Here is a 72,089-nt window from a genome sequence, read left to right on the forward strand (position 1 = left end):
GAGCTGAAGGATGTCCTGTGGAATGAAACAGTGCATTTAACAAACCGCCTTCCGAGCTGACAGAGGGGTGGAAATTTCACTGCTCCAACAATGCTAGCATAGCTTATGGAGAGGAAATAAGTGCCTCAGAATAACAAGGACATCAGTAACCCTGCGCGTCTTGCTGGCATTTGAATATGGTTTCCACCAATACTTCTTCCCAACAACAGTTGCCTCCAGTTGGAACAAGGTATTATAAGAGACATCACTGCTCTCAAAAAGAGTATCTACATGCTTATTCACTTCTACATCTCTGCCCCCCTTCCAGGATATGTAGAACAAGATGCAGGGGTATGAAGTGGGATAAAGTCACTGCATCTCAGCCTAAACTGAGAGCAGCTGTGAAGATGGGATGGGGGGAAAGAGACCCACAAATGTCACCTTGAGCTCCTTGGAGGAAAGGCGAAATGGACAAATAAGGGACAAATGAAATAAACGTATCTGCTATGTACTGAGTTGTATAGGATCCGAATTGCAGTAGTCTGATTGGTCCTAGAACAATAGGATCCAGAATGCAGCAGTCTGATTGGTCTGCAGGAGCCACCCAGTCCAACTCCAGGTGGAAGTGAATCCGCAACCTGATTGGCCTACAGGAGAATCCCGGAACTAGCCAATCATGTGGGGCCCATTGTGTAAATATTGTATATAAAGCAGACATTTTGCGGGAACTTCCATTCCTCACTATGAGCTGAATATGAGCTGAATAAAGAGCATGAAATCTACACTCGACTCTGAGTATATTTCAGTATCCCTCCAGAAAGCCTGCCTCTGATTTTGAATTAGGGAATGGGCCAGGTTAGGAATAATGAGAAATACCTACTCAAATTCAGGAAAAAAAAATGAAAAAAAGAAAACCCAAACAACCCAGGGATACAGGGATTTTAAATGTTGGACCTAGTCAAATCCAGTGTGTGACTGTTGGGTAAGAGAAGTTTTCCTGGGTGCAAATGCACAACAGCACAATTCTGTGGTTGAGTTCAATGACCTTTACTCCCAGTTAGGCATACATAGGCTTGCAACCTAATACTGCTACCTATTACAAGCTGAATAAAGAGCTGAGCTATTCCATTATAATCATATTTGAAAGTGGCGGCTTTTTTTTAATCCTTAAGCAATATAAATGATCCTGTATTGACTCTAGAGTTCTATGCAAAAGATCTATGTATGCGGCAGAAGGAATAAGGCACATTTGCACTCTCAAAGTGCTATGTTTTCCATAACAAGGTCTAATTCCCTGGATAATGCCATATAGCACATAATAATGTACAATTCATTTTAATTTCAGCAGTTTACTCCAAGGCTGCTCTCTTAGCATGGCCAATATGTGAAAGGCCTCATAATGAAAATCAATTACACAATTATGTGCGGTCTAAGATAAAGTAGTCACTCTGATATACGCATGGGTAGGTAGATTTGCTTCTACAACTAGGACAAACTACAGCCACGTTATAGAACTAAATGTTGCTCTCTTTGTCAACACGTTAATAGCCTCATACACTGATAATAAATTTACCCTCTCTCTGCCCCTAGTGCAGATATCGATGGAATTAAAAGGCTAAACACTTTCAGTTTCCCAATTTAAGACTAAAAACCAGATTTAAACATTGCTCTCTGCTGTGATAGGCTTTGAGATCTATGCAGTAGGAAGGAGCATTTAGCAACACTGCTTGTATGCAGGCTTCTGCTACCTGTAATCCACCAAGCTGAACATATCCCATACTCCTCAAGTGTCCCGATTTAACCGGGACATCCCAGATTGGCAGAAGTCACCCTGCTACAGATCCCAATCTCAGATGTCCTGCTTTGGCTCCTGTGCCCTGGTCACTCCAGAGTGTGGGACGGAAAGATGGGAATTTTGGGGTTCTGGCAGGCTGCTCTGGGCCTGCAGCATTTCCTGAGACTGTGGAATAGGAGGCAAAGAAAACAGACAAAGGTAAGAGTGGGGAGGGAGGGGAAGATTGAGTGGGTTGCTGTAAGGAAGAAGAAGAAGAGTTTAGATTTGATATCCCACCTTTCACTCCCTTTAAGGAGTCTCAAAGTGGCTAACATTCTCCTTTCCCTTCCTCCCCCACAACAAACACTCTGTGAGGTGAGTGGGGCTGAGAGACTTCAAAGAAGTGTGACTGGCCCAAGATCACCCAGCAGCTGCATGTGGAGGAGAGGAGACGCGAACCCGGTTCACCAGATTATGAGACTACCGCTCTTAACCACTACACCATACAGGAATGGATGGGTGAGGATGGGGTCAGTAGCAGGAAGGGGGTGAGTGACAGGCTTGATGGGATTGTGCCCCAAGTTTTCCTCTAAAAAAATAGTGGGGGGTGCAGAGCCAATAATAATGATAATAATAATGATGATGATGATGATGATGATGATGATGATGATTATTATTATTTATACCCTGCCCACAAATCACTGACCTCCTCTTTCGAGTCAGACTTCAGCTCCTCTTCTCCTTCTCGCCAGCATCCTGCCAGTCCCTGACATCAGGATTCTGAAATATTAACATGTGGGTATTGAGGTCTTGCTCAAATACAGAATAATGATTACAATTAATTAATATTAATTAATTAATACCCCACCCATCTGGCTGGGTTTCCCCAGCCACTCTGGGCAGCTCCCAACAGAATATTAAAAACATGATAAAACATCAAACATTAAAAACTTCCCTAAATAGGGTTGCCTTCTGAAAGTCAGATAGTTGTTTATTTCCTTGACATCTGATGGGAGGGTGTTCCACAGGGCGGGTGCCACTACTGAGAAGGCCCTCTCCCTGGTTCCCTGTAACTCCACCTCTTACTGTGAGGGAACTGCCAGAAGGCCCTCGGAGCTGGACCTCAGTGTCCGGGCTTAATGATGGGGGTGGAGATGCTGCTTCAGGTATACTGGGCCGAGGCCATTTAGAAGAAGAAGAAGAAGAGTTTGGATTTGATATCCCGCTTTATCACTACCCTAAGGAGTCTCAAAGCGGCTAACATTCTCCTTTCCCTTCCTCCCCCACAACAAACACTCTGTGAGGTGAGTGGGGCTGAGAGACTTCAAAGAAGTGTGACTGGCCCAAGGTCACCCAGCAGCTGCATGTGGAGGAGCGGAGACTCGAACCCGGTTCCCCAGATTACGAGTCCACCGCTCTTAACCACTACACCACACTGGGCTTTAAAGGTCAGCACCAACACTTTGAATTGTGCTTGGAAACATACTGGGAGCCAATGTAGGTCCTTCAGGATCGGTGTTATATGGTCTCAGCCACCACTCTCAGTCACCAGTCTAGCTGCCACATTCTGGATTAGTTGTAGTTTCCAGGTCACCTTCAAAGGTAGCCCCACACATTACAGTAGTCTAAGCAGGAGATAACTAGAGCATGCACCACTCTGGCGAGAAGGTTTGCGGGCAGGTAGATGGAGGTGGTAGACAGCTGCCCTGGACACAGAATTGACCTGTATTGTTGGAAGGGACCATATGAAGTTTATGTGTCATAATACTTACTGGTTTTTCATAGTTGTCATTAGGAATAGAAAAACGTAAAGTGTTCAGTTCAGGACTCCAGCCATTCTGGAAGAGGAACCTTACATTGCCATTTGGTACTTGCAAATGACCTTTTCTCTCTCTCTCCATCTCCCCAATACTACTTGCTCATTAAAGGGCAGGTGTTGTCAATCCTAAATCTGAGAGCTATACTGCTAGTACATAGAGGGAATTAAGTTTTGCTTTGCTTTGCTTTGCCATGCTTTGCCCTGATGGCATGCATCTTCCCAACCCACATGTTCACCAATACTATGCGCTGTTAGGGCATATAATAGGTCAAGTGTGTATTATTATACGCAAGTGTGCCAATAATTGGTCAAGGGTGTATTCTCTAAGTACCATCGACTCCATTTCATGCCAGTGGTGGCTGGTGGCCATTTGGACTGCTAGGGAAGAAGGCAGGAATGCCAACAGTAGGAGGAGTCAGAGTCAAAAAGAAGCGGAGCCACCACTTGATTGGTAGCAGTTAGGAAGGCAGGCAGGTAGCAGCTGGCTGACTGAGGGAAGAGTGAGGTTCCTGGGTCACTGTCTCATTTGTTCACAGAATCATAGAATCATAGAGTTGGAAGAGACCACAAGGGCCATCGAGTCCAACCCCCTGCCAAGCAGGAAACACCATCAGAGCACTCCTGACATATGGTTGTCAAGCCTCTGCTTAAAGACCTCCAAAGAAGGAGACTCCACACACTCCTTGGCAGCAAATTCCACTGTCGAACAGCTCTTACTGTCAGGAAGTTCTTCCTAATGTTTAGGTGGAATCTTCTTTCTTGTAGTTTGGATCCATTGCTCCGTGTCCACTTCTCTGGAGCAGCAGAAAACAGCCTTTCTCCCTCCTCTATGTGACATCCTTTTATATATTTGAACATGGCTATCATATCACCCCTTAACCTCCTCTTCTCCAGGCTAAACATGCCCAGCTCCCTTAGCCGTTCCTCATAGGGCATCGTTTCCAGGCCTTTGACCATTTTGGTTGCCCTCCTCTGGACACGTTGTTGTAACAGACCAGCCTCCAGTGCTTTTGGCCACAGTCTGAATGCGCCAATCACACTATCTCTCAGTTCTGAAGAGCGAAGGCTCATGTCTATACACTGCTAACTCTCCTGCCCAAATCCAGCATGAGAATCCACAGAGAAAGGATCAGTTTTTGTTTCTGCTTTTTGCTTGTTCAAGCTGATTTCATAGCATAGCCCAGCTCGAAAGATCTTTTCCATCTTGCACAATCCTGGCATCCAGTTTATCACTACCCAGGATATTTGACTAACGAGGGGAGCAAAAAAAAATTCTGATGCTACTATTTCGGGGGACAATAACTTGCTTTGGGGGCTCTTTTGACTAACTTCTATTCTGTTTTTTGTTTGTATTCCGTGTGAATTGTGTGATGAGTAAAATTCAGCATGTCAAGCTGGCTGTCTTTAATCCAACAAAGGGAAGAAATTACTTTTAACATCATATGCTTTTAGAAAACAGCATTAATGTGCAGTGAAGAGTATACCAGAGAACTATAGTCAATGCTTTTTCTAGTCAATTCCAATCGACACATGAAATTGTAGGTAAATTTTTGTGTGCAATAACTCTGTTTGCTCAAAGAATTACTTACATTAATAGCCTACTTGTTTGAGTAGCATAATTGTGGCGCCATTAACACATGCAACATCTCCTCCATGAACTGGAAAAATCACAGCATGATGTTCCTGATCATGGAGAGAAAGAGGTGATGTTGTGTTAGTTCTCAGATCTGTCATTATTCTAGTTCAATAGCATGTATAGCATTTTTCTGTACAACAAGAGTTGGTTTAATCATCACATTCAATTTGACCACATGCTAATATCAACAAATCAGATTCTCTGCTTCTGTAAATTCCATCGCCTCATTCTTCAGTTTTATTTGATAGCTACCCATGTAGTTATCCATTATCTGTGAGCATTGTGAATCAATCATTGCAGAGCCTGATTTGTGAGCTCAGAAATTTTCAGGAGAAACTGGGGGAGCCTTTTTCTAATGCTCAGATTTTATTAGTTTGGTCTTAACTGCCCTGAGACCTCCAGGTATAGTGTGGTATATTATTATTATTATTATTATTATTATTATTATTATTATTATGCACTGGATGTCATGTAGAGCACTTAATGCATTAAATACTTAACGATGAAATAAGTTGGTTGACTTGATATATTTTATCTAGGGCTTAGTTCTCACTGAGATGGTACTTTTGCATATGAGCTAGACAGGAGTCAAAATTTGCCAGAAGTCAGTTTCTGACCATTTTAATTCTTCTCACCCCTCACTGAAAAAGCTCAGTTTGCAGAGTTTTCTCTAAATATTCTCCATGATGTGTGCGTGGGGGGGGGGGGGTAGATACAATTTCTTCTCTACAATACATCCAGAAATACACAATGCCTGCATCATTGTGAAAATAAAAAAATGGTAGACAGGCAGCATTTGAATAAAGTTGTAAGGAGAAAGAAGCTGAATTGCTTGCACTCCTAATGGCGAATCTCCCCGGTCTTCCTGCCCAAAATGGGTAATTTCACTTCCTTTTGAAGACACTCAATATAATTGTGTCCTGTCACCCAGCCTTAATTTCTCTGGTCACAAATAGTGTAGAAAAATCAAGAGGCCATTTATATACAACTCAAACCTGGGCTGTACCAATTCCGACTTCAAGTGTAAACTCACAAAATTAAATGCTATTCCAAGGAGAAGAACCCCAGCACATACGTGGAAGACAAGATTTCAGAAAGAAGGTATCTAGTCCCGAGATGCTGTTCTTCTTTAGGTGTAGTGATGGTGAAGTTTGGGAGCATTCAGTCCTGCGAACCCCACATCAGCAGTATGAAATGGCACAGCCCAGAAACAGATTGGCCACCTTGTTGAGAACTAGGGCAATGTGTCCTGCTTGTGAAACCGATAAAGGAAACACATTTTCCCTCTGCCTTGAACTATGGTAGACATTTGTGCCAGTTTAAATTTTCTGGTTGCTTCTTCTCCTTAGCTTTTAATAAATTCCCTTATCAAAGCTGAAAGTATTTGCACATCTTGTAGAATTCCTCGACACCAAATCTATCCCTGAGGTATTTCTGAATTAATTTTAATAGATTTTTGTGCCCGAGAAATCATTCTACATTTCAGCGGAGAGCATCAAATGACAACACAGCATACAGATTCCCCCCCCCCCTTAATATTCTCTCCAGGTACGTCCCTGTCATTACTGGGTTCCTGTCATTACTGGCTCTACAAGGGTTCCTGCTGGGGGAAAAGGTGTTGCTATAGCTTTGGGCTAATAGTAACTGCCAAGTCTGATTTTATGCCTTTCCATTTGCATCTATCCCAAAGAAACCCCTTTCCTACCTCCCTCTCTGCTCGGCTGTATCTTTGGAGGCTGTTCATCACTACCGCTCATCAACACCAAAATGTATTTCTTAGCTTGACAGAGTTGAAATGCAGAAAACCTCAGCGCAAGCCAGGAAACTCAGAGGCAAAAATTATGCTGGCATTTTAACATCTCCGGCTTTCAGCCAACAGCCGAGGAGGGACAGAAGTACCATGAGATGTTGAGTGAACTTCAAGGTGGTTCCTTTCCTCTTGCTCTTCAGGGGCTCCTAAATGTGGGGATGTTCAGGGTGGCGGGAGAGGATGTATTATTTATTAATATCCTTTCTAACTTGCACTAGCAAGTTCCTTTATGTAGCAGAGTTACATTCCCCTTCTTTACAGGCACATCAGATACATGGTTGCAGGCTCGTGTGAGCCTCTCACTATTATACAATTCAATCTGTCTCAGATTGAATTGCACATTCCTGGTAAATTCCCTTGAATCCCTCTTAAAAGAATAAATATGCCACAATGTTATACAAAGTCAATAAAAGAAATTTACTCACATCAGTTCACAGTTGGATTCCTGAAGGCAGACTTAGTTTCAAATATGTACATGTGGATCTACCCCATATGGTCAAATGAAGCTGGTCAAATGAAGAAGGAAGTGAAAAAGAGGGGAGCATGCTGCAAGACTCGTCCTTTCGTTACCTGGACAGGTTAGGTCACGCCCACCTTGTAACACATACAAAAGGAAGGATGCTCCAGCCAGGAGGAAGAGGAAGTTTCGACAGGCTGGACCAAAGATTCCCTTGCATGTTTTCTCTAGCATTACAAGGAATGTTGTACTTGACTGCCTCTCATGGATCACATCCCACACTAAACGCATGTTAACTTGTTTGGGTAGTAACTCTGATGGTTGACACATCATGCTCCTTTTTCCTACTCTCTTTCTCAAGCAGAACCAAGTGGTTCTACCACTGAAATGCAGTTAACCATGGCTGGATCGTACTTTTAAACTGGAGTGTGGTGTATTTTTCCCCATGCCCATTGATCATTTTTAGGTTTTTTTGCCTTCTTGCCTCCAAGCACACAAAAACCCAGTATATATAAACCAACCCAGGAAAAACAGTGTGATCCCAGCACCTTTTGGAGACTTGCTATAAATTTGCCTCTTGTACAGTTTATCAGAAGAAATAGCTTCTGCAAGGGGATGGAGAATGCCTGTTTAAGACAACCCCTATGCCTCTAATGAAACCCCTATAAAAACTTAAAATGCAAAATGTTAGAATTCCTGATCTAGGATTGCAGTCATGGGACTTTTGTCAATCACATGGCAGTGTATGTTTTAACTCCACAGAGTGGGAAGTGACGGAGATAGGATGTTTGTGTTACTGTGTTCCATGAAGTGGGACTATTGCCCTTTGTTCTTTCTCTCTTTGCTGTCTGATGCTAGAGAGAGAGGGAGCCATGTTGCAGTGCTTTCTGTGTGTTTATATGTAAATAAAGTAGATTAGCCAAAATGCTGAGTTGCTGAGGTCTGTTACTCAACTGCGCAAACTCTGCGGATCCCTAAGTGTGCCGGTGTCGGTTGGCATAGGTCGCTGTGATGTTCAGGATGAAGAAAGCTCTTGAAGCTCCTGAACGATCGACCAGGAGGGAGAGAACATGCCAGTATGGCATGTGTCTCTGCCAGAGTCCTACTCCTGACACAAAATACCTTAGAAGAGGTGCACATTTTTTTAGCTGCATGAAATGAACATTAAATCAGGTCAAGAAGTTCATACTTGACATGCAATGTTAAAAGTTACAATGGAAGATCCTCCCCCCACCCCCCTGGGCTGATTAATGCTGCCAACTGAAACAGGCTAAGTGTGAATTAAATTTCACATAATAGAAAACAAATTAACACATTAACTCTATTTAAGATGACTGATGTGTTTGATACAGTAAAATATAAAGCAATCTAAATGGCATCTATGCTAGACAAGAAAATTACGTTGAGGTTGAAAGCAGAAGGGTACATTCAGTATCAAGACAGGACAACTTGTGAGTAAGTTAAAAAAAACCAGCAGAGAGAATTTGAAAAATGGGGGGGAGGGATTGCTGTCACTTATCTAATTGCTTGAAGTTTGTTTTTTTTTTAAAAAAATGCTTATTTCGATAAATCTACAAAGATGGAATATTTATTTATAAATTGCAGGGGAAATTAGTCATCTAGATGGTTGGGGTGGGGGCTCATGGGCTACATAGTCCATTCAGGGCAGCCCTGTAGCAAGGGAAGACTTTGACCTTTCACATTTCAGCAGTGTGTGTGAGGCCAAAATTCAGCAACCCCTTGGTCTCGCGCCTTCCATTCTTCTCAATTCACTATGTCATAGTTGCTGTGTTCAGCAACGCCTAGCATGCATCACTGTGCTAGGGAAAATAACACTTGTTGATTTTGTTGTTTTACTTCTCACACAGTTTCCCCTTTTCCCCAACATAGATGCACAATATACCAGTTTGCATGATGCTGTTTTGTTGCATCTTATTGTGATGGCTTTTTAACATTAGGGCAGTGGCAAAGTGCAAACAATGTGTCTAAAGTCAGACCAAAGCCCAGCTGAATGCCCCCAAATATTCACACAAATAAAATCCCTCTAAGGGTCATGCACAGCAAGGGTAAGGTAAAGGTAAAGGACCACTGGACTGTTAAGTCCAGTCAAAGGCGACTATGGGGTTGTGGCACTCTTCTCGTTTCAGGCCGAGGGAGCTGGCATTTGTCCACAGACAGCTTTCTGGGTCACGTGGCCAGGATGACTAAACCACTTCTGGTGCAATGGAACACCATGACAGAAACCAGATCTCATAGAAACACTGTTTACCTTCCCGCCGCAGTGGTACCTATGTATCTACAGGCATGCTTTCAAACCGCTAGGTTGGCAGGAACTGGGACAGAGCAATGGGAACTTGCCCCATCTCGGGGATTTGAACTTCTGACCTTCTGACTGGCAAGCCCAAGAGGCTCAGTTGTTTAGACCACAGCGCCACCCGCAAGGAGCATGTTTGGATACACATAGCTCTAGCTGGGCTTAGGAAGTTGTGATGTTGGCTTTTGTCTTTACAGCAAACAACTGGTCAGTGTCATTGCAGAATATGTTGCATAGTTATGCATGAGCTGCCCCAGCTGCCATATGTGCTTGTGTGCATATGCACACACTATTAGCTCTGGGCCGGTCACTCATAGGAAGAGAGATAGGCTGGATTTCACTGTCTATTAAATGACAAATGTGATCCTTCTGATTGATGAATTGCCCAGATGTCAGTGAAATCTAGTATGGTGACATTTGACACATTTTTGGTTGTCGGCGCTTTTTGCTCCAAAGCATCGAAAGTGGAAAGAGGGAATAGCCTAAAGACCTCCTCTTCACAGTGTGTCACAAAATGAATTCATCCCGTGTCGCTGCTAATGCCTATGGAAACTGTGAAACTAGAAAAAGGAGGGGAAAGAATAAAGGGCTGGCAAAATATTGCTTTTGCCCCTTTGTCTTATTTGTGCTGCTGAAACATAATAAATGAAGAAAACGCAGTGCTGATAATTTATTAAATTTAGATTATTTAAATTGCAAAAAAACTCATAGCAATTTAAAGTAGCTTAATGAACACTATAAAAAAGCAAATAGAACTAATCTAAAGTATTGTTAAATTACTAAAAACCAAGAAAACAAACCTGAGGCACTATTGGATCCTGTTTTTAGCACAGCAGCACTGGCTGCCCCTTGACTTCGAGGCCCAAATCAAAGGGCTGCTTATCACTTTTGCAGCCTTCCATGGCTTATAGACCCAGCATACCTCAGGGAGTGCCTTATTCCAAATAACCCTCCCTATTCTCTCTTCTAGACTGGTGAAGCCCTTCACTGTCTTCCTTCTCTTTGGACTGAAAATCATGTAAATAAGCCCCTTCCATCATCGTCTGTCAAGGATAGCTTTCGGATAGTGTTTCAAGTACTATGGCTTCTTCTATGAAATACTTGCAAGAGATGCTGCTGGCGAACTTCAGAAATCCCATCTGGGTCATGGGGCAAATATATTTTAACGAGCCTGAAGCTGCGTTCACATATACTGTGCTTCATGATTATGGATCAATACTGGGAAGATAAGCATTCAGCTGTATAGTTTGCCCAGTATGGAGAAGAGATGTAGATCCCAGTTGTGAAAACTGCATATTCACTTTGCCCCATATCTCCCCCAATGAAGAATCATGAGGCAACATGCTAGTAAAAAGAAAATGAGGGGCGGGGGGGGGGGAGGTTATATTAGTTAATATAACAAATGGAAGATCTGCAAACCAGATGAACCAAATTCAGAAAGTACAGACAGTTGAGGTTATTATTAACTCTGGAAGGCATGTATCCTTTCAGATCTTGGGCTTGTCAACAGTCACAGTTTGCCATTCCCCAATAATAATAATAATCAGTGGTTTTTTCTGGGGGGGGGTGACACAGGGGGACACATACCCCTAAACATTTTGTGAATCTTTGTACTTTTGTCCATCTGCTGTATTTATTTCCCCCAATCTGAACTATACAATGGTGATTTTCTTGAGTCAAAATGAGAGTATCCCTAAACATTTTTAAAGCTAATAATAATAATAATAATAATAATAATAATAATAATAATAATAATTTTATTATCATCTATACCCTGCCCATCTGGCTAGGTTTCCCCAGCCACTTTGGGGAATTCCCAACAGAATATTAATAATTTTATAATAATTTATTATTTGTACCCCGCCCATCTGGCTGAGTTTCCCCAGCCACTCTGGGTGGCTTCCAACAAAGATTAAAAACACAATAAAACATCAAACGTTAAAAGCTTCCCTAAACAGGGCTGCCTTCAGATGTCTTCTAAAAGTCAGATAGTTGTTTATTTCCTTGACATCCAATGGGGCATATTCAGCAAAATTTTATTAGGAAATTTTATCAGGAAAATGTCTCTGTCCCAAGTTCTTGATGTTGGTGTATGGGAAATCAGAAATCAGGACTTGCACATTTTATTGCATTCTTTATCCCTGCACCTCAATACATTCGTAGAATTTCATAAAGGCCTCCTTCAGTGAGTTGTTTTTTTTTAGTTAAGGCATAGTTTCCACTGAGGTTCTTTGATCGTATGACTTCATTCTTCTGGGGTGTGGTGGGGGCAAACATAGCTCAGTTGGAAGAGACCAAGACTCTTAATCTCAAGACCATAGGTTCAAGCCCTACGCTGGACCAAAGATTCCTGCATTGCAGGGGGTTGGACTAAATGATCCTTGTGGTCCCTTCCGACTCTACAATTCTAGGATTCTATGTTCCTGACATTTTCAGATAGTTAAGAAGTATAATACAGAATCAAGTTCAGCATTAATAGTCTGGATTGCCCTCTCCTTGGTACCTTTCTGCTAATGAAGGGCTCTGGGACCCACTACCCAGTAATAGCAGGCACTTATTTTATATTTTAGGGACACGGGTGGCGCTGTGGGTTAAACCACAGAGCCTGGGACTTGCCGATCACAAGGTCAGCGGTTCAAATCCCCGCGACGGAGTGAGCTCCCGTTGCTCAGTCCCTGCTCCTGCCAACCTAGCAGTTCAAAAGCACACCAGTGCAAGTAGATAAATAGGTACCGCTTCAGCGGGAAGGTAAACGGCGTTTCTGTGCGCTACTCTGGTTCTCCAGAAGCGGCTTAGTCATGCTGGCCACATGACCCAGAAGCTGTACTCCGGCTCCCTCGGCCAATAAAGTGAGATGAGTGCCGCAACCCCAGAGTCGGCCACGACTGGACCTAATGGTCAGGGGTCCCTTTACTTTACCTTATTTTATATTTTATATATAGAAAGAGTGCACTACTTTCATCTGCATAGTCCACACGTGAATTACTATGTGAATTAGAAGAAGACTTCCATCAGTGGGCTTGAGTGGGGGTTTAAACCTGACTTTCCCCACATCCAAACCAAGCACTCTAGCCTCCAGCTGAGGAAATATATGCTTTAAATCATAAACAGCCCTGACAACTTTTCACATCTAAACAAAGAAAGCAACTTAGTATCCAATTTGACCCTCAGGTTACTAACTGCTTTTGCTTGGGAAGAAATATATGAACGTTGTCAACAAGATAGGAAGGATGTTGTAGGAAAGGACTAGAAATATATATCACCATATTTTCCCTGTCACCGTTCAGGCAAAAGCCCTCGAGTTTCAGATCCAGCACTTATATCAAGAAGTCATCATAATGACACAGAAAAAGCAGTGCTTAAATGAGACTTGAGGTTAATATAAGGCACCCTGACATGTATACAAACATGACAGACAATTTAGCTGAAATAAAAACATCAGGAGCGCCGAAGGAAAATTGCAGGATGTTAAACTAATGTCCAACTGTGCAACAAGGAATATCAGTTGTTGTCCAGCTTGAAGTCGTCTCGACGACTGGGCTGCCATGAGGCTGCGAGTTGTAACCAGACTGAATTTTTCAATTAAATGATTGCTGGAAAGACAACTGAGAAGAGAACATAAGAACTCATCGGGGAGTGGAAAAGGCCATCCATTCCTTCCAAGTTCATCCATTCTTAGTACTCAGCTTCCCTATGGAAGGCATCTCATTTTCCTCTCCTGACCCCGGTGTTTTTGCCTCAGCAACTTTGTCTGACAGCCTGTTTCACACATTTATCACTCTTGGCAAGAAAAAAGTGCTCGCTGACACCTGTTTTGAATGTGTGCGAGAGAGCGAGTGTGTTTTGATATGGGGTGACTATATTTTTTTCCATATCTTACCTTCCAGATAGAGGGGAAAACAGGATGGATTCTAGTTGTGCTGTTTACTTGCAATGCATGCAGGCAAATTTCCCTTAGCCGTTGCTTAGCCATGAAAGTTACATTTGTGAAGATTGTAGGAATTACTTTCACTTTCTTCCCCCAAAAGTAACTGTACTGCTCTGTTTTACTACAACTAATAAAAAGGCGGCGGCGGCAGCAGCAACAGCAACAACAACAACAGTGCTCTGTGTACTCATTAGGAATAACCTTATTAAATATAGTGGGACTAACTTCTTCACAAACCTGTGTTTGCTTGGGAATTCCAATCTGATGTAGGCATGCTTAGAATTGAAGCAGGATGCGCTATATTCCAGATTACAGTGGTACCTTGGGTTAAGAACTTATTCCATTCTAAAGGTCCGTTCTTAACCTGAATCTGTTCTTAACCTGAAGCACCACTTTAAACTAATGGGGCCTCCCGCTGCTGCAGCGCCCACTGCTGCGCAATTTCTGTTCTCATCCTGAAGCAAAGTTATTAACCCGAGGTACTATTTCTGGGTTAGCGGAGTCTGTAACCTGAAGCGTCTGTAACCCGAGGTATCACTGTACTTAATTTGTTATAAAAAAAATCTGAAGGCAGCCCAGTTTAGGGAAGTTTTTAATGTTTGATGTTTTATCGTGTTTTTAATATTCTATTGGTAGCCGCCCAGAGTGGCTGGGGAAACCCAGACAGATGGGCGGGGTATACATAATAAATGGTTGTTGTTGTTGTCGTTGTCTCCACCCCACTGCCAGCACATAGCCTATGAAAGATTACCCTCCTCCAGTTGCTGCTCCACACATGGCTGGTGGCTTATGACAAATAAACAAAACAAAACAAAATAAAATAAAGGACTTGCTCATCCCAGCCTAGGGCAACAAATTCACCATCAGGTGACTTAGGTGAACCTCTTTGAAGATAATGTTCCAAAGACACAACCCTATCTCTGGTCGCCATCAAACTCTCCTCCAAACATTCATCTTTTCTTCATCGTTCTTATCAGCCCATACCCATTCTATGCTTATTTTTCTTGTTTTAATATGGACTTCAGCTAATTCTCAGTTTCCGGGTTGCTTGAAATAATCTAACAGGATTTCCCTTTTACAGAGCTCTTAAAAATACTTTTAAAAATCAATTTAATTTTAACTCCAGATTTTTTGGGGAGGGGGGCGTATTCTGTAACATGTTGTTTATGCAATAATAGTGCATTAAGGGTGGATTTTTCCTGGACTGTCCACACATCATTCTGCTTTATTACTTGTTCTGCTGTGCTTCCCCAGAGCGACAGAATTACAGTGGTATCTCCAGTTGCGGATGGGATCTGTTCCGGAGGTCTGGTCAGATCCCACTTCTGTGCATGCACGTGCACCGAAACCTGGTGAAATACATCTGGGTTTTCCTCACACATCCATCCCGAAGTTTATATAACCAGAGGGTTATGTAAACGGAGGTATGACTGTATTTCCAGCTGGAGGGTCACTCTTGCACTATGCCTCAACCAAAGCAGGACAGATGATAGATAGATTGATAGATGATAGATAGATAGATGATGATAGATAGTAGATAGATAGATAGATAGATAGATAGATAGATAGATGATAGATAGATCAGAATATTTGTGGTATATAAAGTTGAAAGAAGTTATATGGAATGCACTGACTGGAACCAAAGCAGTACCTTGGGTTGAGTACTTAATTCGTTCTGAAGGTCTGTTCTTAACCTGAAACTATTCTTAACCTGAAGCACCATTTTAACTAATGGGGCCTCCTGCTGCCGCCACGCCGCCGGAACACGATTTCTGTTCTCATCCTGAAGCAAAGTTCTTAACCTGAAGCACTCTTTTAGGGTTAGTGGAGTCTGTAACCTGAAGCATATGTAACCTGAAGCGTATGTAACCTGAGGTACCACTGTATGTCCATGCTGAAACTTTTGTGTGGGCAAATATTATTGAACTTGAACATGGGATCACCTATGACCATTCTGATACAACCATGAGCACAGAGCATCATGAATGCACAATTTTAAAAGGGCGTGCTAAAGTGCACAGGGTAATTTGATGACTGCGGGCTATAACATTTAGTCTTGAATTTCTGGGAAATGTTGTTATCTGAATTATGTTAAACTCTATCCGAATTGCTAGCGATGTCCTGCCCAGACGTGAGTCTCCAAATTTATCTTTGTAGAGTAAATTCCACAGTGGGAAGACGCAGCGTAGCTCAAGGCATGCTGGTAGATTTAGCTGGGTCTTACTACTACAAACGACGCAAATAGAGAGCGAGAGTTTGCTTTTTGTACACAGGGCTGTATTCCAGGATCTTGAGAAAGAGATGCCGAATAACTTCCCCATTTTAAAATTCCCCTCAAGTTTCTGCAGAAACACTTTTAAGTGTTAACTTGGGAAAAACATTAGAAACCTTTTTGAAGAAAAGTCAGCCTCGCCTTCCCTCCTTCTCTTTTTCCTGAATGTTGAATCTTGTTAAAGAGAACTTCAAATTTACCCCAGTGGACCTTTTAGAGGGTATAGAGTAAAACTTTATTTTTTTTTTTAAAAAAATCTGCCACTATTTATTCTTCTCTCTTTCTCTCTTTTTTAAAATCCTCCATTTCTGTAATTCCCACGGATGCTCATCTATGTTCCCTTTAATAGTTCAGAATGGTTTTCAAGGGCAGCTGTTCATGGTTAAGGGATTCTGTGCTGCAGCCACTGTTCTGACAGGTTGGTAGGTTAAGCTGAGAGGCCGATCGGTCCTTTTTTTCTCCCCCGAGCTTCAATACCAGAAATTCTTCTCCGGGGCTAGCTCCACAGAACTCAAAAGTATTGTGGGAAATTCCAAGTGCTGTTTTTACTCTTGTGTTCTTCCAAATTCAGCATGCCTTCCACAAGCAAAGTTAATTAAATGCAAGGCTACGTAATGCTATTAGCAGCTCAGCTGCAAAAAGGTCAGTCACGTCAGAAGTGTCTCTGCTGCAACAAAATTGTAGCTCACCCCCCCCCCAATAACTCAGTATTTATATTGATGTAATGTACAGTAATTGCCTTTTTGGAAAAACACTGCAATTGAAAGATTGCTTTCAATTGTTATGTTTTCCTTTTCTCTCTCTCATGCTCTTCTTGCAAATTACAATGTTCAGCCCCCCCATCTTCATCAGGTGCGGCTGGGAGAGCCCCTTTATGAAATGCTGGAGACCTACTGGATGGAAAGGGTCTATGTGAGTGGGGGGAGCTGGGGCAAATTACTGAGGTCTGAGGGTCCAGCTGAAGGCCCAGGTTCTGACTATATTCCACGTGTTTGTCCCCCCCAAAAAAAAAATTCTTAAAAAATATATATGGTTTTGCATGCACAGGTTTGAACTACAGATTGCGATCTTATGCAATGAACCGAGTGTTTCCAATTGTATACCTGAAGGGGCGTCTCCACCTCCATCGGGGGCTTTCTGGCAGTTCCCTCCCTGCGAGAAGTGAGGTTACGGGGGACCAGGCAGAGGGCCTTCTTGGTAGTGGCACCCACCCTGTGGAATGCCCTCCCATCAGATGTCAAGGAAATAAACAACTATCTTTTTTTTTAAAAAAAAAAAATATTAAAGTTTTTAAAGTTAATACAATAAAAGAAAATCAAAAAGAAAAAAATAACAAAAAATACAAAAATACAAAATAGTTAAAAACACATAAAGTTCATAATACTTATTTTCCTTGACATATTTCCCCGACCTCCTCATACCTTCCTTTTTTGTATTCCAGTTCAAATTGTTAGTTCAACAAATCCTTATCGATAGGTTTTAACCTATTTCAATACAGTTTTTTTCCCATATCACTTAAAACATTACAGCTGGAAACCACTTAATTTCTATCCGACATCATTCTAACATTCATTAATTTTACAATATTTCTGTAAATAGTCCTTGAATTTCTTCCAATCTTCTTCCGCCAACTCTTCTCCCTGGTCACAGATTCTGCCAGTCATTTCTGCCAATCCCATGTAGTCGATCATCTTCATCTGCATTCTTCCAGCGTGGGTAAATCCTCTGTCTTCCAGTACTTTGCGATAAGTATTCTTGCTGCTGTTGTAGCATACATAAAAAAAGTTCTGTCCTTCTTTGGCACCAATTGGCCGACTATGCCCAGGAGAAAGGCCTCTGGTTTCTTCAGGAAGGTATATTTAAATACCTTTTTCATTTCATTATAAATCATTTCCCAGAAAGCCTTAATCCTTGGGCATGTCCACCAAAGATGAAAGAATGTACCTTCATTTTCTTTACATTTCCAGCATTTATTATCGGGCAAATGATAAATTTTTGCAAGCTTGACTGTGGTCATGTACCACCTGTAAATCATTTTCATAATATTCTCTCTTAAGGCATTACATGCCGTAAACTTCATACCTGTGGTCCATAACTGTTCCCAGTCAGCAAACATAATGTTATGTCCAACATCTTGTGCCCATTTAATCATAGCAGATTTCACCGTTTCATCCTGAGTGTTCCATTTCAACAGCAAGTTATACATCTTTGACAAAATCTTAGTTTTGGGTTCTAACAGTTCTGTTTCTAATTTTGATTTTTCCACCTGGAAGACAGAGGATTTACAGGAGGATTTAACCAACCGGTCCCTTCTAATCCTCTGTCTTCCAGGTGGAAAAATATGGAGGCCAAATGACAAGGTTATTGTCATACCACAAATATGCATGCCACCCAAAAACGTTGTTAAAACCTTCTAAGTCCAAAATGTCTGTGTTCTCAAGAAGCAGCCTGTCTTTCAACCAGCAGAATGCTGCTGATTCATAGTAAAGTTTAAAGTCTGGCAGGGCAAATCCACCCCTTTCCTTTACATCAGTTAATATCTTAAATTTTATTCTGGGCTTCTTGCCCTGCCAGACAAATCTAGAAATGTCTTTCTGCCACTTCTTGAAACAGTCCATCTTGTCCACAATTTGCAATGTATGAAACAAAAACAACATTCTAGGCAGTACATTCATCTTTATAGCTGCAATTCGACCCAACAAGGAAAGCTTCAAATTTGACCAAATTTCTAAATCTTTTTTCACTTCTGTCCAGCATTTTTCATAGTTATCTTTAAACAAATTCCCATTTTTAGCTGTCATATTAATCCCCAGGTATTTCACTTTCTTAACCACAGTTAAACCTGTTTCATTTTGAAACCTCTCTCTTTCAGTCAATGTTAAGTTTTTCTCTAAAACCTTAGTTTTTGACTTGTTCAGTTTAAATCTTGCCACCTGACCAAACTCTTGAATTAGTTCTAAAACCCTTTTAGTACTAGATTCTGGCTCCTGTAACGTCAAAACTAAGTCATCTGCAAATGCCCTCAATTTGTACTGTATTCCTTTAACCAACCGGTCCCTTCTAATCATGTTCAGCAGGACCTCCAGGACCGATATAAAAAGGGAAATAAACAACTATCTGACTTTTAAAAGACATCTGAAGGCAACCCTGTTTAGGGAAGTTTTTTAATGTTTAATGCTGTATTGTGTTTTTAATATTTGGTTGGGAGCCACCTAGAGTGGCTGGGAAAACCTAGCCAGATGGGCGGGGTAGAAATAAATTATTGTTATTGTTATTGTTATACAAGCATTTGCTTCTGGGCTTTGACATTATGACACTGCAGCCTCATTTTACTATACACATTTGCATTTCTATGTTTTTGTAAGTGAACACTGTGTGCATACAACAATGTTGTTGTGTGATACACATTTTGTAGTGTTGCACATGCAAGTTCAGCTTTTAAAGTGTATGGCTAGTTCAGCAAAGATCATGCAGGTGCTATTATTATTGGTAGCAGTCATTTGTCATCTAATGTAACGCATGAAACAAGCACATTGCCTAGGGCCTAAGAAGAAGGTAAAGAATGAGTCCCCAGAGAATAGACAATACTGAGCTATATGCACAAATTATCTGGTCTGATGTAATGTGGCTTTCTATGCTCTGTTCCAAGCCTGCATTTCATGCAGGCCTTACTCAACCACTGAACATGGCTCCAATTTATTCTGAGGAGGAAATAAGAAAAACTATTGCCACATAAACAACAACAACTAACTTACATAAGTTGTCATTGTTAGGAATTGACATTTTGAAGAAGAAGAAGAAAGTTGCATCAATTCCTTTTGTGCAGCAATGTGAAAGAAATCTAAGTTTGCATTGCTTCGTTTAAAGAGAGTAGCCAGAGAGGGGCAACCTGCCTTCAAAATACCGCACAAAAATGTACAGAGCGCCAGCAATTATTGCTGAATAAAATGTGTTTTCCTTCAGTTTCATATACCGCGAAGATCTCATGATGGGAAACGTATTCCCCCAAAGTTTGTGCTAACAAGAAATCTTTCCTTGTCATCATGATCTGAAGTCTTTTTTCACCCCCCCTGCCAAAGAATTAAAGCTACAGCACAAGAATGTAAACAATATTAGGAGCTCATTAGAATGGAACTGCCTTTCCTTGCAATGGCACCTCTCGATACAGCTTTAATTGGCTGAATGACGGAAATGCTGAGCTCAAAAGCAGCCTCACTTTGTATGGAGAAAGTGCAGCTATCATTTCGCAGTTGATGTGACAGACAGGCCAAACCCTTTGGAGCTAAGAATGTTGTTTTAACTCTTCAACTATTCAGCACTGACACTGAATTCTCTCTGCCTAATCTTTCTCAGGCTTCCAGATGCATAGGACCAGATGGAGAAACTGCACAGGCAACCAAAACAGCTGCTTGGGAACAGGAGCGCCATATTTTAATGATCCAAGGTGTGCATGTGCTCATCCCTTGTGCCTTTCCATGTGATAATGAAAGCAAACTGGTACTGAAGAGCCCGGCATTCTGTGCAACATGGTTGGGGATCGGGAGGGGGGCTAGTGATGAGGTATGGATGTGAATCCATTCACATTTAAATTGCACTTTCTGAAACAATGCACACACTGAAACACAGCCATTCTTCCAAATTCACACCTCTCTGAATTTTGCAATGGAATTCTCCAGTCAGGCCATGGGTGCAAAAATGCCTATACTGGTGTATATTGTGCATATAAATGCAGATATGCATGAAAATAAAATATGAAAATGTACTATACAGTTGTACCTCAGCTCCCAAATGCCTCCCGAACGATCGAAAACCAGAAGTGAGTGTTTCAGTTTTCAAACTTCTTTTGTAACCCGGACATCCGACGGAGTGCTTTGGTTTTCAAACATTTCGGAAATCGGAACGGATTCTGTTTGACTTCTGAGGTACGACTGTATTCGGGAACATCACTTGGCAAAAAAAAAAAAATGTATAGTAGGAAAATGACATACAAATATGTATTAGGAGAAATTCTAACTTAAATACTGGTGAATAACCATGAGGGATATTCCCAAACTACACAAACTGATGTAGAAATGTGGAGAGCTGTGTTAGTGTATAAGAGTTTATACATGCAGAGAAAAGGCACAATAAATAGTTAATTTATGTGTGCTTGCAGCTCCTTAAGCGTGAGTCAGCAAACTTGAGAGAGTTAGAGAGTGACTCAGCACAATATAAAGTATAAATACCCTTATGCCTGTAACAAGTTTATCTCAGTCCCTGCCCCTTGGCTAGAACCTAATCTGTGCTGCAATGCAGCACTCTGCGTATTCCCCAACAAGCCGAATTTATGATTAGAGAAATGAGAGGAGCAAAACTGATGGATTCGCCCATCCATACAGGGGCACATCTCTTTGTTTGTATGATACAGTGGTACCTTGGGTAACATACACTTCAGGTTACTTACGCTTCAGATTACACACTCCGCTAACCCAGAAATAGTGCTTCAAGTTAAGAACTTTGCTTCAGGATAAGAACAGAAATTGGGCTCCGGTGGCGCGGCGGCAGCAGGAGGCCCCATTAGCTAAAGTGGTGCTTCAGGTTAAGAACAGTTTCAGGTTAAGAATGGACCTCCGGAACAAATTAAGTACTTAACCTGAGGTACCACTGTATAACCAAACTGGGTGGCAAAATATTGGACTAACACAGAATGAAGAATCTGGTTAATGTGCATCTATTGATCTAGTGGTTACCAATTAGCTAAGTGCTGCTGACCCCCTGTTTTTCAAATGCCAAGACACAACCCCCCTACTTGTGAAAATGTTGCTATCACTGGGTAGTTTCTGTTATGTCCCAGCACGAAACTGGGACATGTGTCTTCCTGTGTGAAAACAGTTCCGTTAAACAGAGATCAAGGAGAAAGATGAGAATTGGGTGGGGGGATCTGTTTGGATTAGCCTGACATTGAGATTTTTAGAATAGTTCTTCCCTAGACTGAGCATCCCTTGGGCCATTAGTTCAAGAAAGCTGCAAGTTCAAGTCCTAGTTAAAATAATAATCTTTCCCCCCTTCAAGAATCTTTACTGCAGCTATGAATTAATTTCTTAGCTGCACATTCAAGCACACACAAAAATCAATATACATATAATCCAATTTTCAAATTTAGATAAAGAAAACACCAAGCTGTGAAAAAAATCAAAGGATATCCTTGAGACAGAGTTTAGTGAAATTACCTACAGTCCCTAATTAAACCCAATTGAATAGCTGCAGCTGTCCTTTAGAAAAATGAAAGCCAGCTAAATGTGAACTTGCATCTTTAAGGAACATATAAAAGTTTCTATGGGTGAAAGGAGAATACAGTAATTATCCCAGTCAATTAAATGGTGAGAATCAAACACATCCCTGCATTGTGTGCTAATGGAATTCTATGTATTGTATTCATTAGAGTTTTCTTTAATCCCAAATCCAGTGTGCAGCATTTCGTCTGTGTCTCTCTTCACAGAAGCTACGTATGTTGTGACTGTAAGGTCACAATGTTAATTGGCTATTGAGTACTTAAAGTAGCTAGTTCTGTCTTACAAATTATCTGATGTACAAATGTAAAGTCCTCTGGTCAAGGTTATGGAATAGTTCCCAAGCCAGGAAATGATTTACTGAGCTAATGTGAGTCACACCATTGAGGGGGGAAAGCAGTGCTGTTGTTATTAATTTAATTATAGAGAGGAATGCTGATTCACACATCCACACTATTTAGTATATACAGATTTAAGATTGGGGGGGGGGAATCCTAACCAAGATGGTTAGCTCTGTGGTGTAATGCAGAAGCAGGGATGATGGGTGAGGGATTTGATTCAATTTGCATTTAAAGCCAAATCTATCAAATTTTCACTTTCCAAAACAATACGAGAACAGAAACACAGCCATCCATTGAAATTTGCACATAACTGAATTTTTCAATGCTGTTCACCAACCAAAGAATGTTTACCAAAAAAAATGTGTATGTTAGGGGAAAGAGTGCATGAAATATATTCATGAAAATAACAAAACATGCATTGTATTTTGCTTGAAAAGAAATGTGACCAAAACTGCATACCTAAATGTGTTTATTAAGAGAAATTTGCACTAAAATGCTGATTACTTTTCATGAGGATTTCATTTTTGAAAAATGTGAATTGCTGCAAAAATGTGGAGAATTGAATTAAGATTGGGGGGAAATGAGAAATTGAGAGAACTGAAATCAACAGATTCTTCCATTCCTACAAAGTGAATGGAGCTTTGTTACATCTATCTATCTATCATCTATCTATCATCTATCTATAGTTTTTCAGATTAAAAATTTACAGTCACATGTCCAACATACAACATAAAATCAAGATTCCAAGGAATCTCTTGGAATTCCCTTCTCCCCTTTGTGGGACCTATTGTAAATCATTTCCTCCTGCATCTTTCATAATCATCCAAATCTTTTATCTCTCTCTTGTATCCAAAATTCACCATTAAACTGCAAGTGTTATTCCAATCCTACTAACGATTTTAACTGTTTACAATGGTCTTTAAGATAAGTTAGAAATTTTCCCCATTCCTTATTAAAATGTTGGTCTTCCTGTGGAGCTTTGTTACTTTCAAGCAGTATGGTCCTGCACTGATGATGTAACTTCCTAGATCATGTGGGACACCTGATGCTGGGATGGATCCACAGTGTTGGCTTCTCCAATGGGCTCTTGGGATCCTGATGTTACCTATGTGAAACTGTCCTGAATGAGCCCTACCCCATGAAGCTAACATGCAAAGAAAGAGCCCCATGTCATCTAATGTTATAGAAGGACTATTCTGTGATTTTTGTGTGTGTGGACTGTGTTCTCAAGCTGTTTGCTTCCTCTTGGATCACTCTCCACTGTAGTTTCTAAAATGTGTAGGTTCATAACATTTTGAGTCGTAGCCCTGGGTTGGGATTCTCAGGCACTGGTTTATTATCCTCATTCTAAGGGGCAGCAGGCATTATCCTGCAGTCTGCATTTTGCACTTAGACACTGCACTAGATAAGGTCATTTAGCTCAACCATTTAGACTGGCAGTATCTATTGATTTCATGGCAGTGTATACATAATGCGGCGCATATGAGATTGACTTGAAGCTTACAAAACCCTTTGACTTCTAAAGACCTCACAAACACCTTGCGTAGTTCAAAAGTTGAATGCAACTTGGGAGGCAAGTTGTCATTTAGAGAATGTAGGGGGCTGTACATGACCTTGCCTTATGCTGCATCAGGATGTTGCTATATTTATCCAAGTATTGCCTTTCCTGGTTTAGTCTCTCCAGTATCTGAGCCTTTTCCCAACCTTGGTATTTGTGTCCTTATGGGTAATTTTGCCAGGGATTGAATCTGTAGCCTTCAACAGGTGAAATGCTTCCTCTACTACTAAGCTATGGGATCTGTCCTAATATGTGTCCCTGATTTTTCAAGATAGTATTTCTCAGAAGCTCACTGTCTCTGCACTAATGTTGTAAACTAGGACTGGGGATGCTTTGGACTTCCAGATGTTGAACTACAGCTCCAATCATCCTTGAGTTTTTGTCATGTTGGCTGCGGCTGGAAGTTGGAATCAAATAACATCTGGAGGGCCACAGTTTCACAATCTCAGTTAAATATATCTGTATATATTGGTGCTCTCTCTCTCTCTCTCTCTCTCTCTCTCTCTCTCTCTCGTCTCACCGTCTCTTAAGTATCATTAACTTCTGAGCATGAGCTGGGTGTGTTTTTCAAAGGTGGTTGTGGTTGGAAAGGACGAAATCACCCCTTCATTTGTGCTGTGATCCTGATTTAAATCAGGGGAATGTGTTGCTTTCCCATAAGAAATAAGAGATACACCGGCAGCTTCAGGGTTTGTATTGAATGTAATGTATAGTTTGACCCCCAGATGACACATTTTACATGTGTGAGAGAATAAAAAAATCTTTTTTTATTATGGTGCAGTTTTTATAAGCACTTGTTTTAATCATATCTTTTAATTGGAGGCACCTTCTTAATTAATTTGTTGATTGAAAGGGTCTCAAATTGGTTAATTTATCTCAGGTTGATAGAGTTGCAGCCCTGAAACGAAAGCTTTTAATATACACCCCACCTTTTTCTTCTAATTTAACATTGAATGGATCCAAGATTTAGCATAGATAAAATCCCTACCCCATCCTTTTACTGTGCTATCAGGAATTTCAGAGCTCATGGATCATTGTGCATTATGCATACCCTGCAAGTGTCTCAGAACAAGTGGGACATCCCATTTTCTTATGTAAGAGATTGACGAAGGGTGTTTTCATTCTTCAAATGAAGCGTCATTTCAGTCTACAGAAGGATGTGTCTGTCTCAACCGAATGCTTTCCCAACAACAACCCAAAAGCTGAAGTAATATACCTGGCATGCTGGTTTTCTATGATCAGGGATGCTTTTTTTGTGGAAAAACTTTTAGACATTCAACACCACTCATCAACACACCAGCACATGAATGTCATAGTCCAGGAAAAACTTATTGAGAAAATTATAAAAGCTTAAAACTGAGTGGGATGTACAGCTTGATATTTAATGCCTGTTTTCTCAGAAGTATATCCCACTGAAATCAAATGGACTCTGGAACACAGACTTAAACAGTTTTCAGTTTAACTGAATGACTTGACTTCTCTGAATCACACTCCTGAGTTTTAATTACTTTAGGTTGCACTCCCATTCCCCCTCCCTTTCCTTTTTGTTCCTTATTGAGGATTTGCCCTTTCTTTTAAATGACTGGCTTTGTCTTCCATTGAATTAGAATACAAAACAGATACATGCCCAACTCTAAACATAATTATAGTTAATACAATGCAGGAGTGAACAGTGCCCCATACCTAAAGTGCCTTTCTGCAATTATTACCTATTCACGGTTGCTTTATTCTTGACTGTTAGCATTAACGTTACTAAGGAGAAGTCCATCTCCTCAACAGTCCCAGGAGACCAACTTTCTGCTTTATTGCCACGTCAACCCTTAATAAAGCCTTTAAAGCGTCATGCTTTCGTACACATCGCTGAGGCAGGTTTTTGTTTTTGTTTAATTCCAGAGGCTGCCAACTAGAGCAGCACTTACAGAGATGATTCATGAAATGATGCGGACAAAAAGGGAAGAAGTCACCAAATAAAGGCGGAAAATTAAATATTGAGCAGTCCTGTAGAAGTTGTGAGGCAGTACCCAATTGCAGGTGACTAACACAACTTCTATTTCTGTATTACAATGTAGAAAGCCAAGGTTGATTTGGCACTTTTGCACAACAAACCCGCTTCTCACCCTCCACCAAAAATCAGAGGAAAAGAAAGTGATTGGGAAATATACTGGAAGGTAGGTGATGATCCTGCCTTCCCATGGACAGCAAGAAGATCAAACCTCTCCATTCTGAAGGAAATCAGCCCTGAGTGCTCACTGGAAGGAAGGTCGTGAAGCTGAGGCTCCAATACTTTGACCACATCATGAGAAGAGAAGACTCCATTGAAAAGATCCTGATGTTGGGAAAGATTGAGGGCACAAGGAGAAGGGGACGACAGAGGACGAGATTGTTGGACAGTGTTCTCGAAGCTACCAGCATGAGTTTGACCAAACTGTGGGAGGCAGTGGAAGAGTCGGACATGACTAAACAACTAAACAACAACAGGTGATGAAAAGTGATAAGCCAGACACAAACAAATTGTTGAGCTTTTTTAAAAAAAGGAAATTCCCAAAATTGATAAGCTTTTTTTGGGAAAAGATGCAAAAAACCCCACATAATTTTGGGTTATGTTGCTGAAAATCCAGGACGAACATCCATTTTTCAGAAATTCCCCAAGGACATCACTTCCGCCATTGTCCTTTCCAGGAAAATCCAGACATATGGCAACCCTAGTCCAGCACTTGAGAAGACATGCACAAATTGCCACAAAGCAAAACCACCAGTAGTGAAACCTCTCTGGATTCATGTCTCAAATCCAAGGCCAGCAACACATCTCCCTGATTCTGTCAGTTTGCAGTTCTTTGTGCAGAAAGATGTATAGAGATCTTTCCTATTCTATTTAATTCAAGAGGGTTCTGGAAGCTTCTCTGTGTGAAACGAACAAGCAGAAGGTTCATGATGTTTGGGTTATTTCTTCAGAAAAACTGATTACAGCTGGCTTAAACTGGTTCTCTTATCTCTTCTGCCAAGGTCATGCTGACTATAAAAGTTGGACCAGAAGGAGCCTGAGTTTCACTTTCTCTTTCTGTCTCTCTCTCTTTCTCTCTCTCTCTCTTCTGGTGTGGTATATAGTGTTAAGATTTTGACTTATTATAAGTTTAAGTGAAATCTGCTGCAACTGGATTTCTTATGCACAGCGCCAATCCTGAGTGTATTGGATTTGTGACCATGATGCTCATTTGCCTTCAGTAGCAGTAAAGCTCTGCTGGATGAAATAGAATTGCCTCTGGTCTATTTTCATGGGAATCCTGCAGTGTGCTTAAGTTTTTACTCTGCTAACTATACATTGGAATCTACTCTGGATCGATATTGAGTGAAATTCAATGACCGATTCATTTCTACCTCAAATCTTAACGTGAGCCACAAATAAATTTATTTCCCATAAGAATACCAGTTACTAGAAACTTCCGGAAACTTCTGATTTGGCCCCACCTGTGGGTTTCCCACAGGCAATCTATCTGAGAGAATAGGATGCTGGATTTGATGGATCATCGGCCTGATCCAACATGTTCTTCTTATACTCTTACGTTTTTAAATCAAGGAAAACTATGCAGCTGTAAAGTCTTACATAAAGTAGAACAGAGGAAAAAGAGAGAGACTAGAACATTCTCATGTCAGCAGAACGTTTTTAAAAATTAAAATGAACATTCACAGTGGCCTGACACCCCATGTGTTTGGTCGTATCTGTTTTGAGTCAAAAATCCCACTTGGAGTCTGGCACCATGATCTGAGCCAGAAAACTGGCTGGCCATCTGCCTGCATCTGTCTGTATGCAAATGAATGATTCCCCAAGGAAGGAACTTCAGCATCATTTCACTTCATTTTGTAGTTGGCTACAGTGCCTGAGAAGAACCTTATGCAGCTGGTTTTTTATGCTCTGTGTGTGTGTGTGTGTGTGTGTGTGTGTGTGGAAGCTTACAAATTGTTGATATTTATTATACGCTCATAAAGTTAACAGCCCTGGATTTTGGGTTTGTGGAGGTTCTAGCCAGTTTACAAATATAAGCCCTCATTCTGCTTTCCCCAATTTGATTATAGATATTGTGACGAGGTGTGTGTGTAGGCCTGGAGCCTGGCTTGATTGAATCAGGATGCTAAGACTGGCCACATTCCCAGTTTAGTTCCGATTATTTTGATGCTATTCTGAAACTCTGGATTGCGAAACCCACCCATCAGCAAGGATTTCCCCCTACCCCATTTTCTTAGAAACGATTCTTTAAGACGTTTGCACAGAATTTACTACTTTTGCTTCAGGATGTTTGATGCCCCTAAAATGCTTAGTCATGTTTACCCATTAGTAAATCAACCTCCCAAAAGGAAACATTCAAAGAACAGAGAATAAGAACAATGGCAAACTGTGGTCACAAGCTGCAGTGTGTAGCTGAATATAGAAAAGAACTTGGAAATATAGGATTATGAGAAAGACCTATTCCAGGATTTATATTGAGGAATAAACTATCCATCATCATGCAGGGTAGAAAAAAATATTGATAGTATTCATGGAGTTATGATGTGATGTTATAAGGCATAGGGAGAAGCTCTTTGCGAGTCACAGCTGAATTTTGCTTAAGATGAATGCTGTGGTTTCCAAAATATTGAAAGAATTTTCAGTGTCGAGATAATATGTAGCTGGATGGGCTCATGTTCTGATCTGACAGATTCCAGTGATTTTACAGTAGATCATTTGACAGTGCCTGAGCTCAGCAGGGTGTGCTCTGGGCTGTTTAGTTGAGGGGAGAGTACCAAACAGATAAATAGCCAAGAAAGCAGAGGAGGGTTTAAGAGCCCAGAAGCAAATTCATCATCGGAACTGTGCAGAAGTTTGACCTCCAAAGTAGAATACCTAGATTAGCATCGGTCAAGGTCAAAGGCAGCAATCAGAAGTCTCATACTCAGGACAATGCTTAGACCAGTGTTTCCCAACCTTTTTTGGGCAAAGGCACACTTGTTTCATGAAAAAAATCTCGAGGCACACCACCATTACAGCCCCGTGACGTCAGCGCGCAGCGTCATGCCGGGAGGGACGCATGAAAGTGTAAGTTTCAATTTTTTCCCCTCCCCCTTGCCTTCCTTCTGTGCCAACCGCCAAAAAGCCAAGAAAAAAGCCAAGACTTTAGGGCAGCAGGTCGACACGGAAGAAGCTCCTACCTAAGGACAGGTGCGACGGCCGTGTCCTCTTCTGCCACACTTGGCAGCCCTGCCTCACGGTCGTGACTCCCACCCTGATTTCTCCCCGCAGGTCGAGCGGCACAGGCAGCCCAATGTGTCCAGTCCAGACACAAGCCCCGCTTCCCCACTCTAGATCCTGAATGCGACCAAGTGCTCTGGACTCCCGAGCAGGGTGGGAAAGAGGACTCGCATCTGGTAGCCTCCGGGCTCCTCGCCTGCTCGAGGGATGGCATTGCAGGCAAGCTGCCGGCCGTCGCCATCGCCGCCCCCTCATGCGAGTGGACCTGCCCGGAGTGGTGGGCCAGGGGAGGCTCGCTCTCTGTGGGGATGTGGCCCGCACGCGCGGCCCCGCTTCCTCCTGCCCAGGGCTGAGCTCCTTACCCGCGATCTCGGTCTCGCGCACGCGGATCCCACTTATTCCGAAGCTCGTGGCACTAGCCGGGGCTCTCACACCGTGCCAGGGCGAGGCGGCGCGGCCCACTGACGTCATCGCGGCTCGCCGCCGCCCTCGACTTCCCTGTTCCCTCCCCTCCCTCGGGTCGCCGTGGTTACCGAGGACTGCAAGCCGCTCGGGCGAGCGTGGGGCATTAAGTGGGAGAAGGAAAATTAAAATTAAAACTCACCCGAAGGCCGCCTCTCCGGATATCTTTCGAATTTTTTAATTTTTCCCGCGGCACACCAGGCAACGTCTAGTGTGCCGCGGAACACCGGTTGGGAAACACTGGCTTAGACCAAGGAGTGAGCTCTCGGCTCATTATAGGGCTTGGAGAACAAGGACTGCCCTATGGAGTCAACTGGCATTATGCAAGCAGGCTGATATTACAGCCTAGGTTTTGCAACCCTTGAACCACTGCTGGCCTGTCCTGTAACCAGGTGGTGCAGGAGACAAGCCCCTTGATCCTGGGTGTTGGAAGCCTTTGTTTGATGCACACCCAGTCTGGTGTTTTGCAGTCAAGAACAAAGAGGTAGAGCCAGAGAACAGCATGCTAGGTCAGAGCCAAGGAGGAATATTGAAATATTAAAACTGAAATACTTTTATTGTCACTTGTACAACTTGTATACAGTGAGATTACACGAGCACCCCCCACTCAGCTCTCTTAGTCTTAATTCCCCTTGTTTACTGATGCACACCCACCAAACGCGAAAGTCAGTTGCCCTGTTGTTATCTTTTCATTCAGCAGCCTAACAGCCCACAGATAGAAGCGGTTCTTTACCCTGCTGATGCAACTAATCATGCTTCTATATCTTCTGCCTGAGGGCAGGAGATCAAGAAAGTGCTGAGCAGGGTGTGAATCATCCCTCAGAATTTTCCTCACTCTCCTGAGGCAACGTTCTTCCGCTATTTCATCCAGCAGATTCACGGGACAGCCCATAGTATCTTGTGCTGTATTCACCACCCTCTGTAGGCACTTCCTATCAGTTGATGTCAAACCAGCGTACCACAAAGTGATGCAGTATGAAAGGACACTTTCTATTGTTGACCGGTAGAAGGAGATCATCAAATGTTGATTGACATCGTTCTTCCACAATACTCTGAGGAGATGGAGTCTCTGTTGGGCTTTCTTAACCACCTGGGTTGTATTGATTTTCCAAGTAAGGTCTTCACTGAGATAAACTCTTGGAATTTAAAGGAAGAGACTCTCTCCACACAGCCCTCCCCAATGTACAGTGGGGCTAGTTCTCCTCTCTTCCTCTGAAAGTCCAACACCATCATCTTTGGTACGCTGAGAGGGGAATCTAGTGGGCAATAGGCTGAGTCTAGTGGCATGTATTACTTGCTTTTCAGACTGGACAACTGATTATCTGACTGGTTACACTGCCAGTGGTTTTCAACCAGTGTGCCGTGGCACCTTGGGGTGCCTTGATCAATGGTCAGGGGTGCAACAGGCAACACTGGACTCTGTCCCTCTTTCCTTCCCTCCCTTCTCCAATACCCTATCATGTCTCTACCCTCCAAAGGTTTGCATGGCTGTTTGTTGCAGCAGCCCTGGCTACAAGTTTCTCAGGTGAATTGTGCCTCTGGAGGTGGTCAGGGGGTGCTGGTTGCGAGGAGCTGAAACTGCCTCTGAGTAAGCAAGAAAGTGGGTGAGGAAGTCCAGCCAGCCAGTCCATCAACCCTTGTTGGGAATGGACAACAAATGGGAGGCCAGGCAGGCGCCATGCTGGCCTTTCTTGTGGTTGCCATGTGCAATGCCTACCTGGGAGCTAAGCGTCCAGTGCTGAAGGAGAACCTTTCTGCCATGCAGGCCCAGCTGCCTCTCAAGGTGAATAAGGTGTTGTCCTCATGCTCACTTTTGGCCAGTCTCCATTGGGCTGCTAAGGCTGAGCCCATCTACTTCCCAGGCCCCTGGGGGGAAGTGTGAGGAGGCACATCTTTTTGGGGTGGGGGGCGGCTCAGAGACCAGGGGCTGCTGTGGTGGCTGCCTGGAGGACTCCCAAGGAGAGGGGAGAGGTGAGAAAGCTCACCAAGGAGAGTGTTCAAAAAGGAGTGAGGGGCTGCCGTCTCTGCAGGTAAGGGGTGACATAACTGGGCTTCTGAAGCTCGGAGCCCGTTTCCCCACAGGGGAGCCACCGAAAGAATGTAGTTGGTCAAGGAACTCAAAAAGGTTGAAAACCTCTTTGTTACAGTATTAAAATCCTGGCTTTCGGCAGTGCTCTAAAATAAGTCTTCTGGTGGGGGAGATTTCCTCTGGAGTGTCATTATTTTTTGTTGAAGAATCTAAGAACTGACTGAAAATAAAGCTACAAATTATATTCAGCAGTGTTCTCTTAAAGTTCACATGGTGTAAAACCCTTCTCACCATTAAAAAACTGTGAAAAGCTTTCCAAAATAAAGCTTTTAATGATTATAGTCGACATTTCTGAGGTGACAGCCATCTGGTAGGATAAGTGACAGCAGTATCCATGTCTTCTGTATAACAGGTTTTGTCAATAGCCCCCTCTTTAACTTTCAATAATATTGCTTTAAAGAAGATGGAAATCTCATCTTCCAAACTTTGTATTGGATCGTGGAGTTGTGAATTTGTTTCCAATGGGAAATTATGTATTAGGAATATATCATAGTTTCCATTTTTTAAAACTTCTGAATTTTGTACACACACAGCCTGCTTTCAGCCATTGCAAGTTAATTTGTTGTTTCTCTGCATACATTTTTAGCAAGATAAAACAACCATCACAACCATCTTTGCACTTGCTCAGATGCTGACTTCTGTAACCTTTTACTTACTGAAGGAACTTATTATCTGACTGTGTAATCTTAGGCGTGTCTGCTCATTGAGTTTCAGTGTGATTTATCCTTAAGTAACTGTGGATAAAATTGCTCTTCCCCAACCACACTGTACCACACTGCTGCTCACACAATCTACACTTTCCTGCCCATTGTGGCTGCAGCCACAGTCACACCTGTTGACTTCATCACAGTACAAAAAATATTGTCAAATGTGAGCAAACAGTATGTGAAAACAACCAATCAGAGAAGGGAATATAGTGATGCATAACCTCAGCGTCGCCCTGCAGGGAATAATTTCCAGCACTTTGCACACACAAAAGGTAGGGAGCCTTACAGTATTGTAGCTAGCTATCAGAGATCAATAAGAAGTAAATTAATTTTCTTTTGTGATTGTGATGTGTTTCCTCTCACCCCAAGTTAGATAAAGAACTTGATTGCAAGTGCAATATCCCTGTATTGAGTTCTGTCTCTATGAGAGCTGGCGAAAACAGAGTTACTGACCTCTCCAACAAAATGGAAGATTACATTAAGTCCTTCGTTTGTACTTTCACTGTTTAATCTGGTCGGGTGAATGGTGTACCAAACACTCAAATGACATTGCCGATATGTTAATCTGATGGAAGCTGCATGGTGACTGAAAGGTGAGAGGACTTCATGACACTCACAGAGAGAACTTCAACCAGCACTCAGTCAGCAACCCAGCTAGGTTGGCGTATAAATAATAAAATTATCATCATTATTGTCAGGTGCTGGTGGTGGTTGCTCATGAGTAACCAGGCAGGACTCCGATCTGACTTTTACAGGTTTTATTGGTGCAAATTATTTACAGTGCAGAACCACAAAGTTCATGTCCGTCCATCTTAGTCACTTGCAGATTCCAGGAGTGGCCCCTTCTGCTCCCCCCCCAGCATAAGAACTTACACACCCCAAATCTCTGCCTCCCCTCCTTACGTTTCACCCCTCTGCGCAAGCTGGGCGATGGAAACGGTGTGTCTGCTTCCTGGCTAGCCGGACTAGGTGAGGCGCTTGGGCTCTCAGTAGCATCTTTGAGCCCTCCCCTCGCTTGGCTGCCCCCTTCCCCCCTGTCTCCACTGGAGGTGGGGCTCTCCCCACCACTGGATGAGGTGCTGCTTCTCAGAAGTGTCGGGGGCTCTCTGTATCCCCCTGCCTCCCTCCTCTGTTCCGACAGCAGTCCCCTGACAATTATTATTAAAGGTAAAGGTACCATTGACCATTAGGTCCAGTCGCGAATGACTCTGGGGTTGTGCGCTCATCTCGCTCTGTAGGCCAAAGGAGCCAGCATTTGTGCACAGTCATGTAGCCAGCATGACTAAGTCACTTCTGGCGAACCAGAGCAGTACATGGAAACGCCATTTAGCTTCCCGCCAGAGTGGTACCTATTTATCTACTTGCACTTTATCTACGTGCTTTCGAACTGCTAGGTGGGCAGGAGCTGGGGCTGAACAACGGGAGCTCACTCCATCGTGGGGATTCGAACCGCCAACCTTCTGATCGGCAAGTCCTAGGCTCTGTGGTTTAGACCATAACACCACCCACGTGCAAATGCACACCTGCTAAAGAAGGCTCAGGCTGTGACGATGGAGTCAGCTACAGTGTGCTTGCATAGGAGATCCTGCCTCTACCACTTCCTCCCAGGTCGCCACATTAAGTTATTACCTGTAATTTCTTCTCCCTTGATTAATAATAATAATAATAATAATAATAATAATAATAATATCATCCGCCTGTTGTTTGTCTATTTTCCTTCTCTCACTCCTCCCACTGTATATATTTGTGTCTATGACCTTCTTTCATAGGTGTCCATTTATCAACTTCTTCCTTTTCAGTTGAGGTCAGTGCTCTGGCTTGCTATTTTTTAGCATATATTGGGTCAAAGTTAGATGGCAACTGACAGCCCGTTTGCATAATGCTGCTCTACCAAGACTCTTTCCCAGGGTAATGGTTTTGTATGTCTGTGAGGTGACTCAGATTGTGACTGACCTAGGCTCACCCCATGGACTTCAGTAGAGTGGAGATTTGACCTGGGACACCCCAAATCTAACACCGGCATTATACTCATTACCTCCTTCACTACACACAGCCTGAAAGAGTATCTCTGCTGAGTAGAGTAATTGATGACATGACCTTTGCCTTTTACTCCCTTTCCTCAAGAGCAGAGATAAAAAAGAAGGAACGGAAACCAATGTTTTCTTTCTAACAGTCTCCCTATCCAGTGGACTGGAGGCAAAATCCATCAGTTTTCAATTAGAACCATGTAACCTTCCTGTGTTTTTCCTGAGAGTGACATAGTAGCCCTTCTTAGGAGGCAAAGAACTTGAAATGGACACAGATTGATTTGCAGACATTTCTTAGTGCTTAAGCCAGCCAGCTACGGAAATATTAACTTCACATAGGAAGGTCTGTCTTGCTACCCAAAATATAATTGACTCCTGGTGGAGGACAGATTAAAGATAAACAAAAAGAAGTTTCCAACTTGCTGGCAGGTAAGTGCTGTATAAATTAGTGCTAAACTTAATTTGACAAGGGGCAGAGGTGGTTGTGAATGTTTCCACCATCATAAAATGTGTCTTCCAGGTTTGGTGATTGCTTTATAACTTTTCTTGGAAAGGTGTCAGGTGAAAAGGGAAGATGTCCCCGTTACCTAATCAGCTCCTTGGCTCAGTCTAATACTACAGAGCTGATGAGCTGGGAAGGCACATCAAATCACACATCTCATTGAAGACCATGTGACACAGACAGCATTTGCATATGGTAACACATATAGAAGTAGATGTTTTTCTGGAACTCACTAGCTTTCTCCATAATCCAGTGCATGTTTGCAATTTGGTCTATGGTTCCTCTGCCCCTTTGAAATCCAGCTTGCACAACATTTGGTAACAAAAAAAAAAAAATGTTCTAAGGGCCCAGGCATTTTTACTCATATCTCAGCTTCCCCCACCCCCAGCCCAGCGTAAAAAATTGTGTATGTGCTCTACGGATATAGGACAGTATACAAAGGATATTATATACTTAGTGATGTATGGAAGTGAGAGCTGGACCATAAAGAAGGCTGATCGCCAAAGAATTGATGCCTTTGAATTATGGTGCTGGTGACTGCAAGAAGATCAAACCTATCCATTCTGAAGGAAATCAGACCTGAGTGCTCACTGGAAGGACAGTTCCTGAAGCTGAGGCTCCAATACTTTGGCCACCTCATGAGAAGAGAAGACTCCCTGGAAAAGACCCTGATGCTGGTAAAGATGGAGGGCACAAGGAGAGGCAGGCAGAGGATGAGATAGTTGGACAGTGTTCTCTACTAACATGAGTTTGACCAAACTGCGGGAGGTGGTGAAAGACAGGAGTGCCTGGCGTGCTCTGCTCCATGGGGACACAAAGAGCTGGACATGACTAAACAACTACATATAGATGTGCATCCTTCCACTGCCTTGCGGAAAATCTTCAGGAGAAGTAAAGGCTGAGGAGTCCCTAAAATGGTTGGATGGTGCCTTGTATGCTTCCTTCTGGCAACTCTTGCAGTCAAACTGGTGTCAAACATATTGCTCTGCTTTCATTTGGACCACATCAGCAAGGCCAAGAGGGAGGTCTTGTCATCTGGGCAGTCCAGGACCTCCATACACACTTGCATCCTGGGGAGGTCACTTTGATTCTGCTGATGCAGGGGCTTCACCCCTGGAGGCACACTCCATTGTCTCTCGAGACAGATGGATACCAACAACAAAAAGAAGATGTGCAACTTTTGTAGCAAAAAAAGAGAAGAATCTTGCAGGGGGGAAATCACAAATGCTGAATGTTATGAAAACTCTAGTAATAACTGGCAAAATACTGAATTATTATATTATTAATGTGGTCTTCTTTCACTTACTCATGCAATTAACTACCCCTGTGTATAACTTGATAAATAAGAAACTAGCCCTCATTATTTTATGTCCTGGATTGTAGATGAAACTAATGTGTGAGCAGCTGCATTGTCTGATAGCCAACCCTCATGCAGACACAGAAGGAAAATGTTCATCTGCGCACCATGGATTGAGCAGGCTAAATGAAAGTGGGCTTTTTATCAATAGCTAAGCTTTTTATTCATTTTATGAGTTAATAGGGTTCAATTAATGTTGCTGAGTTGCATGGTTCTTGCAGCTGTCTCTGGGGCTTTGGTGAAGTTGAGAAGAAAGCTTAATGAATGGTTGAATGGTTATATTGGTACCCTAGTAATTAGAGAACGGGTAATTAATGTGCATCTGTGGTAGGCTCTTGGGTGCTGTCAACGACCCTGTAGTGTGCAAGAACAAAAAAGGAAATTATGCGCTTGGTGAGGGAATACAGCTTTTTCTATTCCTTAAATTTTAGATGTGCATCTTTGTTTAATTAGAGGAAGAAAATGAATTCCCAGTAAAACCATTAAGCGACATGCAACAAGTGGTTAAGACTGACATGGACTGTGAAAGTGATCAGGAAATCTGAACAGCCTGGAAGCTTGTGTGTGTGTGTGTGTGTGTGTGTGTGTGTGTGTGTGCTCATAGTAGTAGGTGAAAAACTCTTAAAGAAATTGGGAAAAAAGAAACTCTGAAAATGTTTGGCGTAATCTAGTCAAATGGCTGCAATCCTATATGCACTTTCTTGGGATCAGGGATGGATGGAATGGTTTTTGTTCAGTCTGTGTCTATTTCACATGAGACCAACTGAAAATCAATTCCAGAACTTTCCAAGCTGTGTGTCGCGACGCGTTAGTGTGTCGGCTGCAGTATGTAGGTGTGAGGTGTGTGAGTGACCCCTCCCACGCTCCTTCCAGGCCTGTAAAGGAGTTAGTTTAACCCAGGGGTCAGCAAGGTTTGTCTTGCCTGGGCCAGATCAGTCCCACGGAGATCCCTCCATGGGCCAGATCACATGGGTGTGAGAGCGTGCGCACCCAGGATTTTTGGCATCTGCGGTTTAGCGCAGCGCGTAAGTGGGCAACTCAGTTCGGGGGCGGCTCATGGACCAGTCAAACAACCTCTGCAGGCTGCTTCCGGCCCATGGGCCTTAGGTTGCTGACCCCTGGTTTAACATCTGGTTTGCTAGTACAGTGGTACCTCAGGTTACATACGCTTCAGGTTACATACGCTTCAGGTTACATACTCCACTAACCCAGAAATATTACCTCGGGTTAAGAACTTTGCTTCAGGATGAGAACAGAAATCGTGCTCTGGTGGCGTGGCGGCAGCAGGAGGCTCCATTAGCTAAAGTGGTGCTTCAGGTTAAGAACAGTTTCAGGTTAAGAACAGATCTCCAGAACTTAAGTACTTAAGTACTTAACCAGAGGTACCACTTAAGTACTTAACCAGAGGTACCACTGTAAAACTGAATTGCTGTGTCATAAAATGATACATGTCTAAAAAGTGAAAAGTTTGGAAAACTCTGGTCTTTTCTATCAGTTTGTAATTTCATGTGTGGATGTTATTTTATTTTTTTTAAAGAAATCTGCACACTATCCTCATTGTAAAAACTTTTAAGGAAACACAAAACAAAACACTAGTTACAATTTTATGATTTGGCCTGGGGGCTGCTTTCATTGTATTTTTCTTTTCTTTTACAGTTTCCAAGATAGCGGTGGGGGGGGGGGAATACTCCAGTGCTTTGTTATGTTTCCTGGTTGATAGTAGGGGGGGCGGGGCAGAGATGGCTGCCCGAACAGCATATGTGAGCCACCATGCTTTTTTCTTCATACAGTTATCCAAGACAGGACAGCAGTTAATGATGTATGGTGGCTTCCTGGAGCATTTCCAACCCGCATGGCAGGCAAATGTTTTCCAGCTGCTTGGAGCAGCTTGGCAACTGTAAAAGAAAAGAGAAAAGAATATGCTACCCTTAGGCTACCTCATTCAAATTCATCAGAAGCTGGATTCCGGAACACAGCACTGCACATTGCTTGGGCAGCTCTGTATTGGGTGAGTTTGTACCAGGATGCTTACCGCTCCAATATCCTTCTCAATCCCTGCCTGGGAGTAATTCTTGCTGAATTCAGTGGAGCTGACTTCATAGACAGGACTGTGCTACAGGACTCCATCTAATTCCACTGGAATTAAATTGAAGCATATGGGTAACTCATTTAAATAAAAAGGACTTGAAGAAGAAGAAGAGGAGGAGGAGGAGGAAGAAGAAGAGTTTGGATTTGATATCCCGCTTTATCACTACCCTAGGGAGTCTCAAAGTGGCTAACAATCTCCTTTCCCTTCCTCCCCCACAACAAACACTCTGTGAGGTGAGTGGGGCTGAGAGACTTCAGAGAAGTGTGACTAGGCCAAGGTCACCCAGCAGCTGCTTGTGGAGGAGCAGGGACGTGAACCCGGTTCACCAGATTATGAGTCCACCGGTCTTATCCACTACACCACACTGGCTCTTGAAAGTGTTTGGATGAATTGTGTCCATTGATCTCAAAAGCAGGGATTTTTTAAAAGCAGAACTCACAAAAACTCAATTCCAGCATCTCTCAAGTGGGCACCATTCTGTGAGAGTTCCAGCACCTCTTTCTCTAGAAAAATAGCACTGCTCTAAAGCATTGCCAGTATGGAAAGTGTTTCAGAATGCTTACCTGTTCTGTGCTCAGAACAACTCTGTGGGGTAGGTTGCTAATTCTGATAACCTTCTGATCCACCAAGGAAGCGGTCTTTGGCTAAAGCGGTGTACACATGCCGTAAAGAACAGAAGAAAATGCAAAATGTTTTACAAAAGCATTTGCAAAGTGTTTCACCAAAAAGGGGGGGGGGGTGGAACCAATATTGTAAGCATTCAAAATAAAATAAAGCAACCATTTTGCAGGATAACAATAGCAAAATATCAGCAAATGACAACATAAATGACTCCTGTCGATTTCAACAAATCAATAAACAATCAAGGCAATATTAGCAAAAATATAAGCCACAAAGTGCACATTCATGCTTCTTAGGTATTATGGACCAGAAGTGTGAGCTCACTAAAACATGTATAAAGGTAAAGGTACCCCCTGACTGTTAGGTCCAGTTGCGGACAACTCTGGGCTTGCGCGCTCATCTTGCTATCTATGCCGAGGGAGCCAGCATTTGTACGCAGACAGCTTCCGGGTCACGTGGCCAGCATGACTAAGTCGCTTCTGGTGAACCAGAGAAGCACAGAAACACTGTTTACCTTCCTGCCAGAGTGGTACCTATTTATCTACTTGCACTGGTGTGCTTTCGAACTGCTAGGTTGGCAGGAGCTGGGACCGAACAACGGGAAGTCACCCTGTTGCAGGGATTCGAACCACTGACCTTCCGATCGGCAAGGCCTAGGCTCAGTGGTTTAGATCTCATCGCCACCCACGTCCCCTAAAACATGTATAGCCAGCCTGTAATGCTAGGAGCGACAAGATGGAGGCAACTGGAGTTTGTGAGGCTTTTAGTTGGAAGCAGGAATCTCCTGCCATAGAATCTAGACTGCACATCAGCCCTGCCTCTCCCACAATGCTCCTCTGATTACTCTCTGGCTCTGTAATCTGGGAGCAAAACAACAGGGCACAGAGACTACAAACAGTGTACATTGCAATGGTATTTTCTGACACTTTGGACTTGCCAGCCCTTGCCATCAATGTGCTAAAAGTACTTGCTGTACTATGGGGACATCTGGCATCTGTGTACCTCATTCCCTTGTGCCCTTTGGTTGTGACAGGTTATAATTAATTGTTTCACGGGATATTGCCGTATGTTTTGTGCTCTACGACTGCATGGAGTTTGATGGTGGCTGAGTCAGTTGACCTTTTAGGTACGCTGTAGCCCTACGTTCCTATGATTATATACTTTAAGATATCTTTATTGTTATAATTATTTCAGGCAATTTTCAAAAGCACAAATGGTAGCTAAGCGCTCTACCCATAACTGCCACATGGATCTTTGAATTTCTACTCCTATTGCTGTTAATTGGAGGTAGATCCTATACTGTTGCTTCTTGCATAACATTTTGATGTTTAATTAAACTGTGGTTTGGGATTAAAGTCTAGAGAGTACAATATTTCTTTTAGTTTATCACAACTTCATTTCACAATTATTACAATCTTTCCTCTGGGGAAATTAACTACAATTGATTTTTTTTAAAATACTCATTTTTATTCTAAGTATTTTTTTATTAAAAAATTAAAAATTAAATCATAGACCCAAAATAATTCCAGCTGCTATGATTAGATGGTGAAACGTTTTATGAGAGACTGTATTCTATTTTGGCCAGGGGTGGGGTGTTGGGTTTACTAATGTAAATTAAAAACTTCAGAAAATTCCATCAGTAGAAGTTTTTCAGTTGTTCTCTTCAGTGCTATTTTTTCTAGAAAAAGAGGTGCCGGAACTCACCATGAACTCCTCCTTTGTTTTCTTATAATGGCAATGGCACCAATCTGAGAGGTGCCAGAACTGAGTTCTGGTGAGTTCTGGCTTAAAAAAACACACACAAAAACACACGCCTGGTTCTCCTTCATATATAACTGGCAGTATAATATGCAGAATGCAAGTACTTTAAAAGGCAGTATTAAATTCTCTTTGTGTTCAGTAGTGCCCAATTTGTTTGTCAGCAACAGCACATCTGATGAATGCAGTGTCAATTCATGACTTGGACGTGTGAAAGAGCAATCAAACATTACAGTTATAACACCATACTTTTAATGGAGGCCACTCAGATGTTTAGCCACCAATGGTCAAGGGTTGAGTGGTGTTTGCATTTATTTCACTTGAGGACTTGCATGACCTCTTAGTGGTGCAAATCTGCTAGCACATCTGCTAAAGCCAAGCAGATTTCGGTATGGTTTCAAATTGGATGGGGGACGGAGGATTGTGTTGTCATTCCTGCATTGCAGTTGGTTGTACTAGATCAGGTATCCCCAACCTTCAGCCCTCCAGATGTTTTGGACTACAATTCCCATCATCCCTGACCACTGGTCCTGTTAGCTAGGGATCATGGGAGTTGTAGGCCAAAACATCTGGAGGGCCGCAGGTTGGGGATGCCTGTACTAGATGGTCTTCTGAGTCCCTTCCCTTTCTAAAATTTCATGATTCTATGAACTGCCATGTACTGAATTTGACTTGACATTGGGAGACACTACGTTTTGTTGCAAGGATTATTGCATGATAGTTGATTCACACAAGCAAATCACTACCTGGTGGCAATAGTCAATGAAAGTGAACATTGATGTGTGGACTGATCTCTCAATTCAATTTAAAATATCCCAGTTGTCGAAAAGCTCCAAATAATTTCATTTGCATGTAAATATAATAATAATAATAATAATAATAATAATAATAATAATAATAATAATAATAATAACAATAATAATAATAATAATACCCTGCCCATCTGTAGAAGCATAGCTCTCTCCATGTGTCGCCATGGTTCTTATTATGGATGTTGGGGCAATTTCATCTATGTATATAAATGGTCACATGATCAGTTGGAGGACGCAAGACCATTTCACTTAATTTCTGGTCACTTAATTTACATCAGTGAATGAAAGCATGAGTGCTGAGCAGCTGGAATTTCACATGGATATTGTTAGATGTTTGCTAGTTCTGACAGCCATGAAATGAAATTGGAATTGTTCCACATGCCTATAACAACTCGCATTAAGCATTGCAAGCCAATCCTTCCATGTTTACCTAGAATAGAGTTCCATTGAACTTAATGGGACTTATTTTATAGTAAGTATGCTTAGCTTTCAGCCTTAGCTTTATAATGTGGTGTAGCAGAGTGTTTCCACAGATTCCATATTAGCTACAGGGATATTTCCCTGATATGCAAAATGGATCATGTAAGTAAAGCCTAATTAGTCACCCAAACGTCTGCCTTGTCTAATGCAAGTTGACACCCTTCGACATCAGATTTAGGTGGTGTGGGTGGTTTCCCTGCACAGGGTGCCCAGCCAAGGTTGCACAAAACTGAGAGCATCCATTTGAGAGCACCAAAATTTGGCCTCACCATATTATGGAAGATTAGCAAAGTCCACCACTGCACCCTTGTTTAGCATCAGTTAAGTGATGGAGGCAGGTAATGGATGTGGAATTCTAAAGGATCATTCATTCATTCCCTTTAGATCCCATATTTTCTCTCAATGAGCTCAAGGTAGTTTACATTTATCTGCTGCTCATCATTTAATCCCCACAGCAACCCTGTGGTACAAGTCAGGCTGAGAAGCAGTGAGTGGTCCAAGGTTATTCAGTGAGCTTCATGGTCAAGTGGGAATTTGAACCCTGGTCTCCCAGGTCCTAGTCCGATACTCTAAGCCCTGCACCACAGACACAGAATCTTTCCGCCACTACGGACTGTTAGGCCCCAGTGCTATGCATACTTCCTTGGAGTAAGTCCCAGTGAGTACTGAGTATAAGCTTGTATAAGATTGTGTGTTTAAATTATTTTGTTTACCATCAGGTGCCAGGTTATATAAAGCCGTAGCAATATCGTCCTCACAATAATCAAGACAGTGAAACTCATAACAATATAAATTCTTCCCAGCTCTCTACATTTATATTCTGTGGCAGTTCCATTGCATATTGTTATTTTTTTGAGAGGGAGTTTTGTTTCCTTTAAAAAAAAGGAAAGGAAAGAATTGCCAATTGATTTACCAACAAATTCACTGTATATTGCCCTTTCTCCTAGGGTCTACCATGTCTATTAAAAAAGAGAAAGCAAACAGTGTTGAGGATATTTCAAAGAAACATTGCGCTACCACAGAAAATTTGCTCTTATTACTTGCAAACTTATTTCATCCGCGCAGCAGTGTCTCACATTTGAAGTAATAAGTGTCGTCTTTGGAGACCTCTGAGTGTAGTGAAGAGTAAAATAATCAGAATTATCTGATCCTCTGGAGTGCATCTTCAATATCAAGGAAAGGGAAAGGATTGAAAGTGTGAAAATAATTTTCATCCCACAATGCAAAACATCTCCCTGATGGTATTAAGAGTTTGATTTCAAAGCACGTCCGTACCCAGTTGGTTAAATGAAAATAAAGGGGCTCATCTCTTTAAACGCTCCCTTTATGTTTTAGACAGAGGTGATTCCAAATTTTACAGGGAAAAGTAGAAGCAAATCATATAGTTAGGGGTTTATTTCTATGTGTATTACATATGCATAGAGTTGTGGATATTTGTATAAAATAAGATGCAGCAGTTCCTTAGATAAATAAACTAGGCCTGAGCAAAACCCACAGCATTTTTTAAAATCCATTTTTCTTGCCGAGAGCTATAAATTTGCATGGAAAATCCATTGGCTCATTCAGATTCCTGGCAGTTCTGTTTCCATTGCCATTTCTTCCTTATTATCAATTGCTTGCTTCAAGTCAGTATTGTCTGGAGGAGAAAATGCTACCACTTGATTTGGCAGAATATAAACAAATTGGATCAAATACTAAGACTGGGAAGGGAAGGAATCAAAAGAACATAAGAGTAGCCAGTGCTATTCTTCTAGAAAAAGAGGTGCTGGAACTCACCATGAACACCTCCTTTGTTCTCTTAAAATGGCAACTCTCACCCACCTGAGAGTTGCTGGGACTGAGTTCTAGTCAGTTCCAGCTGAAAAAACCTTGAGAGTAGCCATTCTGCATCCAACCAATGGCCCATCTAGTCCAGCCTCCTGTTCTTACAGTGGAAAGCCAGATGCCTGTGGGAAACTGGACAGCAGGATTCGAACACAGGAGCTCTCTTCCTTCCTGTTGTTTCCAGCAACTGGCATTCAAAAGCATTCTACTTACAACAGTGGCTTTTTAAACTACGTGGGTGGTGACCTGGGCCGGATTTAGGTTTGATGAGGCTCTAAGCTACTGAAGGTAATGAGGCCCTTTATATGTCCAGCTGTCCTTTCTCAACAACAAATTGTTGCTGTTTTTTGTGTTGAATATATAAGGTAAAGGGTAAAGGGACCCCTGACCATTAGGTCCAGTCATGGCCGACTCTAGGGTTGCGGTGCTCATCTCGCTTTATTGGCCCATGGAGCCAGCGCACAGCTTCCGGCTCATGTGGTCAGCATGACTAAGCCGCTTCTGGCGAGCCAGAGCAGCACACGGAAACACTGTTTACCTTCCCGCCAGAGAGGTACCTATTTATCTTCTTGCACTTTCATGTGCTTTATAACTGCTAGGTTGGCAGGAGCAGGGATCGAGCAACAGGAGCTCACCCCGTCGCGGGGATTCGAACCACTGACCTTCTGATTGGAAAGTCCTAGGCTCTGTGGTTTAACCCACAGTGCCACCTGCGTCCCTATTGTTGAATATATGCTACATGGTAATTTATGTATTTTATCACATTGGTTTTATTTTATTTCTTTTTTTATCTTATATTTTGGAAGGGTACATCCAGTTTTTCCCTCCTTTGAATTTTTTTGGGGGCCCCAGGAGAGTGGGGCCCCAAGCGATAGCATGTTTAGCTTATACGTAAATCCGGCACTGGTGGTGGTGGCATGGTTATTCTTTCATTTGTTCCTATGCTGTGCATTTTTTTTTTCTATTGTAGCCCACCCTGTGATCCTCAGATGGAGAGCAGTATAGAAATTTAATAAATACATAAAAATGAAATAAATAGAATATATCCCTCATGTTTAGTAGCAATTGATATACTTATCCTCCGTGAAAGGATGGTGCTATCAATGGCCAAATCATTGACTAGCATGATCTTTATTTCTGATGTTCAGTCTGACAGCGTTATTGCTTATGTAGCCAAAATGGCGTCACTCATGCACAAAGAATGGAGGAAGTATCAACAAGCGTAAGCCCTGGTCTAAGAGGGAATGCTCATTCATTGGCTGGCATATACCACAATATTGGCACACAATTAAACGAATGCAGAAACATTTCTCTGTGCTGTTGAAGGCATCAAGCTCTCCATGTAACCATTATCTAAGATATGCATATTTAAGAAACTCTTAAGAAGACTGAATATAAGCCTCCTACAAGAAGTAATCTCCAAAGGTATAAAAAGAAACCCTAATCTTATTTAGTTTAAGAAAAGGCTTTCCAACAATTCACAGTTGCCAAAGTGACAAAAAAAGAAGAAGTACATAATGAGTTTGGCATCGCTAGAATAGATCTCTTGTGGGTAGGGATCAGTGAATCTGTCAATTTCAGTTCCTCATTTTTTCCCAATTATAAGTTCAGTTCTCTACATGTCAGCATCAGTTTGCAATTTCTTTCCTCATGTAAAATTAAGCAGCATTTTAGTGCATTAGATTTCTGAATGTATACATATTAGCCTGCATCTCCCCCTAAAATAAAGCATTTTTGTATGTTGCCTTAATATATAGGCATTTACTAATATATGCATTTAAATAGAGCTTTTGTGCACATGACTTAGCATGCGAACTGGATTGCAAAATTCGGAGAAGTGTTAATTTGAAAGGATGGTTGTATTTCAGTTCTCATAGTTTCAGAAAGTTCATAATAGGCAAGTTCACCTTTAAATTTGAACTGAACCAAATTTATACCCTGCTCCTACATATGAAAGCTCATCTTTCAGGCTCTCATGATAGGAGGCTATTGTGGAACGTAAGGTAAAGGTAAAAGTACCCCTGCCCGTACGGGCCAGTCATGTCCAACTCTAGGGTTGCATGCTCATCTCGCTTAAGAGGCCGGGAGCCGGCACCGTCCGAAGACACTTCCGGGTCACATGGCCAGTGTGACGAAGCTGCAGCTGGCGAGCCTGCACCAGCGCCGCACACGGAAACGCTGTTACCTTCCCGCTATAAAGCGGTACCTATTTATCTACTTGCACTTAAGGGTGCTTTCGAACTGCTAGGTGGGCAGGAGCTGGGACCGAACGACGGGAGCTCATCCCGCCACGGGGATTCGAACCGCCAACCTTACGATCAGCAAGTCCTAGGCACTGAGGTTTTACCCACAGCGCCACCCACGTCCCTTTGTGGAACGTAGTTTACTATTAATAACCATTGCAGGGTTAATCTGTGGGTGGCAGGGCCTAAGCATGGTGAAATTTCAATAAACAGGACAACCGCTGGGGATTCAAACAGGCCACAACTTTATTGATTGTCAACAGGCTTTGGCAGGGCATTTGAATCAACCAACCTATCTGGTAGTTGATTATTTTGGCAGGGTTAACCAAGGTTATAGGTTGCCTTATGAAGTACACCAAATCAGAGCGAATCACCTTAAGCAAAAACATTTCCATGCTGGATCCCTTTGATGGGATTCCCTGATTGCTTAGCACGGTGGGAGTTCCGACCCCACCATCCAACTGGACAAAATATCCACCCCAATGCCTTATCCACCATCAAGTTGTGACAATGGCTATGAGATAGGCAAAACCCTCAGATGGACCCAATTTGTCTTAAGGCAAAATTTCTCCCTGGCTCCAAATCCGGCGACTAGGGACTTGAATAGCAAGGTGTTCTGTGGGGCCTGCTCCCTTACTGTCATGCAGATTCACACATAGAGCATGGGGTGTGTGGAGGGAGGGGAGACCAAGCTCTGACCAGATCCTGGGAATGGCATTCTTATATACCAAAGGGAAGCCAAGCAGACAAACTATTCCCTGTCACCTGCTCTCAGGCCACGCTGCTAAGGCCACTCACAATTGGCTACCATCTCAGGTGAGCCTCAGCAGTCAATGCAGCCAGCAAAGAAAGTAGCGATGCCCTTCCACAGCCATGCTGAAGGCGAATGGGGGCTCACTGCTGCAGCTCATGCCAGAGCCGCAACTGCCACTGTTGGCAGGTGTCTGAGATTTGGTTATTGGCATTGGCTTAATAATACATGGTTGCAGGGGTGCCAATTTGGTCCCACAACCGTGGGCGCCTGGGGCTGTGGGTGCCATGTAGCATGCATGGCCCTGGCACTGAAATTTGTGGGTGCCTGGCACCTTCATGGGGAATTTTGTGGGTGCTCAGGCACCCAGGGCCCTAGGGAGTTGGCAATAATAATAATAATAATAATAATAATAATAATAATAATATATTCCCTGCCCACTTAGTTCACCCTTCACCTTTTTGTGGTTGGTTCCTACATCACCTCAGGCAGAGGGCCTTCTCAGTAGTGGCACCTGCCCTGTGGAACACCCTCCCAGCAGATGTCAAGGCAATAAGCAACTATCTTACTTTTAAAAGACATCTGAAGGCGGCCCTGTTTAGGGGGAAAAAATAATGTTTGATGCTGTACAGTGGTACCTCGGGTTACAGACACTTCAGGTTACAGACTCCGCTAACCCAAAAATAGTATCATGGGTTAAGAACTTTGCTTCAGGATGAGAACAGAAATTGCACGGCGGTGGCGCAGCAGCAGCAGGAGGCCCCTTTAGCTAAAGTGGTGCTTCAGGTTAAGAACAGTTTCAGGTTAAGAACGGACCTCCAGAACGAATTAAGTTCTTAACCCGAGGTACCACTGTATTGTGTTTTCAATATTCGGTTGGAAGCCGCCCAGAGTGGCTGGGGATAATAATAAAATTATTATTGGGGTATAAATAGATTATGTTGTAGTAGTAATAGTATCAGTAAGCTCTTGTCATGTGGGATTGCACTGAGGCCAGCTTTCTCATGCCCCACTATATAGTTGCTTACACAGACATGAGAACTAGCACAAAAGTGAAGATGGGTTTTGCCTTCTCCATCACCTCTTTAAACCATTTTTCTTGTTCTTTTCCCATGGCTGCAAGCTCACATGAGCCTCCAGGTACTTATGGGCACCATTCCACCCCCAACAATGCCTCCTTTGAAGAATGTTACAGCGTGACATTGTGGTGGGAAATAGTAGCAACCACATCTGTTGACCCACAATGCCGGGGAATGGCTCTACTTCATGATTCACAGCAGAGTTCTCAGAGAACCCTGTGGGCTGAAAATGGTGGCTGCTTGCATGTGGCCAGCAAGAAGATTTTTTTCTTAAAAAGTTAAAAACGAAACCAGCTATGGTTGCCACCACCCAATAATCTTCAGAAATGTGTGGATAATTTTGACCCCATTTTTGAAGGAAAATTTCTCATCTAAGAATTGCTACCTCAGCCTTAGAAGGAATAACATGATCAAGGCAGCCTTATATTAGGGGACACAGGTGGCCTTTTTGTCTAAATCACTGAAGAAGAAGAAGAAGAGTTTGGATTTGATATCCTGCCTTTCACTCCCTTTAAGGAGTCTCAAAGCGGCTAACATTCTCCTTTCCCTTCCTCCCCCACAACAAACACTCTGTGAGGTGAGTGGGGCTGAGAGACTTCAGAGAAGTGTGACTGGACTAAGGTCACCCAGCAGCTGCATGTGGAGGAGCGGAGATGCGAACCTGGTTCCCCAGGATTACGAGACTACCGCTCTTAACCACTACACCACACTGGCTCTCACCACACTGAGCCTCTTGGGCTTGCTGGTCAGAAGTTCGGTGGTTCCAATCCGTGTGACAGAGTGAGCTCCCATTGCTCTGTCCCAGCTCCTGCCAACCTCGTAGTTTGAAAGCATGCCAGTGCAAGTAGATAAATAGGTACCGCTGCAGCAGTAATACAGTAATTTCCATGCAGTATGGTTTCCGTCACAGTGTTCCGTTGCCCCAGAAGCAGCTTAGTCATGCTGGCCACATGACCCAGAAAGCTGTCTGTGGACAAATGCCAGCTACCTTGCCTGAAAGCGAGATGAGCGCCGCAACCCCATAGTCACTTTTGACTGGACTTAACCATCCAGGGGTCCTTTGCCTTTACCTTTTACCTTTATATTAGCAGAGATTCCATAGATGATTGAGATGACATGGAATCTGGCCACAGGGAAGCAGTTTTTTTCTTTCTTTTTAAAACTTTATTTTTATTAAACTATGAGAACTCCTTTCATTAAATGATGGGCTACCAAGCTGTCTCAGTATAATATACGAATTAAGCCTTAGAGGAGATGAGTTGAAGGACATCCAGTAGGAAATAAACATCAAAGTTCTGACTTTGCTGGAAGCAATCTGAGATAAGCCAATAACTTCACTCAAAACTAGGGACGTGCAAGGCTTCCCTTTGTATTTTTGTGGATATGCTCATAGATCTCGGAAAGTGTCCTTGTGTGTTTGGGACATTTATTTGTAAAAGCAGATGCATAGTTTTCCAGAGGTCGATTTCCCAACTTGTTAGATTGAATGTTTGTGTGTGTTACTGTCTGTTATTTAAAAATACTCTTTTTTCTCAACTTAGGTGTATATGCACAGAACTCCTTAGTTAAAAATGAAAATGAATAATTCATAGTTAAGAATGATTAAAAAGCATTCTGGGAATGGGAGGAGAACGCGTTTCTTGTGCTCATTCTCCAAGGACTCCTTCAGACAACCAATTTATTGAACATTCATTCTGAACTGTTTTGGGGGAGGTTATATGACAATGGGCATTCATCCTGAATTCATCCTAATTTGCATCTGCAGTGCTTATCCATATTACTGTTAATCACCCATTCATCCCAAGCTTTCAGTTCATTTCCTTGTTACTTTTCAATCAGCTAAAGGTCCATTCTTTTTTATGCATCAGGGTGACACAACACTTTAATACATTATTATTATTATTATTATTATTATTATTATTATTATTACTATTACTATTACTATTACTATTACTATTATTATTATTATTTCCACAGGCACTTTGAGTGACTCTCAGCAGAACACTAAAAAGATAAAGGTAAAGGTAAAGGACCCCGACAGTTAAATCCAGTTGCAAACGACTCTGGGGTTGCAGCGCTCATCTCACTTTACTGGCCAAGGGAGCCGACATTTGTCCACAGACAGTTTTTCCATATTATGTGGCCAGCATGACTAAGCCACTTCTGGCGAAACCAGAGCAGCACACGGAAATGATGTTTACCTTCCCACCAGAGCGGTGTCTATTTATCTACTTGCACTTTGATGTGCTTTCAAACTGCTAGGTTGGCAGGAGCTGGGACTGAGCAATGGGAGCTCACCCGGTCACGGGGATTCGAACTGCTGACCTTCCAATCAGCAAGCCCAAGAGGCTCAGTGGTTTAGACCACAGCTCCATCCACGTTCCAACAGAACACTAAAAACAGGATAAAACTTCAAACATTAAAAACTTCCCTAAACAGGGCTGCCTTCAGATGTCTTCTAAAAGTCAGATAGATGTTTATTTCCTTGACAACTGATGGGAGGGTGTTTCACAGGGTGGGTACCACTGCCTGGTTCCCTGTGACCTCACTTCTTGCAGTGAGGGAACAGCCAGAAGGTCCTCAGTGCTGGAATCTAAATTTCTGGTGTTCGGAGGTGCCATCTTCTTAAGCACTTGGGGGGGGGGGGGCTGACACAACATCCTACTGTTGCTCCATGCCCGGCCTCAACAAGCCCCACCCCTGGTCCCCTCTAAAAAACTTTGAAAGAGCCCACAGTGCTTTGACCCTATGCTGGTATGTGCTGGAATCCTCCTACAAAATAATGAAACCACAGAACTGACTCAAAGTGCTCCTGTTTCTGTTTGTGATGGTGCAGGTTCATAGTGACTCCTCCCAAGGATGTATGCAAACCAAGTTTCACTTGCAAGAGGGTGCTGCTTCGCTAGTGGTGCTTGTACCTTCAGTTGACTGTGCAGGGCAATGCTCACTTGTTTGCATTTGAACGTTTAAATTTGTGCAGTTCTTCAAAAGCTTGCACTATAAGATGCCCTCTTTTCAATTCATTATTTGGAAACTTGCTGTTATTTCTAGGATAGTTTCCAACACTTATGGATGTTTGTTTTGGGGGTGTTTGTATGTTATGTTGCAGGGAAAAAAAGGATGATTGTTTACTGCAACCCCGATGAAAGCACTGTTTTCACCCAAGATGCTGCTCAATTGAACGTCGAACAGATGATCTTAATCCATCTTGTCACTGATTGATTGCAGCTTCGTCACTCTAGAATGCTAGTAAAATTTAACATAAAGTGAAATTTCAAGGCAAATGTGGAATTTTCTGCTCTTGAGAAACAACAGCCAAAGAACTTTACAGAAAGCTGAAATACATTCACTTGCATTTCAGGGGAAAGAACTCATCTGTAGGTTAACAATTGATATTGTATGAAGGCATATCCCTGTTTGACTTTTCAGCAGCTACACACAATGGAATGTCTCACCCTAGTTTTGTTTAATGCTGTCCACAAGGCTTCCTGTGCAGTTCTCCCAAGTGTTGCCAAATCAGGTTTCCAGGGTTCAGGGTGAGGAGTTTGCACAAGTGGAAGAGGCTCCAGACTTCAGAAATGAGTTTTGCAACTTGGAGAGTGCTTTGATACATGTACGGATACAGGTCTTGGCAGCACCCCCAAACTCTCCCATATGCCATTTGCATCACTTGAACCCAGTGAACACCCAAGCAGGACCAATATTAAATGGAAAATTGGAGGTTCCCACTTGGTCAAAACTTCTGAAGAATTCTGAAGAAGGAGAATTGCTCGGATGACACACTACAATGAATTGTCTTCAAAGAAAAGGTGTTTCAATCAGAGTAGTGAATTTCTCAGATTCAGGTGGTGTGTGTGTGTGTGTGTGTGTGTCTGTTTCTCTGTCTGCATCCTAGGAATTGATGAATTTGCCAGTTTGCCCCCCCCCCTCAGTATTAATTTCAGTTCTCCAATTTCCATTTGAGTTGGCAGGGATGCATGCAGTTTTGTTTAATATGCATTTTCATTGTTACTTTCAGAACTTATGCTTTTTAATGCACAGTTTACTGTATTTTTGTACAGTGGTACCTCAGTTTTCAAACTTAATCCGTTCCAGAAGACTATTCGAGTTCTGAAAAGTTCAAAAACTGAAAACTCAATAACCGACAACTAGGCCTCAGGAACTTGCACTCAGTGGAAGCCACATGGCATGTTCGACTTCTGAGGCGTGTTCGAAAACTGAAGCATTTATTTCCAGGTTTACGGCATTCGAAGACCAAAATGTTCATCAACGGAGACCACTTACCACTGTATTTGTTACTTTGCATTGCAAAATTTGGAAAACTGCAAGTTTCAAAAGATGATTGTGTTTTGCTTCACACGTTGTTTCGGAAAATACAAATTTGGTAGGTTTACCTTTAAGTACAAATTTCTTCCCCATCTCTGGTTTGTTTGCAATGAAGCTCTAAACCAGGTTCATATTTTTAGAGCAGACATCAAAAGATAAGTGTTTACTATGAAGATATGATGGGGGTAGTGACAGAATGTGGTCTGAGAATTGAATCACAGTGCTGGCAGTGTATCCTATTTAGAATACATGATTAAGTCATAAAAATCAATTTCAAACAAATTAATCCCTCCATTCTTCTGTCACAGAAACAAAGTGGGATTTGCTTTAATCACGTATAAATATATTCCATTTATGTCGGTTGAGGTGCCCTGTCAAATCTATTTTGTTCTCCTTTGCTACTGAACTGAAAGAAACCAGATGTGGTAGTGTGCAGGCTGATGAGAGGGAATGGACTTCTTCAAAGATCCAACCAGAAAAAGCAATGGTTCCTCACAATTACAGTCATATTTGAAACTTGTTAAACTAAAATATACCTGACACACTATCAAATGTTGTCTACAGGCAGCCAATATGCAAACCCTACGTTATCTACTTTTTTATTTGCAGATTAGTCAGAAGATCTTATAGGGGAAATGGAAAGAAACACCCTTTCAGACATCAGGCCAAAGAGGTGGGAGTGCCAGAAATTTCCAGTAAAGGTTACTAAGGCCCTTAGAACATATTAAACCTCGAGGACTGGGGAGAAATGCCCTGGTCCTTGGATTCTGCAGCCCCAACTGTTAATGGTATTTGGGGGGAACAAAAATGACAGCTATCAGCTGTTCAAAGCTCCATAAGCCTCCTCGATGTCTCAGCCCCAAAATGCAAAATTGTCACAGCTCAGATTTGCATCATATTCAGAAAGGTGTGTGGGTTGCAATTAGTTGTGAAACATGAACATCACACTTCAGGAAGACTGCAAGTTACAGAAGTAGCAGGGAAATCTGATATACGTGGGTGAGTTCCCACTGAGATGCAGGTACCAACTTCAATAAAATATTGGGAGGTACCTGTTATGTTTTCAGTGGTCTGTGTTTGCCTGAGCTTCAGTCTGGACTCAGGATTCTGAGCCCCTGTGTTCTGATTCAATACATGATATCCAATCACAGAACATTTCACAATAATAAATAATAATTTATTATTTATACCCCGCCCATCTGGCTGAGTTTCCCCAGCCACTCTGGGCAGCTTCCAATCAAGTGTTAAAAACAATACAGCATTAAATATTAAAAACTTCCCTAAACAGGGCTGCCTTCAGATGTCTTTTAAAGAGAAAATAGCTGCTTATTTCCTTCACATCTGAAGGGAGGGCGTTCCACAGGGCGGGCGCCACTACCGAGAAGGCCCTCTGTCTGGTTCCCTGTAACCTCACTTCTCTCAATGAGGGAACCGCCAGAAGGCCCTCGGCGCTGGATCTCAGTGTCTGGGCTGAACGATGGGGGTAGAGACACTCCTTCAGGTATACAGGACCGAGGCTGTTTAGGAGTTTGGGCTCTGCCATTGCCCCTTAAACTCTGAGTCATGATTCACAGCTTGGGAGTTTAGACAGCCAATCACATTGGGAGTGGCCCAGCCCTTCAGAAATGTATATAAGAAGTTTCTTTGATCCTGTTGTCCAGTTCTGTTACTTCAATAAAGGTTATTGCTGTTATCACTGTGTCTTGCCTCGTGGGAACCCACCTACACTTCAGTACCTAGCCCGCATAATCAATAACGATATGTGGTGCATGCACACCATTTCAATGGCAATGCCCATAAACTTGGGGAGGGCCCACTCAAATATTTTATTGGGGAGGGGTGAAGGGACCCCGGCCCCTCAGAATTAGCTCCTATGCTGAGATGTGTGAGTGAATCTTCACACATGTTATTGTTTCAAGCACAACGTTTTTTCATTGTGGCCACTTCACAGATTCTGCTGTCAGTCATCAAGGTCTGGTTGACATGTGCTTGTCTACCACTTGATTTCTCTGTGCACGAAGAAGGGAAGCTTATTTCACTGAAAAGTATTGGATGTGAGGGAAATATGGAAGTCCTACCTGCAGCGCTAAGTCTGTGATGACCAATTTACACAAGCATATCATCCCCTGATACTACTGTCATCAAGGGATGAACATGTGTGTACAAAGAACACATCAGCGGCCCTTAACCAAGTGCAGAAAAATCAGGTGATATACCTGCATGTGTGAAACAGGACAAAACACTTAAATTGCAATTCTAATCCTATTTAAAGGGGATTAAGCACCATTGAGTTCAATGGGTCTTATTTCTGAATAGGTTTGCACTGTTGCTTATTAAATTTCCCTGCTAGGCCATAACGTCTAAGACATTCTAATTCTGTACACAATAAAGTGTTATTCTAGGTAACATTTGTTCAGTGTCTATAACCTTTACAATTCCTCCCGTATCTTTTGCTTGATCCTGGAAACTATTGTTCTGAGTTACCGTCTGAGGGAAATTAATGTCAGAAGTTTGGCCCACAAAGATGTCCGTAGCTTGTCAGCATCTATCCAGGTTTGTTTGGAAGGGAAAAAAAGAAAAGAATATCTTCTTTGACTAAATGTGTGAAGCTAATTGAAAGCAAATGGCAGTGTGTTCAGTCTGCTTCCATTCCTGTAAGATTTGGAGACCACAAAGGAAAACAATTTTTGTCTGCCATTTAGTTAACTCTCCAAGGTATGCCTGCTGTTGAAGTATCCTTCAAGCTGCACAGTACATATAAATATGTAAATAGATTTCAAATGCATTTCTATGGCAGTTTCATACAGCTTCAAGCTATACCTGTTAGAACCCTTTAAAAAAACAACAACGAAGGCAGGGCTGTGGAAACCAGAATAGGCTTATTTTGAAAAGCTGCTGCTCTCCCCACCCCCAGAAACCAGAACAACAGTTCCTTTATTTCTTTCTTCAAATTAAAGACTGTCATATGTCAAAACAATTTATTTACTTTACTCTAGATATTTCACTTCATAATGAATGATGAATAATGGATCCGGGCTGAATGTGATACCAGATGGCTTGATGAAGCCCATGTTTGCAGTTAGATTTTCTGTTTCATTAATAAATGTAGAGCTATCGAGCACTTCCTTTTTCACAGCAAAGAATATGCCAAGAGAGGAACCTGGGGCTGGATTTGACGTGGCCACTGAGCCAATTTCATGTGGTGGCAAGGAGAGAAAATCAGGGGGGAATGGGGGTGAGGCAGCAGAAAGAGAAAAACGAGGTGTCCTCAGCTACTTTTGACTCTATCCTCACCCACCCTTGCCACCATTGTTAGTCAGCCTCTGACAGAATGGTCACCCACCTCAACAACAACAAATAACCCCAGCCTATTTCAGTTGTAGCATGCCCATGAAATGGAACTGAGGGCAGGACTGAGAAGACAGGGACTGGCTTGGTTCTTATTGGCTCTCATTCGGTTTTGCAGGATAAAATCCAGGAAACTGAGACATTTCCAAAGCCTAACCCTTTCCCCAGTCACTAGCATAGTCAGGGGTAGAAGCACAGAGGCTCTCTGCAACCTTCAAGGGTCTCCTGCAGTATATCTTCTCACTTAAAAAGTTGCCTTTTGTAATCTTTTGGCATTTGGTCATGTGGGAGAATGTCTTTTTTCTGACTGTGTATCTCTCTGTGTGTTTTTATATACACGCATACATGGAGAGAGAGAGGGAGAGAGATGTCCGCTGTATCTTGGCCACACTCCCATATGGCCCAAATACTTGCATGGCTATGAAGGTGGGCAGGGGAGACATAGCCTTGAGACCTGTCGCTGGAAAAATCTATAAAACCTCCTCCCTCAGCACAAACAGCTATGTTTGATAGTTCTTCTTCTTTGGCGATCACTTGTAGCCAAGTAAGATTGTCTTCCATGAACACAATCTTCACAGTGAGTCCATAAATGACTGTGGAGGCCAATTCTGGATTCACACATCCTTCCACAGTGGGGACATAGGTTTCTGGGTGGGAGTTGATCCTGGTGAGGGTTTGCCAAGCATGCCTTCCTCTTAGCTTGTTTTGCCCTGAGTTCAAGCTGAGGAGATTTCACCCCTCCCATATCCAAGAATCTGCTGATGTTCTCTGCTGATTCTCCAGAGAGGAGGGGGCGGTTTCTGCTCTCTAATTATTCCACTCCAGCCTCACATCAGAGAGAGAGAGACTGAGTGTTAGAGAGAGATTGTGTGTATAGATAAGGTTGCTGCTAAGAGCAGCTGCAGACACTCAGTGCAGTTCAGCATTTTCGTTTAGACCTCATTTAGCTCTGTACATAGTTGTGTACATAGTTGTAGATAGAATAAAAGAAGATATTCTGCAGGGCTGCTCTCCAAGTTGTTTATGCTCTGCTATACTCTGCTGTGCGACGACTGTCTTCTTGTTGGAGTGAATCCGGTGCTCACAACTCTAAGCTGTGAGTCTACAGCACTTTGACCTGTTCCTGTGCAGAAGGTGGTCTCTGGAAGTGCTACCCTGCTCTCCTAGCCCAGTCGGGGCTAAAGTGTGTGAGTCCAGTTGGTGGCACTGGCTCAAGGGCGATGCTGACACAAGCATCTTCAAAGCCCATGACACCTTTGGTAAAGGCTTACAGGCCAATGTTTCCCAGTTGTTGGTGTTTATACTACATTTTACTTGTACCATGACTGAGGGAAAGAAGTGAGGAGAAACTTTCCCCAGACTGGGCTTGCCTTAGTCTCCTCGTCAAATCTGCCTAAGAGTTACCCCTGCTGCCAAGATAGGCATAAGGACCACTTCTGGAGAGAAGCAAGATGTGGCAACACCCCCCTCCCCTCCTCCCAAGAGCAGTTACAATGGGAAAAACTATACCATAGTAAACTGATTCAGTTCCATTGTTTTGGAGAACAATATTGGGGAAACTTGCTTACACTGTTGGTATGACATCCATGAAAGCTGTGGACATGGGACAAATCTGACTTGTATGAGGAGGTACATTACATCTCCTAATAATAATAATAATAATAATAATAATAATAATAATAATAATAATTTATTATTCCCATCTGGCTGAGTATCCCTAGCCACTTTGGGCAGCTCCCAATGAAGTGTTAAAAACAGTACAGCATGAAATATTAAAAACTCCGCTGAGCAGGGCTGCCTTCACATGTCTTTTAAAGATAGGATAGCTGCTTATTTCCTTCACATCTGAAGGGAGGGTATTCCACGGGGTGGGCGCCACTACCGAGAAGGCCCTCTGCCTGGTTCCCTGTAACCTTACTTCTCGCAATGAGGGAACTGCCAGAAGGCCCTCGGTGCTGGATCTCCGTGTCCGGGCTGAACAATGGGGGTGGAGATGCTCCTTCAGGTATACAGGACCGAGGCCGTTTAGGGCTTTAAAGGTCAGCACCAACACTTTGAATTGTGCTCGGAAATGTATTTAATTTACTTTCAGACTGTTGGTACAACAGAAAAATAATTCATATATTTCAGGAATCCCTGGGGCAGATTTACGCTCATGTTTTTAACATTAAGAAGAGGTTAAGGAAGGGTTGTGGTAATGTAGATGGACACATGACACATTGCTTTTAATAATCTTAATGCCTTATTAAAATGTGATGCTAGAGGGTTCTGCATTGCAACCAGCAGCATTTTAATGGAAACAAACCAAGAACAAAGTAAGAAAAAATACCTTAAATTACAAGTATGCCCTGTGACATTTTATGTATTACATATTTTAGCTATATCTTACATCATTCTATTAATGTTAAATAGGTCAGTGTAGGTTCAGCCCTGGATTTGGACCATGGAAGATGGTGGACTGTTCTTTGCTGAAGATCTTTAATCAGAGGCTGAATGGCTATTCAATTCCAGAGTCTGCACTCACCAGGGCCCCTTCCCAAATCTTTGATCCAGTTATGAAAGGAATAATTTTTGACACTGTTTAGAGTGTTTATGCGAACAAGAAGCACATTAACTCAAGCCTCACAAATACTGTGATGGAAATAAAACTCCAGTTGAGTTTACTTCCACCTGAGTGAGTGTAGGATGGCCACGCCCAGGATCTGCTATCCTAAAGAGGTTCAGGGATGTAAATACCATTGAAACCTGTGGACTGATATCTGAGTAAAAATGGCTGTCTCCTCAGATCCTAGTTTTTTCTCAGCATTGGCAAGATAATTAAATGGAAGTATTGAAGGCCAGCCAGTGGGTGAATTCATCCTGTTACTAGAAATAGCTCATATGAAAGTGTTTTCCTCCAAGCATAATGCAGATTTATTATCCTTTTTATCCATGGGGGTAAAAGGAAACGCTGACACAACAAGCTCAGAAATCAGTAGGTTACAATCCAAAAGGACAAAATGTTTCCAGTGTGCTTTGGTATTATAAAAGCTGTTTAAAAAATGATAGTGTTGAGTGTTTTTAGTTCTTGTGGTTGTCATCTAAACACCTTTCATCATGCAGAGAACGGGGGAATGGTAAAAAAGGAATTCTATCCCTTACAGCACAATCCTAGACCTGTCTACTCAACTCAACAATTCTACTCCTTACAGCTGTGGAAGAGGTGCTTAACTGTTTCCCCACAAGGTGTTTTGCTGATCAAAATTCCCTCTCCCTGGCTATCCCCCCCTACCCAGTGGCATAGCGTGGGAGGTGTGCGCACAGAGAAACGCAAGAAAATTTGAATTATCTAAGACGCATGTTGAAAAAGAAACACAAAATAATTGACTGATATAGACTTCCAACAGATTTATAGTCCTCAAAAAACCGAGCTGAAGAAGGCATTAATTCCGAAACAGGGCCCTGTCCTGGTCACCACTACTGAGTCGTACATCTGATTCACACTCCGGATACTTCTTTTTGGCCCTATTTGATTCTTTATTCTTTATTCTGATTTTATATAATATGGACTCTTTTTGACTGCCATTGAGACTTGTATAAAACAAATGTTGTGTACTGGTATTTTATGTACCTTTATACTATATCACTGCATATTTGAAACTACATTATTTCTGCACTTAAACGTTGTATTTAAATTTACTATTATCTTAAAACTGTCACACTTACACGTTGTGTTTAAATTTACTATTAGTTTAAAACTGTTATTCTTAGCAGAATATACACGTTTTTCTTTTCAACTCTCGAGTAGGAATTATTCCTTATATTGAAACTTTTGGCCAGAGCTCTTGGTATATCCTTTTCAGTGTATTTTCAAGTAGAGCATATATTCAACACAAAAAACAGCGGTAATTTGTTGTTGACAAAGGACAGATGGACATATAAAGGGCCCCATTACCTTCAGTAGCTTAGGGCCTCATCAAACCCAAATCCAGCCCTGGTCAGTCCCTCTGCCTCTGTTGCAGTTCAGTAATGACAAACACATTACAGTCCAGTCCATCACACCACTACATGGGCATGGGAATAAGTATATTCCCAATCTTGTGTAGATTTTAAATGGGAAGTCTTGTAAAACCCATGCAGAAAAACTAATATCACTAACAATGAAGGAGGTGGTCTGGCAGCTGTCTTCATGGGAGCAGCCATGTTTTTCTGATGCAATTACTTCTGAGAGTGATGGGGATTTTTTGCTGTATTCACATGGCTACCCCTGAGCTAAACATTACAAAGAATCCCAGCAACTTAGAAATGAGAGGAATGGGCTTCAAGATGGCTGGCATTTCCAGGCAGCCTCGAGCCCAGCACCTCTTTTTATAGGATTTTGGCACAATATAAGTCTCCTGTCAATTAAAGATGTGCACCATAGAGACTTGATAAAACATGAAACATGTTCTCCTGCTTTCTTCTCTTGGCTGTGGAAGTGGGTGGAGTTGTTGTTTGGCAGCTCACAAGCATGGGTGGTTTGTTAAGTCTGGGTTGCATACTCTCCAAAATGTATCAGTTGATAGGGATATTTCTCACTTCCACCCCAACTCACCCTACTTGGCCCCCATATTTTGCCCTCGCCCTCCTGAGACCATTTCCTATCAGAAGGCAAAGTTTTTCCACCACTATGTAAAGGTAAAGGACCCCTGGATGGCTAAGTCCAGTCAAAGATGACTATGGGGTTGCGGCGCTCATTTCACTTTCAGGCCGAGGGAACCAGTGTTCGTCCACAGCTTTTCGGGTCATGTGGCCAGCATGACTAAACTGCTTCTGGAGCAATGGGACACTGTGACAGAAACCACAGTGCAAGGAAACCCTGTTTACCTTCCCACCCCTGCAGTACCTATTTATCTACTTGCACTGGTGTGCTTTCGAACTGCTAGGTTGGCAGGAGCTGGGACAGAGCAACAGAAGCTCACCCCATCATGGTGATTCGAACCGCCAACCTTCCAGTCAGCAAGCCCAAGAGGCTCAGTGGTTTAGACCACAGCGCCACCCACAGCCCTCATTCTTCCACCACTACACCAACAGAACACAGCACACACGCCCTCCACCATCCTGAGAAAACCTGTTCTAAAGGTCCAAACAATTCACATGAATTGCCATAAGATCCACTGTCCTGTAATATCACATATGAGCTTTAACTACTGATGAAGCCCAGGATGGTGAAACAAGGCCAATATTCCGGAAATCCTTGTCTTAGACTCTGGGAAAGGATTCTGTGGAACTGTAATAACCTTTCATGCAGATTGTTTGGACATTATGAACAGACAGGTGGAATAGACACTATTACACGGATGGACCTTATGCATGAACTGACTAGACGCAGTGTTTCCCAACCTTGTGCCTCCAGATGTTTTTGGCCTACAACTCCCATCATCCCTAGCTAGCAAGACCAGTGGTCAGGGATGATGGGAGTTGTAGGCCAAAAACATCTGGAGGCACAAGGTTGGGAAACACTGGACTAGAGAATGATCTGATCCATTGGGTCTTCTGTTTTGTTCGTTTGTTGAACTTTATGAGTTACTTCCATTTAAATTTATGATTTGATGCATGAATAGTATACCTTATTTATCTACGAACACAGCTGGTTACGCCTCATGTGTTTATCAAGGTAGAAAGCCAGCAGCAGTGGCAATGGAGACGACAAGGAGAGGAAATTGGATTTTCCCTCGCCGCTGCCACTGCCACCATCGCTTGGGACATTTGCTGGCTCACCCTCCTCCCCAAGCTTAGCAACACTGGTGGGGGAAATAGGGACATTCTGGGATCAAATCAGAAGCCAGGGTGGCTTTCATAATTCTGTCCCTGGAAAATCATGACACTTGGAGGCTATGGCGTTGATGAGTTATAAGTTATACAGGCCTGTGATTAGTGAATGCCTTTGTATAAGTTTCTAGCAGGACAGGTAGAGAGTGAAATAGATGAAGCAGAGTAACCCCCCCCCCCAAAAAAAAAACCAGTTTCATTTCCCTGAGATAAATAAACACGGAAGCTCAAGTGTGTTCCCCCTCCCCCCAGGCTGAGAGTTTCTCTAAATGATTGTTCCATTTTCCTATTTAAATGTGGTATTTTTCTTCTTTTTTCAGACTCAGACCTTGCTTTATGTTTATGGTACCTTTAAATTGGTGATCCCCCCCCCCTTCATGGTGTGTTTATGAATTGGAGTTCAAAAGATAGACACATTAGTGCCCATTAGACTGTAGTTCAGATGATAATGATATGATTAGAAAAGCACATTTAGAACTAAATTATTGTACTTTCTGATTCAGTAGCTATTATAACCTTCATTAATAATGTTAGCCCTTTATTTTCTCTTGCTTTCACTTCACTCCAGATCATTTCAGACTTCCATTGCAAAAGTGTTTTTGTTTCATTAAAGATATAATTTTGTACTGCTTCCAGTGTTTTCTGCAAAATAGCTTTTCATAAATTACGTGCTGGGTGGCTCAGAGGGGATACCAGGAGTATGGAGAGGTACTTTCAGGTTGCTAGCACTTCAAGGACTGAAATATTCAATTGGTCTGGTCCTTCCAAGATTGCACACAAGTGTGCATGTGTAGTAGACTATTATTATTTTGAGTCATTATTGATATATTATGTCAGTGTGAAACCCATGGCATCATTACAAGTACTGTGCCATTGCTCATTTGTAAGCCGTTGCGTCCTTCACAGGGCTGGCTCACTCACGAGGCAGGGTGAAGCAGCTACAGGTGGTGGAAGTCCCTGAGATGATAGCCTGGTGGGCATCCCGCGTGCCCTGTCACTTCTGCCACCAGTGGAGAAACAGCAACGGCATCACTGTTGATTTCCTGTGAGATCTTGCAAGACCTCACCAAAATCTTGTGAGATCCCACAGAGCACGAGAGAATTCATGAGATTTTGGTGGAAATTGGCGGCACCCAGATCGTGGCGGACAGGAGGGTTGTGGTGCCAGCAGAGATGGGCAGTGCAATTGAGGTGGTGTGGCAGAGCAGGCAAAAGTATGCCAGTGGCAAAACAGGACATGCCACCCCTGTTCAAACATAGAGAAAAATCGAAACATTTCTAAGCCCAGGTGTTTCCATATGTGGACCTGTCAATTTTGCCATCCATCAAGCTACATGCAGACTCACCCAGGGCTCAAATGCTCTCTTTCATAGCAGCCAACTCCTACGGACTGAGGTCCTTGTGCACCCACCAATAAAATATTTGAGCCCCCCCCCCAAAGGTCATGGACACTGCCATCCTAATGGTGTGTGACTCAATTGTTACTCCCCCCCCCCAATATTTTGTTCAAGTTTGCACCCCTGTTCTCTTTGACTGCTCTCCTGATGAGTTGCAAAGATGTCTGGGAAGCTACAAACATATCTAGTGGTGTGAATTTGCCTGGGTATGCCACAAGTTGCTTCGGATCCGGTGAAAACCCTCAGCCTTACAAAAGAAAACTTACATATGTGAGTTGTTAACAGTGCGGATGTGTAGAAAAGGGCAGGCACAGCACAGATGAAGGGGCACTGGAGCCTGTGGAAGATAGGGAAGCTGAGAAGTGGTTCTTCACTGCCTTCACAACTACACAGTAATCATATGCTCTTCCACTCATGCTTGGTCAGTTTCACAGAACATCCTTCAACTACCTGTGCTCTAGCAATCACCTGGCCTGTTGCATTGTCCTTAATTCTCTGATGTAGGAAGATGTAGAATGGGTACCACAATACCAAAGACGGTCTTATGGGCAGCTGCGTCAATAGGACTTTTCCATGCCCACAATTTTGTGACACATGAAAGGGCCTGTGAAATGTGTGTAGGGTAGGATTACAGCCTGATTGATCCATTCTTACTAGTCATCCATTCTTGAGAGTCTGCAAGAAGAACAAACCTATCCATTCTTAAGGAAATCAGCCCTGAGTGCTCACTGGAAGGACAGATCGTGAAGCTGTGGCTCCAATACTTTGGCCACCTCATGAGAAGAGAAGACTCCCTGGAAAAGACCCTGATGTTGGGAAAGATGGAGGACGACAGAGGACAAGATGGTTGGATAGTGTTCTCGAAGCTACCAACATGAGTTTGACCAAACTGCCGGAGACAGTGGAAGACAGGAGTGCCTGGTGTGCTCTGGTCCATGGGGTCACGAAGAGTCAGACACGACTAAAAGACTAAACAACAACACTAGTCAGAATGTAGCCTTTGCCGGCGCTCCCCAGCATAACTTTGTCATTGATAACAGTTTCCGTGACGCAGAAGCTTTGCATATGGATAATTTTGGGGGGCATGTGACCACTACCAGCCAAATATGATGGCTATGCTCAGTGTTTGTTTGTTTTTAATAGGATGTAGCACTCAAAAATGTGTTTTCCCCACCTGGAGTTCATAGTGATATAGACTAGCAAGATCTACACCATGGGATTTGCCTTACTGCAGCTTGATGTCACATGGAACAATGCCATTGTAATGTCAAAGGCAGCAAACTGAGCATCTGTGACAGCAAATGAACCATTTCCTTCACTCCCCTCCTCAGCTACATTGGATTGAGAAATGACTTTTTGCAGAATAACTGCACAGCGTGGCAGGTATGTGTAATGGAACGTAGCAGCATGTTGTGTTGTGTTACCTGCAATAATAGATTGCAGGTGTTGTGGCTGAAATTCATCAAATACTGAAACTTGACAGTGAGTTTCTTAACCATTTTCAATGCAACTATGTTCAGTTTTGTTGCAGGAGCTAGCAGCAATGGTGTGTCAGCCTCTTCAAGTTCTGGGAAACACCAGCTTAGGCGCAAATTCTCTGAGGGTCTCTATATATGAGCTATGTTGGGATATTGAACTCTGAACTCCATGCATGCTGGGATATTGACCTTTGAACTCCATGCATTCTGTGATTTGTTTACATGTTGAAGAAGTAAATCAGAAATTTTTAAAGTTCCTCCCTTTTTTTCTAAGAGATATTGGCTCCTCCATCTTTCACCCCAAGATAAATGATTATGTTAGGCTCAATGTAGTTCTGGGTAATTTCTGACAAGTTGCTATCTAAAGTTCCTATAGAAGTCAGACCACATTGGTTGGGCAGGTTGTAAACTTCACAACATGACAGATGGTCATCCAGCCTCAACTTTAAAACCCTCCAGTGAAGGAGAATCTACAGCAGCGGTTCTCAACCTGTGGGTCCCCAGATGTTGTTGGACTACAACTCCCATCATCCCTGAGCTCTGGCCTTGCTAGCTAGGGGTGATGGGAGTTGTAGTTCAAGAACATCTGGGGACCCACAGGTTGAGAAAGGCTGGTCTACAGCCTCCTAAGGGAGTTTGCTCCACTTACCATCAGAAAGTTCTTCCTGATGTTTAGTCAGAATCTCATTTCTTGTAACTTGAACCCATTGGTTTGGGTCCTAGCCTCCAGAGCAGGAGAAAGCATGCTTGCTCCATCTTCTATGGGACACCCCTTTAGATATGTGAAGATCGCTATCATATCTCCTCTCCGTCTCCTATTTTCCAGGCTAAACATACCCTACTCCCTCCATCGTTCCTCATAAGTCGTTGTTGGCAGACACTTGAACATCTTGGTCACCATCCACAAAGTGTCTATTCAAAGTGGTTGATGAATAAAGCTAGTGGAATTTATTGACTGTGTATACACAGAGATATTGTTCTATCGGGAATAGCATCCTCCGAATTCAGACTATGGAGGCAAGCAGTGAAATGTCCACTTCGGAAACACAATTGAGTTTCAGGTATGCAAAAGACTAGTTTCAATTATCATTAAAACAACATTGAGTCTTCGAAATATAAGCAATCCTGGCTCCAAACTACAAAACCAGGCTTCACCCTAAGTAACCATCCAGGAGCCTTCTTTGTGTAGCCAGAATTCCAGTTTGTTCTTCCCCTGCTTGCAAATCTAATTAACAATATTCCTTTAAAAAGAAGATTACTTTCCATGTGCAATTAAGTGAAATTCAGTCTGCTTTAAGCGTTTTGATATAGCAATGAATATTTATAAACGTAATAGAACTTCACCCTCACAGGGAGCTCCTTTAATCTTATTTGAAGCAGCATGAGGTCCAACTCTCAGTGGATTAACATCATATTTTCTTTCAGACGTGGTAAAAAAAAATTTAAAAAATCTTAAAATGGTATATATGACCGGATGATTTTTCAATTCTATACCAAAGTGATATGTGAATATAAATGACAGTTCAAACTCTGCTATGCTCATATTAGCGTGTATATCTATATTGTCTACTGCTTCATGTTACGATATGAAAGTGATTTCTCAGGCTCTGCTACTTGTTTCTACCCCATTAGCATATCTTCTCATGCCGCTGTAAGCTCCAATAGCTTTGGCTGTGTAATGAAAATAAAATAAAGCTCTACAGAAAGAGAACAACAATAATTTAAAGGGGAAGGAAGTGGAATCACTGGATAGCTTTTTTTAAAAGCCCAGACTCCCTGTGTTATTTCCTTTGATGTATTCTATGGAGGGTTCAGTATCAACACCGACTGCTGTAGAAATAATATTTGGTCCAAAGTCTCTGAAGAAATGGGACAGCACAAACTGTTTTCTGTTAATCTCTGAAACACATTGCTGCTCAAACATTACGCACCAGTCCTAAGATCCTTGAAATAACAATGCTGTCTGCTTAGATAGCAGCAGTTTGGGGATGTAACAGTAAACTGTGGTTTGCATTACTTGCACAAGCTGTAGCAATCCTCAGGCTTGCATGCTCCCCTTCAGCTCTCCTCACACCCAGGAACAGAGGAAGGTGTCGTGTGCCAAATCAAATCATTGGCATATCTAGCTTAGTGTGGTCGCCACAAACTGGCAATGGATCTCCTGGATTTCAAATGGAGTGTCTCCCAGCCCTACTCGGAAATGCTAGGGACTGTTCACAAGATCTTTGAAGCATGTACTCTCCCACTTACTCATGACTCTTCCTGAGCCATGGTTCTTTTCCTGGGTCCCCCGATGCAGCGATGAGAAAGAGTCCAGAAACGTCCACTTTGACTTTAAACTAACCACAGTTCCTTGTTACATTTGAACCTGTGGGAACTGGTGAGTTAAAACTCCATTCTTATTGATTTCAAACAAGTCAGGATCATAATGTTTGAACGAAGTCAATGTGTTTTGAATTAGGCACTCTTATTAGTTTAAAGCTGGAATTGGTTGCTCATCCCAACCAAACCAGAAGAGGAGAGGGGCGGGAGGCTTTTGCACTATGTCTGAACTGGGCCAGTATTGTTGTTTTTACTGCTTTCAATATTTGCAGTAATTTCATATCACAGATGAAGGGGGAAGGATGCTAGAACTGAGAAGCGGTGGCTTGGCGGGGTCACCCAGAAAGGTCATGCCAGAAGTAAAATTTGGAGTACACACATGCAGGATCACACAGCATCTCTTAACCACAAAGCTCACAACGCGAGCCTGCATAAAGAGATACTTAAGCAGGTAGGTATAGCTACTTTGTCTACAAAGAAGAAGAAGAAATGTTTTGTTTCAATGCAACATACTGAATCTCAAAGGTCAAACAATGCAAGAGATAGCTGTAGGTTTATCACAGTACCACGCAGAATGCAAATGAATTCAGAATCCAGTCAAATGAATTAGCATGGGTGTGATATGATCCCACCTGGTATCTGCTAGGATAGCTTATTAATCATTTTTTGGTAATACACGTACACAGACTCATCCAAGATCAAAACATAGATAGCAGATTGCCTACCAACCTTACATTTACGGTAAGCAGCAGCAAGTCCAAACTGAAAGCAACTTAAATCTCTGGATTACTTGAAGCTGTTTATTTGATTTCTTCAAGAACACTTATATTTCAAGTCTACAATCATCCTGTGCAGTCTTCCTTCTCCCCTTCCTTCTATATAGACTAGAAACATCTCTAGGAAAGGGTGCTGGAAAGTACATCAAGAGACATTCTGGAATAAAAGCTGGGAACTATGTAACATATTATGGGTATGTGCTGATTGTTTCTTAGAATCTTGTTTCTCCAGTTCAAATCTGAATGGCTGAACTTGTAGCTCAAACACATACACACACAAACCTGGCCACTCACATTTTTAAATACATTTTTTATGTGCCACCATCATACTATCCATAATTTTTGATCTATGCTTAATTACCTAATTGCTTTACCATCTAAATATTATTATTATTAGTATTGTTATTTTGGATGGAAATTGGATACAGTGAGGAAAACATGGTTAAAATATATATCAGTATTATTACTTAGTTAATTATTCCTGTTATTCACTTATAAATAACATAAAATTTTCTGAACGCTGCCAGAAATGAAACAATAAGACAGTCCCTGCTCACAGGTGCACAATCTGCTACATGCAATACAAAAGGGCAGTGGTGTAGTGTGGGTTGTCAGCACCTGGGGCAAGGCAAGTAATTTGCACCCCCTAACCCATGGATTTGCGCCCCCTAACCCGTGGATTTGCGCCCCTAACCCTAACCCCCAGATGTTGTGGCAGGTGTGGCCGGCCCCCCTGCACCCCCCACGCTACGCCACTGCAAAAGGGAAAAGACATGGGGAGGGAAGAAGAAAGCTAGTCTATGTAGTCTGCAATCATACACACACTTACCCAGGAGTAAACAAAATTGAAGTTAATGGGATTTAGTGACTCCCTGTTTGAAATTGAAAGTATGGAAATATACAGCTGCAATCAGAAGAGTTGAGAACAAAAGGGAGAGGACTTTCCAGAGTAACTCTGAGTCCACAGAGCCATAAGGCACAAAGGAGATCAGGAATAATTAATATGGATATGATATTTGATATTTGATAAAGCAAAAAAAGAACAACTGATGAAAATTAAAACCTCACACAGGAAAAAAAAAGGAGAACTTCACTTGAGAATTTGCAAATTACTATATGTGCTAATACGAATTGAAGTCAATTATTGTAGCTGTGGTATAAGGGATTTTATCAAGAGTGGATTGTATTTGGTTTGAGCAATAGTCTGGAGGCAGAATTAAAGGGAAGCCACACAAATGTTATAAGCGGCTATGTAATTTATTAGTATTTGAATTGGTATTGCTATTATATGGTGCTTATTGGGCTTTTGTAATTGAAAATTAAGAAAAAGCTATTTAGCATAAAAAATATTAATGGGGTTTATTTCTGAGTAATATGTATGTACAGAATATGGTATTCTGAGTCAGATACCAGTTGCTGGAGTTGCAGTTGGGTTATAACAGTTGTGTGGTCATTATAAATGGATAGAGATTATGGCTGGGGTGGGATCTGGCTATGCCATCTTGCAATGTCCAGCCTCCATGTTACGAAATGTTGGCTCTGAACACACAATCTGTACCTTCCATTTCTGCAGCATGCAGATTAGTAGTTGGACCCTATACACACTGAAGTGAATGCACATACACTACCGTGTCGATGAGACCTTGAAATGTGCGGAGGTTTGGCGAGGCAAAGGGATTTATTTGTATTCAATCTGACAAGAAAGTGGCTTTGATTGATTTTTGATGGCAAACGAGCCTGTCATTCAGTTAGAAAAATTTGCACACATTTGCTTTCTCCATATTTCCTCGGTGACATTCACAAAAAAGAGAAAATTATTTTGGATGTCACAGTGTTTTCAGATTGCCCAAAGGGATGGCTGTCCTTACTGTCAGCCATCTTCTAAAAGACAGAAAGAATTCAACATGGGATGGCTGTCGGCTGCATTTTTTAAATGTAGCCAAACAACTATATCTATCACTTCTAAGACAGTTCTGAGAATCTCATAATTGCAGTCCTTAGATTTTACAGACACAGAATCATAGAATCACAGAATTGTAATTTATCATCGTGTTGTTTGGAGTAGCTGGGATGTTTCATGCAAACCCCAAAGTAGCTCCTGCCACTTTCTTTCCCAAGGTTATTCGACTTTGGTTTTTAAGTTATTTTAATAAAAAGCTGTAGGGGAAAAAATATATTTATTTGTGCTGTAGAGCTTTTTTCGCCAGAACATGTTTGCAAGAGCGGACACTTACGGCAGAATGAAACCCAAGTTAAACATGTTTCAGTCCCACTATGCATATACTCCAGTTGAAATCAATGGAATTTAGAAGAGCTTTGATCTTCACTCTTCCATTTTTCAGGGACTTTTGGGTTCAAATCAGGAACTGCATCATCTGATGCTGAGATCTAGCTATGTGATCTCATACTCTCCAACATTTCTCCAATGAAATATGGACATCCTATTCCATCAACATCACCATCACCATAATCATCATATGATTTATGCCCTGTCCATATGACTGGGTTGTCCCAGTCACTTTGTGTGGCTTCCAACATATATAAAAACATAATAAAACATTAAACATTAAAAGACTGCCATTACAGGATTGCCTTCAGATGTCTTCTAAAAGATACTTATAACATTGACATGGGCGATCGCCTAACTCCATAACCTGATGTATGTCTCTGATAAAAATAGGGATGTCCTAAGGAAAAACAGGACATTCTGGGATCAAATCAGAAACCGGGATGGTAAATCCAGGACTGTCCCTGGAAAATAGGGACACTTGAAGCGTGTGTGATCTAAAATGGGCTGTTTGAATAACTCAGCATCATCTTAAAGCCCAGAAGGGGTTCTATGTTTGCACCATTGGCCCCTGTGATGGGCAGACATTATGAAGCCTCTTCATTGGCTAGGAGTAGCCTAAATGCTAAGAGCTTTTTGCTCTGTTCTGGCTACAGCATTTATTCACAAATGAGCCACTCAGACTAATAGGCAATGAATATTTCAAAGCTTTGAAGAATGCCTTATTGTGTGCACTTTCTTATATGTGTGTGTGTACATATGTGTAGCTATATCTATATAAGCTCTTTTGCTGTATTGTGGAAGAGCAGCGGTGAGGAGCCTTTAGCTCAGATGTCTAGGTAGGCCTTAGAGATTGGCCTGCCAGGCTGTTTGGGACAAGCCACATCTACCTTTCCCATCATATATGCATTAGATAATAATCTTAGCAAATGATCTTAACCTTGCAGGGCCAAATAAAAAGCCAAGCCTAAAATAGCATGCCTTTTGTGATTCTACACCAGGCTTAGGCAAACTTGGCCCTCCAGATGTTTTGGGACTACAACTCCCATCATCCCTAGCTAACAGGACCAGTGGTCAGGGATGATGGGAGTTGTAGTCCCAAAACATCTGGAGGGCCAAGATTGCCTATGCCTGTTCTACACCCGTAATCCAGATATTTTATGACCTGAGAAGAAAGCAAAACTACAACCTCAAAAAAACAAAATGCTGCGATGTGGGAAAATTCCACTTCCTGCTTATCCAAAATCAATACGATTCCTTCCTCGGAGTAGAAATCAATTCTGGGCAGAGAATTAGCATTAATTTAGCAATTTGCCTTAAAATGTCTCACAGATAGCCACACATGTAGCACTTTTAAATTCCTGAGAACTTCTCTTGTTCCTCATAATTACATTTCCAAAGTCAAATTTGTTGCCCTGATTCAATGGAAAGTGTGATCAGCAAAGCTCGAAAAGCACACAACTTGACCCACCAACGGCATGATGGATGCTTTTATGCTTATTTGGAACATTCATTCTTTGCATTTTTCTTCTCCAGTTAAATATTTTTAATCCCCCACTCCAAAATAATCTGTATTATGTATCACCTGCTGGGATTCCAATATAAGCTATTTGAATTAATAACATTTTCCCCTTTTCTTTTTAATTAAACAGAGTAATCCTTCTCTGTCAATGAAATATTTTGTAATTCCCAATTCTTTCCTTGTTTCACTTTATTCAGCAAATTCTGCTTTTCTGCTGCCTCTGCATTTCTCAAACTGTATATTACTGTGACTCCCATAGGTGTTCTCCTCACTTTTTACACTGTCTGGAAAAGAAACTATGAAACACTTTGGCAGAGTTCATGGAAGACCACTAGCTGTCGATGCCTGCTAGCTTCAACGGAAATCAACATCTTCCATTGTAACACTCCCAATACTTCACTATTCAAAACTGGGGAGTCACAGCCCTTTTTTTGTATGTGGAAGCCTAGTTAAGGACTGCCTCTGAATATATGCATTCCCTCATTCCCACTGGCTAAGGATTTGTCCATAGCAGAGTTTAATGCATACTTCTAGCTGTTTGCATTCCCATTTAATTTGTGTTGATGTCCCCCTGGCAGCCCACAATCTTCGCTTATCCAGGCTAAATATAATCAATTCCCTCAACCTTTCCTCATAAGATTTGGTTTTCAGACCCTTAATCATC

The sequence above is a fragment of the Podarcis gaigeae genome, assembly GCF_964106915.1.
Source record: "Podarcis gaigeae genome assembly, chromosome: 9".
Taxonomy (NCBI): domain Eukaryota; kingdom Metazoa; phylum Chordata; class Lepidosauria; order Squamata; family Lacertidae; genus Podarcis; species Podarcis gaigeae.